At 45.1% G+C, this 72089-nt stretch overlaps 1 protein-coding gene across 2 annotated transcripts; it reads left to right on the top strand.

Annotated features, from left to right (window-relative positions):
• Positions 1-21497: 21497 nt before the first annotated feature.
• Positions 21498-62399, top strand: LOC139408265 (cingulin-like protein 1). 2 transcript variants are annotated; one of them, XM_071151952.1, is made up of 19 exons: positions 21640-21709; positions 21762-22100; positions 22309-22349; positions 22650-22799; positions 33114-33401; positions 33984-34085; positions 40300-40455; positions 40607-40714; positions 40878-41000; positions 41217-41300; positions 43182-43286; positions 46188-46340; positions 51728-51895; positions 53328-53501; positions 56782-56871; positions 57272-57355; positions 57797-58024; positions 59087-59250; positions 60388-62399. In XM_071151952.1, exons 4-19 carry the CDS (start codon positions 22758-22760, stop codon positions 60497-60499), a joined length of 2181 nt encoding a protein of 726 aa, XP_071008053.1. In that variant the 5' UTR covers positions 21640-21709; positions 21762-22100; positions 22309-22349; positions 22650-22757; the 3' UTR covers positions 60500-62399. The 2 variants fall into 2 exon arrangements, with proteins under 2 accessions (XP_071008054.1, XP_071008053.1); XM_071151953.1 differs by lacking the exon at positions 33114-33401 and having other exon boundaries at positions 21498-22349.
• The last annotated feature ends 9690 nt before the right edge of the window (positions 62400-72089 follow it).

Genomic DNA, 72089 nt, shown 5'->3' with positions numbered 1-72089 from the left:
TACCTGCATCAACAACAGTAACTCCTGATTGGTTTTAGACTAATGTCCTGATTGCGTACCTGCATCAACAACAGTAACTCCTGATTGGTTTTAGACTAATGTCCTGCTTGCGTACCTGCATCAACAACAGTAACTCCTGATTGGTTTTAGACTAATGTCCCAAACTTGTATATGTATCCACACCTTGCTGTGTTTCGGTCATTACAAATGGGTGCGTCTGGAATGGGTGTGTCTCGAAATGGGTGTGTTGGGAATGTGTGTGTCTGAAATGGGTGTGTCTGGAATGTGTGTGTCTGAAATAGGTGTGTCTGAAATGGGTGTGTCTGAAATGGGTGTGTCTGGAATGGGTGTGTCTGGAATGGGTGTGTCTCGAAATGGGTGTGTCTGGAATGGGTGTGTCTGAAATGGGTGTCTGAAATGGGTGTGTCTGAAATGGGTGTGTCTGGAATGTGTGTGTCTGGAATGTGTGTGTCTGAAATGGGTGTGTCTGGAATGGGTGTGTCTCGAAATGGGTGTGTCGGGAATGTGTGTGTCTGAAATGGGTGTGTCTGGAATGTGTGTGTCTGAAATGGGTGTGTCTGAAATGGGTTTGTCTGAAATGGGTGTGTCTGGAATGGGTTTGTCTGGAATGTGTGTGTCTGGAATGGGTGTGTCTGGAATGTGTGTGTCTGAAATGTGTGTGTCTGGAATGTGTGTGTCTGAAATGGGTGTGTCTCAAATGGGGAATGGGTGTGTCTCGAAATGGGTGTGTCTGGAATGTGTGTGTCTGAAATGGGTGTGTCTGGAATGTGTGTGTCTGGAATGGGTGTGTCTGGAATGTGTGTGTCTGGAATGTGTGTGTCTGAAATGGGTGTGTCTGAAATGGGTGTGTCTGGAATGTGTGTGTCTGGAATGGGTGTGTCTCAAAATGGTGTGTCTGGAATGTGTGTGTCTGAAATGGGTGTGTCTGGAATGTGTGTGTCTGGAATGGGTGTGTCTGGAATGTGTGTGTCTGGAATGGGTGTGTCTGGAATGTGTGTGTCTGAAATGGGTGTGTCTGGAATGTGTGTGTCTGGAATGGGTGTGTCTGGAATGTGTGTGTCTGGAATGTGTGTGTCTGGAATGGGTGTGTCTGGAATGTGTGTGTCTGAAATGGGTGTGTCTGGAATGGGTGTGTCTCGAAATGGGTGTGTCTGAAATGGGTGTATCTCGAATGTCACCCTATTCCGGTTTATAGAGTTAATCAATTTACTTGTGTGTCCTTTGTCTGACACAACTTTTGTCGTTTTTAAAGAATGTCCCTGGTGTCCATGGTAACACCAGGCAATGGGCCAGTATATCTGACCTCTGACCTTGTGTTTCCATCAGCCAATAGGGGCTCAGAGAGAGACCAGAGAGATATCAACCACCTTCACTGGTACAGCTGACTGAACTACTGGGGGACAAAGTGAACACACTCTGAAAGACTGTCTCACTAGACTAACAGGTAACCTGACACACACACACACACACACACACACACACACACACACACACACACACACACACACACACACACACACACACACCTGAACAGCACAGTAAATACCACGTATCTTTTTAATTGTTCTTGAAAGACAACCAAACGTTACTTTCCCTGGCTGATAGCTATCTTGTTTTGGGGTTACTGGCCTCTTGGTTACCATCAGACAGACATGTCCACAGAGAGGGGTAACAGGGGTCTGGGTACCATCAGAGAGGGGTAACAGGGTTCTGGTTACCATCAGAGAGTGGTGACAGGGGTCTGGTTACCATCAGAGAGGGGTGACAGGGGTCTGGTTACCATCAGAGAGGGGTGACAGGGGTCTGGTTACCATCAGAGAGGGGTGACAGGGGTCTGGTTACCATCAGAGAGTGGTGACAGGGGTCTGGTTACCATCAGAGAGGGGTAACAGGGGTCTGGTTACCATCAGAGAGGGGTAACAGGGGTCTGGTTACCATCAGACATGTCACAGAGAGGGGTAACAGGGTCTGGTTACCATCAGAGAGGGGTAACAGGGTCTGGTTACCATCAGACAGACATGTCCACAGAGAGGGGTAGGGTGGGTGCACCTGGTCTGGTCTGTCTGACCTGGTCTGGTCTGTCTGCACCTGTTCTGGTCTGTCTGCTCCTGGTCTGGTCTGTCTGCACCTGGTCTGTCTGGCTGTGGGTGCACCTGGTCTTGTCTGTCTGCACCTGGTCTGGTCTGTCTGCACCTGTTCTGGTCTGTCTGCTCCTGGTCTGGTCTGTCTGCAACTGGTCTGTCTGGCTGTGGGTGCACCTGTTCTGGTCTGTCTGCACCTGGTATTGTCTGTCTGCACCTGTTCTGGTCTCTGTGCACCTGGTCTGGTCTGTCTGCACCTGGTCTGATCTGTCTGGCTGTGGGTGCACCTGTTCTGGTCTGTCTGCACCTGTTCTGGTCTGTCTGCACCTGGTCTGGTCTCTGTTCACCTGGTCTGGTCTGTCTGCACCTGGTCTGGTCTGTCTGCACCTGTTCTGGTCTGTCGGCACTGGATCTGGTCTGTCTGCACCTGTTCTGGTCTGTCGGCACCTGGTCTGGTATGTCTGGAAGGTTGGGATCCACCCACAACTGGGGAAAGCTATTTGAAATGATGTCATCTTTATTCTCCCTAGGCAATGTCTCACCTAGTTTTCACTTAGGGCAGTGCCATTTCAAACCGTTTCCCCCGACCAGGACACGTGTGCTCCCTCAACAACAGACTGTTTCTAAAGACACTCACAGTGACTCAATCTAGCATGATAAACGTTGATTTGATTTCGATGCTGATTGATGTCTGTGCTCTACAGTTAGTGAAAATGGGTCTGAGAGATCTGGCTCTGTTGAAGTGTGCTGGAATGTTCAAGTCAAAATGTATGTATACAATATATTACATTAGTTATATGTATTTATATATATATATAATATATTACATTAGTTGTATATATAATATATTACAGTAGTTTTATACATATATAAGATATTACATTAGTATTATATATATAATATATAACATTAGTTATTTATATATATATATATAATATATTACATTAGTTATATATAAGATATTACATTAGTATTATATATAATATATACCATTATGTATATATATATAAAATGTATTACATTAGTTATATATATATATATAATATATATTACATTAGTTATATATATATATATCATATATAATATTAGTTTTATATATATATAAGATATTACATTAGTATTATATATATATAATATATAACATTAGTTTTATACATATATAATATATTACATTGGTTTTATATAGATATAAGATATTACATTAGTATTATATATATAATATATATAACATTAGGTATATATAATATATTACGTTAGTTATATATAATATATTACATTAGTTATATATATATAATATATTACATTAGTTATATATATATATATAATATATTACATTAGTTATATATATATATATAATATATTACATTAGTTTTATACATATATAAGATATTACATTAGTATTATATATATAATATATAACATTAGTTATATATATATATTTATAACATATTACATTAGTTATATATATATAAAATGTATTACATTAGTTATATATATATATAATATATATTACATTAGTTATATATATATATATCATATATTATATTAGTTTTATAAATATATAAGATATTACATTAGTATTATATATATAATATATAACATTTGTTTTATACATATATAATATATTACATTAGTTTTATATATATATATAAGATATTATATTAGTATTATATATATAATATATAACATTAGTTATATATATAATATATTACATTAGTTATATATATATATATATATATATATATATATATATATAAGATATTACATTAGTATTATATATAGAATATACACCATTATATACCATATATATATAATATATTACATTTAATTGAATATATTACATTTAATTTATTTAATTCCAAGTCATCATCTCATCTGTGTAGAGCTGCTGTCTGACAAAATCACTATTTTAGTAGTTCCTGAAAGCAACCTTTCTCTATGTATCCCCTCTTGATCGCACATTCTTCTGTCTATTACATAGCAGGCTTAAAAGAAACACAGACCGAACAAGCAATGGATTATGGTTGTTGTAGTTAATTAGCACGTTTTCTGCTCTAAATTACGTAGAACATTGGTCTGTTGGAAACTACAACTCCCTAGTACATGGCACAGTGTATGCATTATCTGATTTATCTCTAGAGAAAAACTGTGCAATGTGCACATTGAGCAAAACATATTTTTTTATAATAATAATAATGAAATGGAATTCAAATAATTGAACCTACTTAGGTCAATTAGTTGTTTATAAAATGGAAAAATAAGCAACATTTTAATTTCAGCACTAAAATTTATTCAGGTATTGTGTTAAAAATAATAAAAACACAACACTATGCCAATGCACATGAATCTAAAAGTAGCGTAAAGAGTCCTTCGCATTGTCGAGTACTAGTGGGTAACTCACATTAAGGGAAACTGCCCCCCCCCCCCTCCGTAATTCACATTAAGACCACAACATAATCACAAAATTATTTCCCCAACATTTTCCCTGGCTGCCACTTTTCTGTCTCAACAACAACAATGTCCTCCGTGTCATCACAACTTTTTGAGAAATTTTAACAAAACTATTTTGTGGTATGCAGATCAATTTTTTTTAAATTTTGAAAAAGTTGTAGATATATTTCAATGAAGTTAGAGCTATTATTATATTTGTTTTAAATATACAAGTAGGAAAGACTTATGATAAGTAATCCCCTTTACTCCACCCCCCCCCCCCCCCCCCCCCCCTCCCTTTATGGTTATGAATGTGTTTCTACCTGTCATTTAGACAATGACTAGTCCGGTTAGCGCTAGTTTATGCTAATTTGCTAGCTAGTAGCTTCACTAGCAGTAAATGCTAGCCAGCTAGCTAGTTAGCATAAGCTGCTAGGAGTGCTAGCTAACAACCTTACTACCAGATCGTCTGAGGTAAAATACATGAAAAAAATATAACGTAACTGAATAGCAGTTGTAAATGTTTCCACTAGTGGCTGATAGCTTTACAGTTAAAGCTACTTTATAGCCTTTTAGATATTTTACACAGCATTTAATGTCATATAGCTAAATAGCTAGCTACATTTTTAAGAGAGAGCTTTTCAATTGGCATCTTTTCTCCTGTTTTCAGTCACAAGTGGGAATTAGGTGTGAGCAGTGCAGGAGGAGGGCTCATGAGTTGTGTTCCAATTTTACTGGGGATAACCAGTAAATTTGTGACCTATTTACAAATTACAAATTAGAAGAAGAGTTCAGTGTATGAAAGGCTATAATGTGTAGGCCTAATGTTCTACCTGTACCTTTATATCTAGCCACTGTGGAACGTTAGAACATTTCCATAGACAACCACTGTATTATATTACTGTATTATACCACTGTATTATATTACTGTATTATATTACTGTATTATACCACTGAATTATATTACTGTGTTATATTACTGTATTATATTACTGTATTATACCACTGTATTATACCACTGTATTATATTACTGTATTATACCACTGCATTATATTACTGTATTACTGTATTATACCACTGTATTATACCACTGCATTATATTACTGTATTATACCACTGTATTATATTACTGTATTATATTACTGTATTATACCACTGCATTATATTACTGTATTATACCAATTTATTATATTACTGTATTATACCACTGTATTATACCACTGTATTATACCACTGTATTATATTACTGTATTATACCACTGTATTATACCACTGTATTATATTACTGTATTATACCACTGTATTATACCACTGTATTATATTACTGTATTATACCACTATATTACATTACTGTATTATACCACTGTATTTTACCACTGTATTATATTACTGTATTATATTACTGTATTATACCACTGTATTATACCATAGTATTATATTACTGTATTATACCACTGTATTATACCACTGCATTATACCACTGTATTATATTACTGTATTATACCACTGTATTATACCACTGTATTATATTACAGGATTATACCGCTGTATTATATTACTGTATTATATTACTGTATTATACCACTGTATTATATTACTGTATTATACTACTGTATTATATTACTGTATTATACCACTGTATTATACCACTGTATTATACCATAGTATTATACCATAGTATTATACCACTGCATTATACCACTGTATTATATTACTGTATTATACCACTGTATTATACCATAGTAGTATACCACTGTATTATATTACAGTATTATACCACTGCATTATACCACTGTATTATACTACTGTATTATATTACTGTATTATACCACTGTATTATATTACTGTATTATATTACTGTATTATATTACTGTATTATATTACTGTATTATACCACTGTACTATATTACTGTATTATACCACTGTATTATATTACTGTATTATACCACTGTATTATACCACTGTATTATACCATAGTATTATACCACTGCATTATACCACTGTATTATACTAATGTATTATATTACTGTATTATACCACTGTATTATATTACCTTTATATCTAGCCACTGTGGAACGTTAGAACATTTCCATAGACAACCACTGTATTATATTACTGTATTATACCACTGTATTATATTACTGTATTATACCACTGCATTATATTACTGTATTATACCACTGTATTATATTACTGTATTATACCACTGTATTATACCACTGTATTATACCACTGTATTATATTACTGTATTATACCACTGTATTATACCACTGTATTATATTACTGTATTATACCACTGTATTATACCACTGTATTATACCATAGTATTATACCACTGTATTATATTACTGTATTATACCACTGTATTATATTACTGTATTATACCACTATATTATATTACTGTATTATACCACTGTATTTTACCACTGTATTATATTACTGTATTATATTACTGTATTATACCACTGTATTATACCATAGTATTATATTACTGTATTATACCACTGTATTATACCACTGCATTATACCACTGTATTATATTACTGTATTATACCACTGTATTATACCACTGTATTATATTACAGGATTATACCGCTGTATTATATTACTGTATTATATTACTGTATTATACCACTGTATTATATTACTGTATTATACTACTGTATTATATTACTGTATTATACCACTGTATTATACCACTGTATTATACCATAGTATTATACCATAGTATTATACCACTGCATTATACCACTGTATTATATTACTGTATTATACCACTGTATTATACCATAGTAGTATACCACTGTATTATATTACAGTATTATACCACTGCATTATACCACTGTATTATACTACTGTATTATATTACTGTATTATACCACTGTATTATATTACTGTATTATATTACTGTATTATATTACTGTATTATATTACTGTATTATACCACTGTACTATATTACTGTATTATACCACTGTATTATATTACTGTATTATACCACTGTATTATACCACTGTATTATACCATAGTATTATACCACTGCATTATACCACTGTATTATACTAATGTATTATATTACTGTATTATACCACTGTATTATATTACTGTATTATATTACTGTATTATACCACTGTATTATATCACTGTATTATATTACTGTATTATATTACTGTGTTATATTACTGTATTATACCATAGTATTATATTACTGTATTATACCACTGTATTATATTACTGTATTATACCATAGTATTATATTACTGTATTATATTACTGTGTTATACCACTGTGTTATATTACTGTATTATACCATAGTATTATATTACTGTATTATATTACTGTATTATACCACTGTATTATATTACTGTATTATATTACTGTATTATATTACTGTATTACACCACCTACACTCCCTCTACTTGGTGATCACCTGATGTGGATCGTGGATGTGCTGCTGGGTGGGGCTTCAGAGCTGCCAATAGAACAGAACAAAACCTGACTAACAGCTTTCAGACAGGTACTTGGAACGCTGATAATTAATGTAAATGATTTTCAAAGCACTTACCTGCATTAAATGTATTTCTCTAAGTATAGGTTTGGGACCAGTTACCTGGCATGACCCTCCCTAAATGACAGAAACCAAAACAACATACCGTTTTTTCGTGACTTTATATTCATTGTAGGTATTTTATTGATACATTGAAAAATCTTCATAATGATGAAAAGGTCCAATCCTTTTAGCAAGTGATCACCTGATGTGGATGTGTGATGCATCCCAGACATGGCAAGTTCAATAATAAACGGGGCCTGGGGGTGTTCCCGTTCCACAATCATGCTGTCATGGCAGGTAGCCTTGTGGTTAGAGTGTTGGGCCAGTAACCGAAAGGTTGCTGTGATCGCTTCCCTGAGTTGACAAGGTAAACACTCTGCTTGTTCTGCACCTGAACAAGGCATATAGAAATACATATATTTAAGAAGAGATATCGTCCCGAATGAGAGAAAAATGGTTCCCCCGTTCCTATATCCAATGACAGAGATAAATGGAATATTTGAAAACATCGTAGAGAAAGACCAAGGCCTATGATTTTTTAAATTTAACTAGGCAAGTCAGTTAAGAACAAATTATTATTTCGAATGACGGCCTAACGGGGAAACATTGTGAATAAATGTCATTGTAAGTAAGAATTTGTTCTTAACTGACATGCTAGAACCACTTATAAACATGGCTCATGGCACAAACAATGACACCACCAAGCCATGACACCACTACACCATGACACCATGCCACCACCACACCATGACACCACCACACCATGACACCATTACACCACAATGACACCACTACACCATGACACCACTACACCATGACACCACTACACCACTACACCATGACACCACTACACCACCACACCATGACACCACCACACCATGACACCACTACACCACCACACCACCACACCATGACACCACCACACCACACCATGACACCACCACACCATGACACCACTACACCATGACACCACTACACCATGACACCACCACACCATGACACCACCACACCATGACACCACCACACCATGACACCACCACCACACCATGACACCACCACACCATGACACCACCACACCACACCATGACACCACTACACCATGACACCACCACACCATGACACCACCACACCATGACACCACCACACCATGGCACCATGACACCACCACACCATGACACCCCTACACAATGACACCACTACACACTGACACCACACCACCACACCATAACACCACTACACCATGACACCACCACACCATGACACCACCACACCATGACACCACTACACCATGAAACCACCACACCATGACACCACCACACCATTTCATCATGGCACCAATACATCATGACACTACCACACCATTACACCACCAAATGACACCTCCACACCATGACACCACCACACCTTGACACCACCACACCATGTCATCATGACACCACTACACCATGACATCATGACACTACCACACAATTACACCACACCATGACACCACCACACCACCACACCATGACACCATCACACCATGACACCACCACACCAGCACACTATGGCACCACCATGACACCACTACACCATGACACCACTACACCATGACACCACCGCACCATGACACCACCACACCGTGACACCATGACACCACCACACCATGACACCGCCACACCATGACACCACCACACCATGACTCCATGACACCACCACACCATGACACCACTACACCATGACATCACTACACCATGACACCACCACACCATGACACCACCACACCATGACACCTCCACACCATGACACCACCACACCATGACACCACCACACTATGCCACCTCCACACCATGACACCATCACACCATGACACCACCACACCAGCACACCGTGACACCACGACACCACCATGACACCACCACACCATGACACCACCACACCATTACAACACCACATGACACCTCCACACCATGACACCACCACACCATGACTCCATGACACCACCACACCATGACACCACTACACCATTACACCACTACACCATGACACCACCACACCATGACACCACCACACCATGACATCTCCACACCATGACACCACCACACCATGACACCACCACACCATGCCACCACCACACCATGACACCATCACACCATGACACCACCACACCGTGACACCACGACACCACCATGACACCACCACACCATGACACCACCACACCATTACACCACCACATGACACCTCCACACCATGACACCACCACACCATGACATCATGACACCATGACACCACCACACCACTACACCATGACATCATGACACCATGACACCGCCACACCATTACACCACCACACCATGACTCCATGACACCACCACACCATGACACCACTACACCATGACACCACTACACCATGACACCACCACACCATGACACCACCACACCATGACACCTCCACACCATGACACCACCACACCATGACACCACCACACCATGCCACCACCACACCATGACACCATCACACCATGACACCACCACACCGTGACACCACGACACCACCATGACACCACCACACCATGACACCACCACACCATTACACCACCACATGACACCTCCACACCATGACACCACCACACCATGACATCATGACACCATGACACCACCACACCACTACACCATGACAACATGACACCATGACACCGCCACACCATTACACCACCACACCATGACTCCATGACACCACCACACCATGACACCACCACACCATGACACCACCACACCATGACACCACCACACCATGCCACCACCACACCATGACACCATCACACCATGACACCACCACACCAGCACACCGTGACACCACGACACCACCATGACACCACCACACCATGACACCACCACACCATTACACCACCACATGACACCTCCACACCATAACACCACCACACCATGACATCATGACACCATGACACCACCACACCTCTACACCATGACATCATGACACCATGACACCGCCACACCATGACACCACCACACCATGACTCCATGACACCACCACACCATGACACCACCACACCGTGACACCACGACACCACCATGACACCACCACACCATGACACCACCACACCATTACACACCAACATGACACCTCCACACCATGACACCACCACACCATGACATCATGACACCATGACACCACCACACCATGACATCATGACACCATGACACCGCCACACCATTACACCACCACACCATGACTCCATGACACCACCACACCATGACACCACTACACCATGACACCACCACACCATGACACCACCACACCATGACACCTCCACACCATGACACCACCACACCATGACACCACCACACCATGCCACCACCACACCATGACACCATCACACCATGACACCACCACACCAGCACACCGTGACACCACGACACCACCATGACACCACCACACCATGACACCACCACACCATTACACCACCACATGACACCTCCACACCATGACACCACCACACCATGACATCATGACACCATGACACCACCACACCACTACACCATGACATCATGACACCATGACACCACCACACCATGACTCCATGACACCACCACACCACTACACCATGACACCACTACACCATGACACCACCACACCATGACACCACCACACCATGACACCTCCACACCATGACACCACCACACCATGACACCACCACACCATGCCACCACCACACCATGACACCATCACACCATGACACCACCACACCGTGACACCACGACACCACCATGACACCACTACACCATGACACCACTACACCATGACACCACCACACCATGACACCACTACACCATGACACCACTACACCATGACACCACTACACCATGACTCCACCACACCATGACACCACCGCACCATGACACCACCACACCATGACACCACCACACCACCATGACATCCCCACACCACCATGACATCACCACACCACCATGACATCACCACACCACCATGACATCACCACACCACCATGACATCACCACACCACCATGACATCACCACACCACCATGCCATCACCACACCACCATGACATCACCACACCACCATGACATCATCACACCACCATGACATGACACCGCCACTCTTCTTTTAGCTGTAGTTGTTGTAGTTGCTGTAGTTGTTGGCTGATAACATAGTAGGGTTCAAGAGGATTTGTTTGCGGTGATGTATGGTTTTATACTAGCTGCTTGTGCTAACATAAAGCCAGATAACTAAGTTGTTTGTTGTCAAAGCTATAGCTGGATGTGGAGCAGGCCTGATGTGGTGATTTGTAGTGAATCCACGCTTTTATAAAAGTTGGTTCTGGACAGGTAAAGCTGACTCAGCTTGTTACCTGTTTGTGTCTCCATTGTTTCAGGTACAGTATCTTGATGTGGTGGTGGCTGGATTAAATGCTGGTTTTCACTGCTCTAGGTTTTAGCAGTGTAACATGTAAACTGACTATGTTATGACAGCAACGTGTTTCATTGCAAAGATAAACACTATCCTGTTGGTGCTTGTCTGTCAGTGTGGTCACAGACTTAGTTTCTCTGCAGGATGAGTAAATAGATCCACCCTGTAGATTCACACAAACCCTGCTAGTGCCAGGATGTGATTATGGTGCTGGGTGGGGCTCAGAGCTGCCAACAGAACAGAACCTGACTAACAGCTTTCCAGACTGATACTTTATTAATGGTTTTTTTTCTCCCCAAAGCATTTTCTTTAATTATAGGTTTGGGAAATGGTTCAGGTCACTCGAGGTCTGCACCACCCAATGATGATCTGTGTTCACCAAGCCTATCCTCCCTCTACTCGGTGTGGATCGTGGATGTGCTGCTGGGCGGGGCTTCAGAGCTGCCAACAGAACAGAACAAACAGCTTTCAGACTGGTGTCATGAAAGCTGATGATGAATCTAAATTAAATTAAATTATTTTCAAAGCACTTACTTGCATTGAAGTGGAACTGACCGAAATTTTAGCCTCGCGAAATCTTATTAAAATCTGTTCATATACTCCCCTCGGGAATGATAAGACATATCTTTAAACATTTTCTGACTAGTGAGCACTGAGATATGGTCATCTTCACGTTTTCATAAATTCTTAGAATTAAGTACACGAATGCATTTGTGACAAATCTATAGCAATATACAGTGGGAAAGCGGACGTGCGTTTGGACAATTAGTAGACACTGCAGTAAATTAAACCTAATAACAACACCTGCCTCGTCCAGGACCAGAGTCTATGCAAACCAGTGCAGCACAGCCAATCAGAGCTACAGTAGGCCTATATGCAAACCGATGCAGCACAGCCAATCAGAGCTACAGTAGGCCTATATGCAAACAAGCCATTTGCCACACAGACCTGGCATCATTGACTTTGAACTGGACTGTGTGTTTACAGGAAGTAGGGCCTGACATCATTCACTTTGAACTGGACTGTGTGTTTACAGGAAGTAGGGCCTGACATCATTCACTTTGAACTGGACTGTGTGTTTACAGTAAGTAGGGCCTGACATCATTCACATTGAACTGGACTGTGTGTTTACAGGAAGTAGGGCCTGTCGTCATTCACTTTGAACTGGACTGTGTGTTAACAGGAAGTAGGAACAGCGTGACTTTAGATCATTAGAACACATTCACCAAAAGCCACAAAATAACGAATTTCTGCAAATATGTCACAAAATACCACCATAGTCCTCTTACATTTGGGAACTTTACATGTACAATGTGGATGTGGATGTACAATGTGTATCAGACAGATCAAGGTAAAGCACATCAATAGGCTCAGTTCAAGCCAAGGGTGTGTCATCGTCTTCTGGGAAAACCTGCAGTTTACTTCTGGGGCTCGGTGGTGCCAAGGTGCCAATGTCTCGGTGCCATCATACTGTAGTGCAGTGGTTCTCCAACCCCTCCTTGGGGACCCCATTCCGTAGATTTGATCTATTCCAGAGCTAGCACACCTGATTCAACTTGTCGACTAATCATCAAGCCCTTGAATGGGTGAATCAGTTGAGCCTGTTCAGAGCTACGACAACATTGTGACACGTCTGGTCCCCTCTCGTGGACCACTGCTGCAGCAAAGTAATATGTCTTACAGTTATATTGTATATATATATATATATATATATATATACAGTTGAAGTCAGACTTTTACACCTTAGACCAATACATTTAAACTCCGTTTTTCACAATTCCTGACATTTAATTCTAGTAAAAAATTCCCTGTTTTAGGTCAGTTAGGATCACCACTTTATTTTTCAGGATATGAAATGTCAGAATAATAGTAGAGAAAATGATTTATTTCAGCTTTTATTTCTTTCATCACATTCCCAGTGGGTCAGAAGTTTACATACACTCTCTTAGTATTTGGTAGCATTGCCTTTAAATGGTTTAACTTGCGTCAAACGTTTCGGGTAACCTTCCACAAGCTTCCAACAATAAATTAGGTGATTTTGTCCCATTCCTCCAGACAGAGCTGGTGTAATTGAGTCAGGTTTTTAGGCCTCCTTGCTCGCACACGCTTTTTCAGTTCTGCCCATACATTTTCTGTAGGATTGAGGTCAGGGCTTTGTGATGGGCACTCCAATACCTTGACTTTGTTGTCCCTAAGCCATTTTGCCACAACTTTGGAAGTATGCTTGGGGTCATTGTCTATTTGGAAGACACATTTGTGGCCAAGCTTTAACTTCCTGACTTATGTCTTGAGATGTTGCTTCAATATATCCACATAATTTTTCTGCCTCATGATGCCATCTATTTTGTTAAGTGCACCAGTCCCTCCTGCAGCAAAGCGCAGCAAAGCGCCCCCACAACATGATGCTGCCACCCCCGTGCTTCATGGTTGGGATGGTGTTCTTCGGCTTGCAAGCCTCCCCCTTTTTCCTCCAAACATAACGATGGTCATTATGGCCAAACAGTTCTATTTTTTGCTTCATCAGACCAGAGGACATTTCTCCAAAAAGTTTGATCTTTGTCCCCATGTGCAGTTGCAAACCGTAGTCTTGTCTTTTTTTATGGCGGTTTTGGAGCAGTGGCTTCTTCCTTGCTGAGCGGCATTTCAGGTTATGTCGATATAGGACTCGTTTAACTGTGGATATAGATACTTTTGTACCTGTTTCCTCCAGAATCTTCACAAGGTTCTTTGCTGTTGTTCTAGGACTGATTTGCACTTTTTGCACCAAAGTACCTTCATCTCTAGCAGACAGAACGCGTCTCCTTCCTGAGCGGTATGACGGCTGCGTGGTCCCATGGTGTTTATACTTGCGTACTATTGTTTGTACAGATGAACATGGGACCTTCAGGTGTTTGGAAATTGCTCCCAAGGATGAACCAGACTTGTGGAGGTTTACAATTATTTTTCTGAGGTCTTGGATGATTTATTTTGATTTTCCCATGATGTCAAGCAATGAGGCACTGAGTTTGAAAGAAGGCCTTGAAATACATCCACAGGTACACCTCCAATTGACTCAAATGATGAGAAGCTTCGAAAGCCATGACATCATTTTCTGTATTTTTCCAAGCCGTTTAAAGGCACAGCCACTGTAAACTTTTGACCCACTGGAATTGTGATACAGTGAATTATAAGTGAAATAATCTGTCTGTAAACAATTGTTGGAAAAATGACTTGTGCCACGCACAAAGTAGATGTCCTAACTGACTTGCCAAAACTATTGTTTGTAAACAAGAAATTTGTGGAGTGGTTGAAAAACTAGTTTTAATGACTCCAACCTAAGTGTATGTAAACTTCTGACTTCAACTGTATATATATACATACAGTACCAGTCACAAGTTTGGACACTCATTCAAGTTTTTTTCACTATTTTCTACATGCCCAGGGTCAAAGGTGAAGCCGGAACTGGGTTAGTAACTGCCGATCCGATGTTCAAAAGTTATTATTCGTTTTCAGAAATGATAGATAAAATAAAGATAAACACCAAACGAATCACAGGAAGGTCGAACCTCGCAAAACGGCGGCCAGTACGGTGCCTTCAGTTCCTGTACGTTACCACAATCACTCCATGAGTTGTTAATCATGAAACAAACCTCTCCGCCTTTATTTTTCCCAGTGGTGTCTTCCATGCAATGGACGGATGACCCCTCTGGCTGAATGTACAGGGACAGTAAATCCAGAGAGAGACATTATCCCGTAAAACAGAGTATGTTACAATATCTGATGTCTCTCTGGAAAAGGCTCCTCGCCCTGAGCTTGTCTACCTTATTCATTGTTTCATTATTTAAAGCTCATGATAAAATAATACGATTTCAGCATCTGTGCATCGGATGGCTAAGATGAAGAAGAAAGACTAGAATGTCTCTGTGCATCAGACAGCTTCTCTGTCAGCTAACACAAAGAAGAAAGACTAGAATGTCTCTGTGCATCAGACAGCTTCTCTGCCAGCTAACACGAAGAAGAAAGACTAGAATGTCTCTGTGCATCAGACAGCTTCTCTGCCAGCTAACACGAAGAAGAAAGACTAGAATGTCTCTGTGCATCAGACGGCTTCTCTGCCAGCTGACACGAAGAAGAAAGACTAGAATGTCTCTGTGCATCAGACAGCTTCTCTGCCAGCTAACACGAAGAAGAAAGACTAGAATGTCTCTGTGCATCAGACAGCTTCTCTGCCAGCTAACACGAAGAAGAAAGACTAGAATGTCTCTGTGCATCAGACAGCTTCTCTGTCAGCTAACACGAAGAAGAAAGACTAGAATGTCTCTGTGCATCAGACAGCTTCTCTGCCAGCTAACACGAAGAAGAAAGACTAGTGTCTGTGTGTATCAGACAGCTTCTCTGCCAGCTAACACGAAGAAGAAAGACTAGTGTCTGTGTGTATCAGACAGCTTCTCTGCCAGCTAACACGAAGGAGAAAGACTAGTGTCTGTGTGTATCAGACAGCTTCTCTGCCAGCTAACACGAAGAAGAAAGACTAGTGTCTGTGTGTATCAGACAGCTTCTCTGCCAGCTAACACGAAGGAGAAAGACTAGTGTCTCTGTGCATCAGACAGCTTCTCTGCCAGCTAACACGAAGAAGAAAGACTAGTGTCTGTGTGTTAGCCTATTGTTCTTACTCAGATACATAAAACTACATGCTGGAACTGCAGGGTCCCTACTTACGACAAATTAGATCTGTTTTTTATTTATTTATTTATTATTCATTAAGGTCATTAATAACATTTGTAAATACCATTATTAATCCCTTTAAACATAGAGTTGTGAAAAAAAATAGTACTCACCATTCTAAGTAACAGAGGTTTATATCTATTAACCCTTCGAGCCACCAACATATTTTACGTATACATGGATTACCAATGGGGCCATTTTGAAGAAACTATTGGATAGAGCAACAATCAAAGCAAAATGTAAACGTATATCTTATTAAAACGTCACATGGGAATAATGATGTCTACAATGTATAAATAACCTAAACACAGTCTTTACATGTACACGTTACAGCACCGTGAATGTGCCATGGTTGACAGGTTGCTAACAGTAACCCAGTATAGAATAGTATTATACATTCACAATAGTATACATTCACAATAGTATACATTCACAATAGTATACATTCACAATATTATACATTCACAATAGTATACATTCACAATAGTATACATTCAGAATAGTATACATTCACAATATTATACATTCACAATAGTATACATTCACAATAGTATACATTCACAATATTATACATTCACAATAGTATACATTCACAATAGTATACATTCACAATAGTATACATTCACAATAGTATACATTCACAATAATATACATTCACAATAATATACATTCACAATAGTATACATAAATTAATTGTATGCATTTAAAAAGTACTAAAACATACATTTATTCCATATGACAGGGATTTTAAAAACCTTTACACAATGAACGCTTGATTTGATAAAAACATATAGCTGGCTATGAGTGTTGGAAGAATGTGCACAATTTTCACTCACAATTCTGGAGTGATCTGTGTTCATATATATCCACTATAATGATGTGCTATTTATGTTTTTTTCTCTAAGCGTTTGAGGAGCATGACAGCTGGCGATCAGCTCTGCGTGAGCCCGTCGTGTGTGTGTGTGTGAGTGTATCACTGCTGCATGCTGGGTAGACCTCGTTTCCAACGCCGCATAAACAAAAGGTTAATGAGGGTTCACGGGCCTCACTGCTTTTTGTTTATCCCTTCAGCAGATGCCAACAGATTTACACACACAGACACACACACACACACACACAGAAACACACACACAGACACAGAAACACACACACAGACACAGAAACACACACACAGACACAGAAACACACACACAGACACAGAGGACAGAGACAGACACAGACACACACACACACAGACACACACACAGAGGACAGAGACACACACACAAACACACACAGAGGACAGAGACACACACACACAAACACAAACACACACACACACACACACTCAGAGCAGATCTACATGGAATTCAGCCCTGATCACTGGAGTCCTGTGTTCTATATTTTAAGCCAAGCAGCTAGAGGAACACACACCCACCGCGACCATTTCTCTATGTAATTACTGCAGTTCATGGATGGATATCGGCTACTTCCTGACTTAAATAAATAGATTTTTACGTCTCATCATGTTTTCCTGTTTTTAGTTCTGGCTCATTTGATAGATATGCATTGTTTTAGCAATTTATCTTGATTTAATAATAATTTATCTTTATCTACTGATTAAGTGATCAAAGCAATTGTGTGATGGATTGTTTTTATTTATTATTGATTGTTGTATTGTGGGATGGATTGTTTTTATTTATTATTGATTGTTGTATTGTGGGATGGATTGTTTATATTTACTATTGATTGTTGTATTGTGGGATGGATTGTTTTTATTTATTATTGATTGTTGTATTGTGGGATGGATTGTTTTTATTTATTATTGATTGTTGTATTGTGGGATGGATTGTTTTTATTTATTATTGATTGTTGTATTGTGGGATGGATTGTTTTTATTTATTATTGATTGTTGTATTGTGGGATGGGTTGTTTTTATTTATTATTGATTGTTCTATTGTGGATGTTTTCGCTGAATGTTCATGCTTTCCTGATGTTCTGCGGTTGTGGCCAAGGTGGCCAAGGTTTCAAATGGTCGTTATGGGAGACTTGTGATGTTCATTTTCATCAAGGACTTTCATATGGATGTTACTACTTCCCTCAAACCCACATGTCAGGTTTTTATCTTTCTGTGTCACTCATAAAGTGCATGTAGATGATGAAATACTGCCCTCCAGTGGAGAGATTACCAATCAACACCACGTTTTTTTCCCCCTCATTGTGTTGAGAGTGTAACGGTAAAACAACGTCTTCATTTTGAGTAGTAGTCGTGTTTTTGAGAAAAGTCAGACTTTCTGCTATGAATGATGAATCATTCAATTGACAAGTACTGTTTTTAGAGTTTTTATGTCTACGATATATCATTGTGGTATTTGCTTTGGGACACACTAATTGATGTTCTTCCTTCAGCCTTGTCTTTCTGTGTGCTTAAGGAAATGTCACTTTGACCAAGGAAAAATGTACCATAGTTACCATAGTCCCCGGTCTCACGTTACCATAGTTCCCGGTCTCGCGTTACCATAGTCCCCGGTCTCACGATACCATAGTCCCCGGTCTCACGTTACCATAGTCCCCGGTCTCACTTTACCATAGTCCCCGGTCTCACGTTACCATAGTCAGTCCCCGGTCTCACGTTACCATAGTCCCCGGTCTCACGTTACCATAGTCCCCGGTCTCATGTTACCATAGTCCCTGGTCTCACGTTACCATAGTCCCCGGTCTCGCGTTACCATAGTCCCCGGTCTCACGTTACCATAGTCCCCGGTCTCACGTTACCATAGTCCCCGGTCTCACGTTACCATAGTCCCCGGTCTCGCGTTACCATAGTCCCCGGTCTCACGTTACCATAGTCCCCGGTCTCACGTTACCATAGTCAGTCCCCGGTCTCACGTTACCATAGTCCACGGTCTCACGTTACCATAGTCCCCGGTCTCACGTTGCCATAGTCCCCGGTCTCACGTTACCATAGTCCCCTGTCTCACGTTACCATAGTCCCCTGTCTCACGTTACCATAGTCCCCGGTCTCTAGTTACCATAGTTCCCGGTCTCACGTTACCATAGTTCCCGGTCTCACGTTACCATAGTCCCCAGTCTCACGTTACCATAGTCCCCGGTCTCACATTACCATAGTCCCCAGTCTCACGTTACCATAGTCCCCGGTCTCACGTTACCATAGTCCCCGGTCTCACGTTACCATAGTCCCCGGTCTCGCGTTACCATAGTTCCCGGTCTCACGTTACCATAGTCAGTCCCCGGTCTCACGTTACCATAGTCCCCGGTCTCACGTTACCATAGTCCCCGGTCTCACGTTACCATAGTCCCCGGTCTCACGTTACCATAGTCCCCTGTCTCACGTTACCATAGTCCCCTGTCTCACGTTACCATAGTCCCCGGTCTCACGTTACCATAGTCCCCGGTCTCACGTTACCATAGTCCCCGGTCTCACGTTACCATAGTTCCCGGTCTCACGTTACCATTGTTCCCGGTCTCACGTTACCATAGTCCCCAGTCTCACGTTACCATAGTCCCCGGTCTCACGTTACCATAGTCCCCGGTCTCACGTTACCATAGTCCCCGGTCTCACGTTACCATAGTCCCCGGTCTCACGTTACCATAGTCCCCGGTCTCACGTTACCATAGTTCCCGGTCTCACGTTACCATAGTCCCCGGTCTCACGTTACCATAGTCCCCGGTCTCACGTTACCATAGTCCCCGGTCTCACGTTACCATAGTCCCCAGTCTTACGTTACCATAGTCCCCGGTCTCACGTTACCATAGTCCCCGGTCTCACGTTACCATAGTCCCCGGTCTCACGTTACCATAGTCCCCGGTCTCGCGTTACCATAGTCCCCGGTCTCACGTTACCATAGTCCCCGGTCTCACGTTACCATAGTCCTCGGTCTCACGTTACCATAGTCCCCGGTCTCACGTTACCATAGTCCCGGTCTCACGTTACCATAGTCCCCGGTCTCACGTTACCATAGTTCCCGGTCTCACGTTACCATAGTCCCCGGTCTCACGTTACCATAGTCCCCGGTCTCACGTTACCATAGTCCCCGGTCTCGCGTTACCATAGTCCCCGGTCTCGCGTTACCATAGTCCCCGGTCTCACGTTACCATAGTCCCCAGTCTCACGTTACCATAGTCCCCAGTCTCACGTTACCATAGTCCCCAGTCTCGAATGCCAGGAGCCCTGTATGTACTGTAGATTCATCCCTCTCACACATAACAGGAGACTGGTTTCACATAACATTAGAAAGGCCTAATGCGGAAACAATGACAATAAACATTTCTGTGTTTCAGCCTGAAAGAGGTTCAACAACATCTGGAGGACCTGAGCTGAGTGACTGGGCAGGCCAGAGAAACGAGGTTGAGACACTCCTGAACTGAGTGACTTGGCAGGCCAGAGAAACGAGGTTGAGACGCTCCTGAACTGAGCTGAGTGACTGGGCAGGCCAGAGAAACGAGGTTGAGACACTCCTGAACTGAGTGACTTGGCAGGCCAGAGAAACGAGGTTGAGACGCTCCTGAACTGAGCTGAGTGACAAGGCAGGCCAGAGAAACGAGGTTGAGACACTCCTGAACTGAGTGACTTGGCAGGCCAGAGGAACGAGGTTGAGACACTCCTGAACTGAGCTGAGTGACTTGGCAGGCCAGAGAAACGAGGTTGAGACGCCCCTGAACTGAGCTGAGTGACTTGGCAGGCCAGAGGAACGAGGTTGAGACACTCCTGAACTGAGTGACTTGGCAGGCCAGAGAAACGAGGTTGAGACACTCCTGAACTGAGTGACTTGGCAGGCCACAGGAACGAGGTTGAGACACTCCTGAACTGAGTGACTTGGCAGGCCAGAGAAACGAGGTTGAGACACTCCTGAACTGAGTGACTTGGCAGGCCACAGGAACGAGGTTGAGACACTCCTGAACTGAGCTGAGTGACTTGGCAGGCCACAGGAACGAGGTTGAGACACTCCTGAACTGAGCTGAGTGACTTGGCAGGCCAGAGGAACGAGGTTGAGACACTCCTGAACTGAGCTGAGTGACTTGGCAGGCCAGAGGAACGAGGTTGAGACGCTCCTGAACTGAGCTGAGTGACTTGGCAGGCCAGAGGAACGAGGTTGAGACAACAGAGAGGCCCAAAACGTAGAGGCTTGTACTGTGAGTACTGTAACCTCTTGGTTGGGCTTTTCCATTATGGCTAGTCTAGTTTTTTGTATTGTCTAGACTCTAGAGGTAGCTCCTCTGTCCAGGCACTGTAATGACTGTGTGCTAATACGCGGTAACATTTTTTTTAAAGGGTACCTTCATAAGGGCTTCATAACACATTCATAAGAGCAGTGTGTAACCACGTTATCAATGGCAAAGTGTTAGCTATTATGCTAACATGGGTTTTGTGTGTGGACAATGGTGTATGTACCCTAACATGCTAACATTGTGGCCTGTCTGTGTCGAACCCAGTGGTTACTGCTTGCCTGGTGGGAGCTGCAGATAGCAGGTCCTGACCTCTCTACAGGACATACTGAGAGGAGACTACAAGACTTCTCCTACAGGGTCACCCACCACAACATGCAAGGGAAAAGTGAACACGAACACCAAGACAATAATATGGTACGGTTAAAATCTCTCTTTCTCTTTCGCCCCTCTCTCTCTCTCTGTCTCTCTCTCGCTCTGTCTCTCTCTGTCTCTCTCTGTCTCTCTCTGTCTCTCTCTGTCTCTCTCTCTCTCTCTCTCTCTCTCTCTCTCTCTCTCTCTCTCTCTCTCTCTCTCTGTGTGTCTCTCTCTCTCTCTCTCTCTCTCTATTTCTCTCTTCTGTCTCTCTATCTCTCTCTCTCTCTCTCTCTGTGTCTCTCTCTCTCTCTGTGTCTCTCTCTCTCTCTCTGTCTCTCTCTCTCTCTCTGTCTCTCTCTCTCTCTCTCTCTCTCTCTCTCTCTCTCTCTGTGTCTCTCTATTTCTCTCTTCTGTCTCTCTATCTCTCTCTCTCTCTCTGTGTCTCTCTCTCTTCTCTCTCCTCTCTCTCCCTCTCTCTCTCTATTTCTCTCTTCTGTCTCTCTATCTCTCTCTCTCTCTTCTCTCTCCTCTCTCCCTCTCTCTCTCTATTTCTCTCTTCTGTCTCTCTATCTCTCTCTCTCTCTGTGTCTCTCTCTCTTCTCTCTCCTCTCTCTCTCTCCCTCTCACCGTTGCATGTACACATACAGTACATCAGAAAAGGATGGTAGCTGCAGTAAAATCTGTCCGAGGCCGTCGTTGTAAATAAGAATGCGTTCTTAACTGACATGCCTAGTTATATAAAGGTTAAACAAAAGGAGTGGGTTTTTATCTGGAAAATATCAATTTCCCCACTAACATGGGGTGAACAGCTGCAGTGATCTCTATCCAATAGCACAGACAGTGAGACAGACCTGCACAGACAGTGAGACAGACCTGCACAGACAGTGAGACAGACCTGCACAGACAGTGAGACAGAGCTGCACAGACAGTGAGACAGACCTGCACAGACAGTGAGACAGACCTGCACAGACAGTGAGACAGACCTGCACAGACAGTGAGACAGACCTGCACAGACAGTGAGACAGACCTGCACAGACAGTGAGACAGACCTGCACAGACAAATCAAATCAAATCAAATTTTATTTGTCACATACACATGGTTAGCAGATGTTAATGCGAGTGTAGCGAAATGCTTGTGCTTCTAGTTCCGACAATGCAGTAATAACAAGTAATCTAACTAACAATTCCAAAACTACTGTCTTGTACACAGTGTAAGGGGATAAAGAATATGTACATAAGGATATATGAATGAGTGATGGTACAGAGCAGCATAGGCAAGATACAGTAGATGGTATCGAGTACAGTATGTACAAATGAGATGAGTATGTAAACAAAGTGGCATAGTTTAAAGTGGCTAGTGATACATGTATTACATAAGGATACAGTCGATGATATAGAGTACAGTATATACGTATGCATATGAGATGAATAATGTAGGGTATGTAAACATTATATAAGGTAGCATTGTTTAAAGTGGCTAGTGATATATTTACATCATTTCCCATCAATTCCCATTATTAAAGTGGCTGGAGTTGAGTCAGTGTGTTGGCAGCAGCCACGCAGTGTTAGTGGTGGCTGTTTAACAGTCTGATGGCCTTGAGATAGAAGCTGTTTTTCAGTCTCTCGGTCCCAGCTTTGATGCACCTGTACTGACCTCGCCTTCTGGATGATAGCGGGGTGAACAGGCAGTGGCTCGGGTGGTTGATGTCCTTGATGATCTTTATGGCCTTCCTGTGACATCGGGTGGTGTAGGTGTCCTGGAGGGCAGGTAGTTTGCCCCCGGTGATGCGTTGTGCAGACCTCACTACCCTCTGGAGAGCCTTACGGTTGAGGGCGGTGCAGTTGCCATACCAGGCGGTGAAACAGCCCGCCAGGATGCTCTCGATTGTGCATCTGTAGAAGTTTGTGAGTGCTTTTGGTGACAAGCCGAATTTCTTCAGCCTCCTGAGGTTGAAGAGGCGCTGCTGCGCCTTCTTCACGATGCTGTCTGTGTGAGTGGACCAATTCAGTTTGTCTGTGATGTGTATGCCGAGGAACTTAAAACTTGCTACCCTCTCCACTACTGTTCCATCGATGTGGATAGGGGGGTGTTCCCTCTGCTGTTTCCTGAAGTCCACAATCATCTCCTTAGTTTTGTTGACGTTGAGTGTGAGGTTATTTACCTGACACCACACTCAGAGGGCCCTCACCTCCTCCCTGTAGGCCGTCTCGTCGTTGTTGGTAATCAAGCCTACCACTGTTGTGTCGTCCGCAAACTTGATGATTGAGTTGGAGGCGTGCGTGGCCACGCAGTCGTGGGTGAACAGGGAGTACAGGAGAGGGCTCAGAACGCACCCTTGTGGGGCCCCAGTGTTGAGGATCAGCGGGGAGGAGATGTTGTTGCCTACCCTCACCACCTGGGGGCGGCCCGTCAGGAAGTCCAGTACCCAGTTGCACAGGGCGGGGTCGAGACCCAGGGTCTCGAGCTTGATGACGAGCTTGGAGGGTACTATGGTGTTGAATGCCGAGCTGTAGTTGATAAACAGCATTCTCACATAGGTATTCCTCTTGTCCAGATGGGTTAGGGCAGTGTGCAGTGTGGTTGAGATTGCATCGTCTGTGGACCTATTTGGGCGGTAAGCAAATTGGAGTGGGTCTAGGGTGTCAGGTAGGGTGGAGGTGATATGGTCCTTGACTAGTCTCTCAAAGCACTTCATGATGACGGATGTGAGTGCTACGGGGCGGTAGTCGTTTAGCTCAGTTACCTTAGCTTTCTTGGGAACAGGAACAATGGTGGCCCTCTTGAAGCATGTGGGAACAGCAGACTGGTATAGGGATTGATTGAATATGTCCGTAAACACACCGGCCAGCTGGTCTGCGCATGCTCTGAGGGCGCGGCTGGGGATGCCGTCTGGGCCTGCAGCCTTGCGAGGGTTAACACGTTTAAATGTCTTACTCACCTCGGCTGCAGTGAAGGAGAGACCGCATGTTTTCGTTGCAGGCCGTGTCAGTGGCACTGTATTGTCCTCAAAGCGGGCAAAAAAGTTATTTAGTCTGCCTGGGAGCAAGACATCCTGGTCCGTGACTGGGCTGGATTTCTTCCTGTAGTCCGTGATTGACTGTAGACCCTGCCACATGCCTCTTGTGTCTGAGCCGTTGAATTGAGATTCTACTTTGTCTCTGTACTGGCGCTTAGCTTATCTGATAGCCTTGCGGAGGGAATAGCTGCACTGTTTGTATTCGGTCATGTTACCAGACACCTTGCCCTGATTAAAAGCAGTGGATCGCGCTTTCAGTTTCACACGAATGCTGCCATCAATCCACGGTTTCTGGTTAGGGAATGTTTTAATCGTTGCTATGGGAACGACATCTTCAACGCACGTTCTAATGAACTCGCACACTGAATCAGCGTATTCGTCAATGTTGTTATCTGACGCAATACGAAACATCTCCCAGTCCACGTGATGGAAGCAGTCTTGGAGTGTGGAGTCGGCTTGGTCGGACCAGCGTTGGACAGACCTCAGCGTGGGAGCCTCTTGTTTTAGTTTCTGTCTGTAGGCAGGGATCAACAAAATGGAGTCGTGGTCAGCTTTTCCGAAAGGAGGGCGGGGCAGGGCCTTATATGCGTCGCGGAAGTTAGAGTAACAATGATCCAAGGTTTTTCCACCCCTGGTTGTGCAATCGATATGCTGATAAAATTTAGGGAGTCTTGTTTTCAGATTAGCCTTGTTAAAATCCCCAGCTACAATGAATGCAGCCTCCAGATAAATCGTTTCCAGTTTGCAAAGAGTTAAATAAAGTTCATTCAGAGCCAACGATGTGTCTGCTTGGGGGGGATATATACGGCTGTGATTATAATCAAAGAGAATTCTCTTGGTAGATAATGCGGTCTACATTTGATTGTGAGGAATTCTAAATCAGGTGAACAGAAGGATTTGAGTTCCTGTATGTTTCTTTCATCACACCATGTCACGTTGGCCATGAGGCATACGCCCCCGCCCCTCTTCTTACCAGAAAGATGTTTGTTTCTGTCAGCGCGATGCGTGGAGAAACCCGCTGGCTGCACCGCTTCGGATAGAGTCTCTCCAGTGAGCCATGTTTCAGTGAAGCAAAGGACGTTACAGTCTCTGATGTCCCTCTGGAATGCTACCCTTGCTCGGATTTCATCAACCTTGTTGTCAAGAGACTGGACATTGGCAAGAAGAATGCTAGGGAGTGGTGCACGGTGTGCCCGTCTCCGGAGTCTGACCAGAAGACCGCCTCGTTTCCCTCTCTTTCGGAGTCATTTTTTTGGGTCGCTGCATAGGATCCACTCCGTTGTCCTGTTTGTAAGGCAGAACACAGGATCCGCTTTGCGAAAAACATATTCTTGGTCGTACTGATGGTGAGTTGACGCTGATCTTATATTCAGTAGTTCTTCTCGACTGTATGTAATGAAACCTAAGATGACCTGGGGTACCAATGTAAGAAATAACACGTAAAAAAACAAAAAACTGCATAGTTTCCTAGGAACGCGAAGCGAGGCGGCCATCTCTGTCGGCGCCGGAAGTTAGACAGACCTGCACAGACAGTGAGACAGACCTGCACAGTCAGTGAGACAGACCTGCACAGGCAGTGAGACAGACCTGCACAGACAGTGAGACAGACCTGCACAGACAGTGAGACAGACCTGCACAGACAGTGAGACAGACCTGCACAGACAGTGAGACAGACCTGCACAGACAGTGAGACAGACCTGCACAGACAGTGAGACAGACCTGCACAGACAGTGAGACAGACCTGCACAGACAGTGAGACAGACCTGCACAGACAGTGAGACAGACCTGCACAGACAGTGAGACAGACCTGCACAGACAGTGAGACAGACCTGCACAGGCAGTGAGACAGACCTGCACAGGCAGTGAGACAGACCTGCACAGACAGTGAGACAGACCTGCACAGACAGTGAGACAGACCTGCACAGACAGTGAGACAGACCTGCACAGACAGTGAGACAGACCTGCACAGACAGTGAGACAGACCTGCACAGACAGTGAGACAGACCTGCACAGACAGTGAGACAGACCTGCACAGACAGTGAGACAGACCTGCACAGACAGTGAGACAGACCTGCACAGACAGTGAGACAGACCTGCACAGACAGTGAGACAGACCTGCACAGACAGTGAGACAGACCTGCACAGACAGTGAGACAGACCTGCACAGACAGTGAGACAGACCTGCACAGACAGTGAGACAGACCTGCACAGACAGTGAGACAGACCTGCACAGACAGTGAGACAGACCTGCACAGACAGTGAGACAGACCTGCACAGACAGTGAGACAGACCATAAGTCAACATGTCACACATTTTTCATACTTGACAAAATACTGCACCAAACACCTTAGTTAGACGTCAAACTGCTCAACTATCTTAGTTATCTTATATAAATTCTGCAGATTTTGAGGAAGTGAAATAGGCTAGGGGGGGTGGGGGGGGCAATCATCATAAACCAAATGTGGAATCGGTCAGGAAACACACCTACAAGACTGAAATCTCATTTTGTTGTTGTTTTGTTGTTGTTGTTGTAGTAATAAGCAACAGAAAAACACATGTGCCAATAAGGCAGTGGATGTTTAACATGTGGTTGTCGTCATCCAATCAGCTGATGTGTCTCTTATCTGTCCACTGCGTCCATATTGAGACCAGTCTCAATAGGTTTATCAATGCAAACGGTGGAAGAAGCAGACTGAATGACTGAGTTGAATTATCAAGTAGAATTTCATCGTCGTAACACAAGGTGTCCTCTTTCATACCAGTGAATATGATCCATCTAGTTTGTGAGACCAACTGATATTCAGTCCCCATCAGGGTAAAGTCTACTTCCATCTAGTCAATACAGGGAGTAGTCTGAAATTCTAATTTTCCTCATTTCAGTTTACTTCCTGAATTGACTAGATGGAAATAGTATTACCGTATAGATTAACACATACAGTGTTTCATAGGAACACATCCCCTAACTCAACCATGGCTTTCCTCATTCCCACGGCAACAAAAAAAACCTACTTTAAACTCAATTGCAGCTTAAAGTGATACTTTGTGATTTTGGGGTAACGGGTCTCTTCATCTACTTCCCCAGAGTCAGTTGAACTCCACGATACCATTTTAATGTCTCTGCGTGCAGTTTGATAGAAGTTGCTAACTAGCGCATAGCGCAATGACTGGAAGTCTATGGTATGTGCTAGCATGCAGGACACTGGGCGAGACCCAGGATGAGTGGCTAGGCCTCATAGTCCCAAGCCAAAGCAGCTGCTGGACACTGGCCACTTCATTTGCATAAGTAGAATTAGGGTTAGCATTAGTGTAATGTGATTGTGCCTATTTTATTGTTAATTGACAGTTGGTTAAGCTAAGTAACTCATTGGCTAAATGTCAAATGTAAAAAACAAAAAATGTCACTGCTATGGGTTTTGGGAAAAGAGAACACCATTTTGTGAAGTGTGTGTGTGTGTGTGTGTGTGTGTGTGTGTGTGTGTCCTCCGCTCTGTGTTGAAACCCTCGCAGAGTGTTGATGCCCGTTTCATTTCATACGCCTGGGTTCAACTCAACACATCAACACCACAGCTCATCTCGTTAATTACGCACGCGCACACACACACACACACACACACGCACGCACGCACACACACACACACACACACACACACACACACATACACACACACACACACACACACACACACGCACACACACACACAGAGTTTATATAATGTGATCCTGTTCTACTCTCTAATCCCCCTAAGCACGGCAAAAACACAATGTGATTATATTAGACAAACTACCATGCACATTAACTTCAGCCTTCCACATGATTGTGTCCTCAGCATAGTCTACTGGAGGTATAAGGCATCTGGTGACTGACTCATAATGAAGGGTGATGGAGAGAGACACAGTCTACTGGAGGTATAAGGCCTATGGTGACTGACTCAGAATGAAGGGTGATGGAGAGAGACACAGTCTACTGGAGGTATAAGGCCTCTGGTGACTGACTCAGAATGAAGGGTGATGGAGAGAGACACAGTCTACTGGAGGTATAAGGCCTCTGGTGACTGACTCAGAATGAAGGGTGATGGAGAGAGACAGTCTACTGGAGGTATAAGGCCTCTGGTGACTGACTCAGAATGAAGGGTGATGGAGAGAGACACAGTCTACAGGAGGTATAAGGCCTCTGGTGACTGACTCAGAATGAAGGGTGATGGAGAGAGACACAGTCTACTGGAGGTATAAGGCCTCTGGTGACTGACTCAGAATGAAGGGTGATGGAGAGAGACAGTCTACTGGAGGTATAAGGCCTCTGGTGACTGACTCAGAATGAAGGGTGATGGACACAGTCTACAGGAGGGCCTTTTCTGTAATGGATCAGATACTAGCTAATGGTTGACTCCTGTCTCACCACAGCAGGGCATTTTCTGTAATGGATCAGATACTAGCTAATGGTTGACTCCTGTCTCACCACAGCAGGGCATTTTCTGTTATGGATCAGATACTAGCTAATGGTTGACTCCTGTCTCACCACAGCAGGGCATTTTCTGTTATGGATCAGATACTAGCTAATGGTTGACTCCTGTCTCACCACAGCAGGGCATTTTCTGTTATGGATCAGATACTAGCTAATGGTTGACTCCTGTCTCACCACAGCAGGGCATTTTCTGTTATGGATCAGATACTAGCTAATGGTTGACTCCTGTCTCACTACAGCATGGCCAGTCCTCTTCTGGATCAGATACTAGCTAATGGTTGACTCCTGCCTCACCACAGCAGGGCATTTTCTGTTATGTATCAGATACTAGCTAATGGTTGACTCCTGCCTCACCACAGCATGGCCAGTCCTCTTCTGGATCAGATACTAGCTAATGGTTGACTCCTGTCTCACCACAGCAGGGCATTTTCTGTAATGGATCAGATACTAGCTAATGGTTGACTCCTGTCTCACCACAGCAGGGCCTTTTCTTGTGTATTTGTCTTCTATGGTATCAGTTAGTATTTTCCCTATTCCAGCTGTGAATTTGCGGACAGGATATTGTGTTATAAAAGCAAGCGGGCTTTACTCTTTCCGCTGCTAACCTTTAAAAAGGAAGATGTATGAAATGTAACAGCTAATGAAAATAACAAGAGTCTGATCCAGAGTAAAGGTTTCAGACAGACATCATCGTTACATGCCAAGCTCAACCCTCTGTCCCACTGTGAGAATAGGGTTCAAGTTGCCCCTAAGTGCCTTGACGCTGATCTTGGATCAGTTTTTTGGGGGGTTACGGTTAGGATTGGGGGCAGGGGGAAGCTGATCCTAGATCTGTACCGAGCGGGAACCTCACCACGGAGCCCCACCGTGCCTGTGATGAAACCACTGCTGTTAAAGAGATATGGGGAGTATCCTGCCTCTAGCACGACTGCAGAGGAAGGCAGGAGTTCAGTGAACAGGAACCGGCCACAACCAGAGAGACGTTGTCTAACTCCTAGTGACCCACTCTGGGAATGTTAAAGAGCTGATCCACAAGATCTCGTCAGTTCCGTCAGGAGCGGATGCCTGCCTGAAGACACAAACCGGCCAATCAAGATGTCTACAGCCAGGACTGGCCAATCAGAGCTCCCTGTCCAACCCAAAACACTCCCAGTAGTACCACAGTACAGACCCAGAGCCAAGTCAGGATGTCCACAGCCAGGACTGGCCAATCAGAGACTGAGAAGACAGTGATCAAGTCCACCTCCCAGTCCCAGTCCAACCCAGGCATTCCCTGTCCACTCCACACAGGGAGTTCCACCCAGTCCAACCCAGTCCAACCCAGCTTGAGGGGGCTGAAGACATTCTCCTCTCACCCCAGCAGTACTTCAGACAGTCACTCCCAGAAGAGCCAGGGACAGAGACAGAGCCAGGGACAGAGACAGAGACAGATACAGAGACAGGGGACAGAGACAGAGACAGAGAGACAGGGGACAGAGAGAGAGACAGGGGACAGAGACAGGGACAGAGACAGAGACAGGGGACAGAGACAGAGACAGAGACAGGGGACAGAGAGAGAGACAGGGGACAGAGAGAGAGACAGGGACAGAGACAGAGACAGAGGACAGGGGACAGAGCCAGGGTACAGAGACAGGGGACAGAGACGGGGACAGAGACAGAGACAGGGGACAGAGAGAGAGACAGGGGACAGAGACAGAGACAGGGACAGAGACAGAGACAGGGGACAGAGACAGAGACAGAGACAGGGACAGAGACAGGGGACAGGGGACAGAGGACAGGGGACAGAGACAGAGACAGGGGACAGAGCCAGGGACAGAGACAGGGGACAGAGCCAGGGAACAGAGACAGGGGACAGAGCCAGGGACAGGGACAGGGGACAGAGCCAGGGGACAGAGACGGGGACAGAACCAGGGACAGAGACAGGGGAAAGAGACGGGGACAGAGACGGGGACAGAGCCGGGGACAGAGACGGGGACAGAGACGGGGACAGAGACAGGGGACAGAGCCAGGGACAGAGACAGAATGGGTAAGTAGACTGCTAGGCTACATTATAGGGACAGGATGAAGATCTGCATGAAGATCACACAGCATGGTCTGTCTGTCTGTCTGTCTGTCTGTCTGTCTGTCTGTCTGTCTGTCTGTCTGTCTGTCTGTCTGTCTACAACAACAGCAATCAACACAATATTGCATCCGCAAAATTCTGTCCACGTGTCGACGAAAGCAGTCAATAAATGATTGCATGTGCATCTAACCCCAATGTACCGACTCAAACTAATGGCTTGTTCCTAACCACAGCAGGCTTATTCAGTGGCTTCTGCTTTTCTGTGTGAGAAGCTGTCGGATGTTAATGATGTTGTTACCAGTCTGCTGTAGGATGATGCCACACTGATGTTCACATCACAGCCTTGCATGTCTGTTCAGCGTAATTCACTGGTTGATTTGCACATGATACGATCTCAGATCTCGCAGCTTAACATAAGGCACCTTCAAACGCTCCCTGTGCAGTGCTCCTCTCTCTGTCTCTCTCTCGCTCTCTCTCTCTCTCTCTTCCTCTCTCTGTCTCTCTCTCTCTCTCTCTCTTTCTTCCCTCTCTCTCTTCCTCTCTCTACCCCCCTCTCTCTATATTCTTCCCTCTCTCTCTCTCTTTCTTCCTCTCTCTACCCCCCCTCTCTCTCTCTTTCTTCCCTCTCTCTGTCTTTCTCTCTCTCTCTTTCTTCCCTCTCTCTCTGTCTCTCTTTCTTCCCTCTCTCTCTCTCTCTCTACCCCCCCGCGCTCTCTCGCGCTCTCTCTCTCTCTCTCTCTCTATTCCCCCTTTCTTTTTCTCTCTCTCTCACTTCCCCCTTTCTCTCTCTCACCCCTCTCCCTCCATACATTTAATATATTATTTTCCTCCAGGAATCAGACTTTGATCCCAACAAGCAGCCTGAAAGTCCCCCGTCTGAGAACGAGCCCTCCAATCCTGTCAAAGTCCGCCAGAACCCCAAATATCAGCTGTTCCTGGATGGAGACACGATTAGGAACGGATCCAGGGATACGAACGGAACGTCTGCGAGAGAGAACGGGAACGGGAGAGAACCCAGGAACAGTTCCCGTTTGGACAGCGCTAGCTCCAGATTCGGGCCAAACTACCGCGGATCCCTGGAATCGCTTGCCTCTCGAGACTGGGACACCATGTCAGACAGGGTGAAGGCCCGGGGGGGGGCTAGGGGTCACTTAGGGCTGGTACTGGGGACAGGGGAATCACACAGGGCTGGGGACCAATAACAGGTCTGGTGCTTGGGCCTGCAGGGGCCAGGGGATTCATTCAGGGGTGGTGGTTGTGGCCAGTACTGCTAGGGGCCAGGAGAATCAGACATGGCCCGAGGGACAGTATTAGGGCTGGGGCTTGGGCCTTCAGGGGCCAGTTCTGCCAAGGACCACCAGGGGCCGAGATGGGGGAATGGGGGCCAGGGGAACGACATGTTGTCCACCCACTCTAACTAAACTGATCAGCACCAGATGCTGCCTGTAGACTTAAGCAGATCAGCAACTGTCTGTCTGCTCCAACTGCTGTACTGTAGGAACATGGTGTGACCCACCTTAGACCTGGGCTTTATGATGCAGCGCCACCTACTGGTGTACAACAGGCTTTACAATAATAATATCAATATTAAAAATCCATATTGGAATTGACCGTAATGTTATTACAAAAGACAACATTTTTTAGAATGTTCATGTTTTTATTTATGTGTTTTTATCAATGTACTGTTTCTGTCTGTTGTCTAGGTGGGAGGTTTTGAGAGTCCTCCCAGGGTGTTCAACAGTCCCTACGCTACAGCGGCTTCCACAGAGTACAACCCTGGAATGAACCGGATGTCAGAGCAAAAGGTAAGACACTCAGCAAAATGGGATTATGTGCTACAGAAACAACTGTTTTACCAATAACTTGTCTTAGAGAGCAAAGAGTGATGATACTATTGCACAGTGGCTTGCGAAAGTATTCACCCCCTTGGCATTTTTACTATTTTGTTGCCTTACAACCTGGAATTAAAATTGATTTTTTTAGGGGGGTTTGTATCATTTGATTTACACAACATGCCTACCACTTCGAAGATACAACATATGTTTTAATGCGAAACAAACAAGAAATAAGATTTTTTTTAAACTGAAAACTTGAGCGTGCATAACTATTCACCCCCCAAAGGCAATACTTTGTAGAGACACCTTATGCAGCAATTACAGCTGCAAGTATCTTGGGGTATGTCTCTATAAGCTTGGCACATCTAGCCACTGGGACTTTTGCTCTTTCTTCAAGGGATAACTGCTCCAGCTCCTTCAAGCTGGATGGGTACTGCTGGTGTACATCTTTAAGTGATACCACAGATTCTCAACTGGATTGAGGTCTGGGCTTTGACTAGGTCATTCCAAGACATTTAAATGGTCCCCTTAAACCACTCAAGTGTTGGTTCAGCACTATGCTTAGGGTCATTGTCGTGCTAGAAGGTGAACCTCCGTCCCAGACTCAAATCTCTGGAAGACTGAAACGGGTTTCCCTCAAGAATTTCCCTGTATTTAGCGCCATCCACCATTCCTTCAATTCTGACCAGTTTCCCTGTCCCTGCCGATGAAAAACATCCCCACAGCATGATGCTGCCACCACCATGTTTCATTGTGGGGATGGTGTTCTTGGGGTGATGAGAGGTGTTGGGTTTGCGCCAGACATAGCATTTTCCTTGAAGGCCAAAAAGCTCAATTTTAGTCTCATCTGACCAGAGTACCTTCTTCCATATGTTTGGGGAGTCTCCCACATACCTTTTGGCGAACAACAAACATGCTTGCTTATTTTTTTCTTTAAGCAATGGCTTTTTTCTGGCCACTCTTCCATAAAGACCAGCTCTGTGGAGTATACAGTGTAAAGGGGTCATATGGACAGATACTCCCATCTCCGCTGTGGAGCTTTGCAGCTCCTTCAGGGTTATCTTTGGTCTCTTTTTTGCCTCTCTGATTAATGCTCTCCTTGCCTAGTCCGTGAGTTTTGGTGCACGGCCCTCTCTTGGCAGGTTTGTTGTGGTGCCATATTCTTTCAATTTTTTAAATAATGGATGTAATGGTGCTCTGTGGGATTGTCAAAGTTTTTTATATTTTTTTATAACTCATCCCTGATCTGTACTTCTCCACAACTTTGTCCCTGACCTGTTTGGAGAGCTCCTTGGTCTTCATAGTGCCACAGACTCTGGGGCCTTTCAGAACAGCTATATACATACTGAGATCAAGTGACACTTAGATTGCTCTCAGGTGGACTTTATTTAACTAGTTATGTGACATCTTAAGGTGATTGGCTGCACCAGATCTTATTGATTCATAGCAAAGGGGTGAATACCTATGGCACCAGATCTTATTTATTAGTAAAGGGGGTGAATACCTATGGCACCAGATCTTATTTATTAGTAAAGGGGGTGAATACCTATGGCACCAGATCTTATTTATTAGTAAAGGGGGTGAATACCTATGGCACCAGATCTTATTTATTAGTAAAGGGGGTGAATACCTATGGCACCAGATCTTATTTATTAGGAAAGGGGGTGAATACCTATGGCACCAGATCTTATTTATTAGTAAAGGGGGTGAATACCTATGGCACCAGATCTTATTTATTAGTAAAGGGGGTGAATACCTATGGCACCAGATCTTATTTATTAGTAAAGGGGGTGAATACCTATGGCACCAGATCTTATTTATTAGTAAAGGGGGTGAATACCTATGGCACCAGATCTTATTTATTAGTAAAGGGGGTGAATACCTATGGCACCATATCTTATTTATTAGTAAAGGGGGTGAATACCTATGGCACCATATCTTATTTATTAGTAAAGGGGGTGAATACCTATGGCACCAGATCTTATTTATTAGTAAAGGGGGTGAATACCTATGGCACCAGATCTTATTTATTAGTAAAGGGGGTGAATACCTATGGCACCAGATCTTATTTATTAGTAAAGGGGGTGAATACCTATGGCACCAGATCTTATTTATTAGTAAAGGGGGTGAATACCTATGGCACCAGATCTTATTTATTAGTAAAGGGGGTGAATACCTATGGCACCATATCTTATTTATTAGTAAAGGGGGTGAATACCTATGGCACCATATCTTATTTATTAGTAAAGGGGGTGAATACCTATGGCACCAGATCTTATTTATTAGTAAAGGGGGTGAATACCTATGGCACCAGATCTTATTTATTAGTAAAGGGGGTGAATACCTATGGCACCAGATCTTATTTATTAGTAAAGGGGATGAATACCTATGGCACCAGATCTTATTTATTAGTAAAGGGGATGAATACCTATGGCACCAGATCTTATTTATTAGTAAAGGGGGTGAATACCTATGGCACCAGATCTTATTTATTAGTAAAGGGGGTGAATACCTATGGCACCAGATCTTATTTATTAGTAAAGGGGGTGAATACCTATGGCACCAGATCTTATTTATTAGTAAAGGGGGTGAATATCTATGGCACCAGATCTTATTTATTAGTAAAGGGGGTGAATACCTATGGCACCAGATCTTATTTATTAGTAAAGGGGGTGAATACCTATGGCACCAGATCTTATTTATTAGTAAAGGGGGTGAATACCTATGGCACCAGATCTTATTTATTAGTAAAGGGGGTGAATACCTATGGCACCAGATCTTATTTATTAGTAAAGGGGGTGAATACCTATGGCACCAGATCTTATTTATTAGTAAAGGGGGTGAATACCTATGGCACCAGATCTTATTTATTAGTAAAGGGGGTGAATACCTATGGCACCAGATCTTATTTATTAGTAAAGGGGGTGAATACCTATGGCACCAGATCTTATTTATTAGTAAAGGGGGTGAATACCTATGGCACCAGATCTTATTTATTAGTAAAGGGGGTGAATACCTATGGCCCCAGATCTTATTTATTAGTAAATGGGGTGAATACCTATGGCACCAGATCTTATTTATTAGTAAAGGGGGTGAATACCTATGGCACCAGATCTTATTTATTAGTAAAGGGGGTGAATACCTATGGCACCAGATCTTATTTATTAGTAAAGGGGGTGAATACCTATGGCACCAGATCTTATTTATTAGTAAAGGGGGTGAATACCTATGGCACCAGATCTTATTTATTAGTAAAGGGGGTGAATACCTATGGCACCAGATCTTATTTATTAGTAAAGGGGGTGAATACCTATGGCACCAGATCTTATTTATTAGTAAAGGGGATGAATACCTATGGCACCAGATCTTATTTATTAGTAAAGGGGATGAATACCTATGGCACCAGATCTTATTTATTAGTAAAGGGGGTGAATACCTATGGCACCAGATCTTATTTATTAGTAAAGGGGGTGAATACCTATGGCACCAGATCTTATTTATTAGTAAAGGGGGTGAATACCTTGAATACCAACACTTTTCTTTTAAGAATTTTTTTTTTTTTTTTTTAACAAGTTAATTTTTTAATTTCACTTCACCAATTTGGACTATTTTCTGTTTATGTCCATTACATGAAATCCAAATAAAAATCCATTTAAATTACAGGTTGTAATGCAACAAAATAGGAAAAATCCCAAGAGGGATGACTACTTTTGCAAGGAGCTGAATATGATTGTAAATCCCATTTATCTCAGTTTGACTACCTTTCTCTATCCATCTCCCCTCTCTATCCATCTCCCCTCTCTATCCATCTCCCCTCTCTATCCATCTCCCCTCTCTATCCATCTCCCCTCTCCCTCCCTTTCCCCTCTCCCTGGTCTATCCATCTATCTCCCCTCCTCTCTCTCTGTTCCTGTTCTCTCTATCCATCTCACCTCTCTATCCATCTCCCCTCTCCCTCCCTCTCCCCTCTCCCTGGTCTATCCATCTATCTCCCCTCCTCTCTCCCTGTTCCTGTTCTCTCTATCCATCTCACCTCTCTATCCATCTCCCCTCTCCCTCCCTCTCCCCTCTCCCTGGTCTATCCATTTATCTCCCCTCCTCTCTCTGTTCCTGTTCTCTCTATCCATCTCACCTCTCTATCCATCTCCCCTCTCCCTCCCTCTCCCCTCTCCCTGGTCTATCCATCTATCTCCCCTCCTCTCTCTCTGTTCCTGTTCTCTCTATCCATCTCACCTCTCTATCCATCTCCCCTCTCCCTCCCTCTCCCCTCTCCCTCGTCTATCCATCTATCTCCCCTCCTCTCTCCCTGTTCCTGTTCTCTCTATACATCTCACCTCTCTATCCATCTCCCCTCTCCCTCCCTCTCCCCTCTCCCTGGTCTATCCATCTATCTCCCCTCCTCTCTCCCTGTTCCTGTTCTCTCTATCCATCTCACCTCTCTATCCATCTCCCCTCTCCCTCCCTCTCCCTGGTCTATCCATCTATCTCCCCTCCTCTCTCTCTGTTCCTGTTCTCTCTATCCATCTCACATCTCTATCCATCTCCCCTCTCCCTCCCTCTCCCTGGTCTATCCATCTATCTCCCCTCCTCTCTCCCTGTTCCTGTTCTCTCTATCCATCTCCCCTCCCCTCTCCCTGTTCTCTCTATCCATCTCTCCTCCTCTCTCCCTGTTCTCTCTTTCCATCTTCCCTCCCCTCTCCCTGTTCTCTCCATCCATCTCACCTCCCCTCTCGGCTCCCTCCTCTCTCCCTGTTCTCTCTATCCATCTCCCCTCCTCTCTCCCTGTTCTCTCCATCCATCTCCCCTCCTCTCTCCCTGTTCTCTCCATCCATCTCCCCTCCTCTCTCCCCGTTCTCTCTATCCATCTCCCCTCCCCTCTCCCTGTTCTCTCCATCCATCTCCCCTATCCCCCTCGGCTCCCTTCCCTCTCGGCTACCTCCATCTCCCCTCTCCCTGTTCTCTCCATCCATCTCCCCACTCCCTGTTCTCTCCATCCATCTCCCCTCCCCTCTCGGCTCCCTCCCTCTCCCCTCTCCCTGGTCTCTCCATTCCCCTCCCCTCTCCCTGTTCTCTCTCTCCCTCTCCCTGGTCTCTCCCTGGTCTCCCCCTCCCCTTCCCTCTCCCTGTTCTCTACCTTCCCCTCCCTTCTCCGTTCTCTCCCCTCTCCCTGTTCTCTCTCTTCCCCTCTCCCTGTTCTCTCCCTTCCCCCTGTTCTCTCTCTTCCCCTCTCCCTGTTCTCTCCCTTCCCCCTGTTCTCTCTCTTCCCCCTGTTCTCTCCCTTCCCCCTGTTCTCTCTCTTCCCTTCCCCTCTCCCTGTTCTCTCTCTTCCCCTCTCCCTGTTCTCTCCCTTCCCCCTGTTCTCTCTCTTCCCCTCTCCCTGTTCTCTCCCTTCCCCCTGTTCTCTCTCTTCCCCTCTCCCTGTTCTCTCCCTCCCCTCCCTGTTCTCTCCCTTCCCCCTGTTCTCTCTTCCCTTCCCCTCTCCCTGTTCTCTCCCTCCGCTCCCTGTTCTCTCCCTTCCCCCTGTTCTCTCCCTTCCCCCTGTTCTCTCTCTTCCCTTCCCCTCTCCCTGTTCTCTCCCTCCCCTCCCTGTTCTCTCCCTTCCCCCTGTTCTCTCTTCCCTTCCCCTCTCCCTGTTCTCTCCCTCCGCTCCCTGTTCTCTCCCTTCCCCCTGTTCTCTCCCTTCCCCCTGTTCTCTCTCTTCCCTTCCCCTCTCCCTGTTCTCTCTCTTCCCCTCTCCCTGTTCTCTCCCTCCCCTCCCTGTTCTCTCCCTCCCCTCCCTGTTCTCTCCCTTCCCCCTGTTCTCTCCCTTCGCCCTGCTCTCTCCCTCCCCTCCCTGTTCTCTCCCTCCCCTCACTGTTCTCTCCCTTCCCCCTGTTCTCTCCCTTCTCCCTGTTCTCTCTCTTCCCCTCTCCCTGTTCTCTCTCTTCCCCTCTCCCTGTTCTCTCTCTTCCCCTCTCCCTGTTCTCTCTCTTCCCCTCTCCCTGTTCTCTCCCTCCCCTCCCTGTTCTCTCCCTCCCCTCCCTGTTCTCTCCCTCCCCTCCCTGTTCTCTCTCTTCCCTTCCCCTCTCCCTGTTCTCTCCCTCCCCTCCCTGTTATCTCCCTCCCCTCCCTGTTCTCTCTCTTCCCTTCCCCTCTCCCTGTTGGCTCCGTTCCCCTCCCCTCTTCTTTTCTCTCTCTCCATTAGATGCAGGAGGTGATGTCTCCAGCCACATCAGAGCTGAACCTGTTCAACAGCTACAACAGCAGAAGTAGCAGCCCTGTGCTCTCCTTCACCTCGGCTGCGACCTCCTCACGTGCACGCTTCTCAACCTTCGACTCTCTCAGGAGGCGGGACCAGCCGGTGAGTGGGCGGAGCGATAATACAGGGTTAAATAACAACCATCTCAGTAACATATTTGTATGCCTTTTGACACATTATAAAGGCTCATAATATATCTAATAGCGGTACTACTATAGTGTACATCTGTATGACTGACCCCTGGGTCTTCCAGGTGATGCCAAGCCAACTCCCCATACGGTCCACAGCGTCGCCTGTTGCTATGCCCAGCAAGAGAGACTACATCGAGGAGCTGACCAGACAAATGGATGCCTGTCAGAAGGTGCAGTATGAAGACTCTCGCTCACTCTCTCAGTCACTCTCTCAGTCACTCTCTCAGTCACCCTCTCAGTCAGTCAGTCACTCTCTCAGTCAGTCAGTCAGTCAGTCAGTCACTCAGTCACTCACTCACACTCTCTCTTTCCGTGTCCCCCTTCCTTCCACAGAGGAACCAGTTCCTGGAGGCAGAGAGCATAGAGATGGACAAGGAGAGGAACCAGATCAGGTTGGAGATGAGAGGCCTGTTGGTGAACAACGAGGACCTTCTCAGAACCAACAGTACCCTGCAGGTGTGTAGCATGATGGACTACAATACCCAGAATGCTATGTGTAACATATCTGGTTTGATCTCAGTAAAGATGTTGCCTGGGTACTAGTCTGTTTGTGCCTTGATACCACTCCTTGTCATGGCAAGGAGTGGCACGATGGCACAAACAGACTGGTACCCAGGCTAGTAAAGAGGTTTCTGAAGCTAACGTAATGTCCTGTCTCCTTATCAATCCAAGATGGAGATGAACAGGATGAGGATGAGGATGGTAGAGCTGGAGAGAGACAACACGGCCATGACGGAACGCTTCAAAGTTATGGAGGTAGGCTTCTGGACTACACAGAAACTACACTGTGTTCATCTGGACTGGACTACACAGAAACTACACTGTGTACCACTGGAATACACAGAAACTACACTGTGTTCATCTGGACTGGACTACACAGAAACTACACTATTTCCACCTGGACTGGACTACACAGAAACTACACTGTGTTCACCTGGACAACACAGAAACTACACTATTTTAATCTGGACTGAACTTCACAGAAACTACACTATTTCCACCTGGACTGGACTACACAGAAACTACACTGTGTTCACCTGGACAACACAGAAACTACACTGTGTTCATCTGGACTGGACTACACAGAAACTACACTATTTCCACCTGGACTGGACTACACAGAAACTACACTGTGTTCATCTGGACTGGGCTACACAGAAACTACACAATTTTAATCTGGACTGAACTACACAGAACCTACACTGTGCTCATCTGGACTGGACTACACAGAAACTACACTATTTCCACCTGGACTGGACTTCACAGAAACTACACGGTGTTCATCTGGACTGGACTACACAAAAACTACACTATTTTAATCTGGACTGAGCTACAGAGAACCTACACTGTGTTCATCTGTACTGGACTACACAGAAACTACACTATTTTAATCTGGACTGGAATACACATAAACTACACTGTGTTTATCTGGACTGGACTACACAGAAACTACACTGTGTTCATCTGGACTGGACTACACAGAAACTACACTGTGTTTATCTGGACTGGACTACACATAAACTACACTATTTTAATATGGACTGAACTACACAGAACTTACACTGTGTTCATCTGGACTGGACTACACAGAAACTACACTATTGTTCATCTGGACTGGACTACACATAAACTACACTGTGTTCATTTGGACTGGACTACACAGAAACTACACTGTGTTCATCTGGACTGGACTACAGAGAAACTACACTGTGTTCATCTGGACTGGACTACACAGAAACTACACTATTGTTCATCTGGACTGGACTACACAGAAACTACACTGTGTTCATCTGGACTGGACTACACATAAACTACACTGTGTTCATTTGGACTGGACTACACAGAAACTACACTGTGTTCATCTGGACTGGACTACACATAAACTACACTGTGTTCATTTGGACTGGACTACACAGAAACTACACTGTGTTCATCTGGACTGGACTACAGAGAAACTACACTGTGTTCATCTGGACTGGACTACACAGAAACTACACTATTGTTCATCTGGACTGGACTACACATAAACTACACTGTCTTCATTTGGACTGGACTACACAGAAACTTCACTGTGTTCATCTGGACTGGACCACACATAAACTACACTGTCTTCATTTGGACTGGACTACACAGAAACTACACTGTGTTCATCTGGACTGGACCACACATAAACTACACTGTGTTCATTTGGACTGGACTACACAGAAACTACACTGTGTTCATCTGGACTGGACTACACATAAACTACACTGTGTTCATTTGGACTGGACTACACAGAAACTACACTATTGTTCATCTGGACTGGACTACACATAAACTACACTGTGTTCATTTGGACTGGACTACACAGAAACTACACTGTGTTCATCTGGACTGGACTACACATAAACTACACTGTGTTCATTTGGACTGGACTACACAGAAACTACACTGTGTTCATCTGGACTGGACTACACATAAACTACACTGTGTTCATCTTGTTGAGACTCTGCCATAGAGCTGGATAGAAGGATTATCTCCCAACACACAAGCTCCTACTTTCATTTCTTTCTAGATAGAAAACACAACCACTAATTTCTCAGTGTTGAAACACAGAGGATGTCTCTAGAGAGCTGATCTCCTTTATGTTTCCTCCAGACGGAGCTGACCGAGGCCAGGGCCCAGATGGTGGAGGCCAACACTCAGGAATATGCCTTCAACTTCCTGCAGCAGTCTCTGAAGAATAAGATACAGGTCGCTGAGGTACAGTATAGACTTCTCTCTCCGTATTCAGATTCCACCACAGACCTCAGTCAGTTAGCTGGGCCTATTCTACCACAGACCCCAGTTAGTTAGCTGGGCCTATTCTACCACAGACCTCAGTCAGTCAGCTGGGCCTATTCTACCACATACCTCAGTTAGTTAGCTTGGCCTATTCTACCACAGATTTCAGTCAGTTAGCTGGGCCTATTCTACCACAGACCAGTCAGTCAGTCAGCTGGGCCTATTCTACCACAGACCCCAGTTAGTTAGCTGGGCCTATTCTACCACAGACCAGTCAGTCAGTAAGCTGGGCCTATTCTACCACAGACCCCAGTCAGTTAGTTAGCTGGGCCTATTCTACCACAGACCTCAGTCAGTCAGCTGGGCCTATTCTACCACAGACCTGTCAGTCAGTTAGCTGGGCCTATTCTACCACAGACCTCAGTCAGTCAGCTGAGCTTATTCTACCACAGACCTGTCAGTCAGTTAGCTGGGCCTATTCTACCACAGACCTCAGTCAGTCAGCTGGGCCTATTCTACCACAGACCTCAGTTAGTTAGCTGGGCCTATTCTACCACAGACTTCAGTCAGTTAGCTGGGCCTATACCACCACAGACCTCAGTCAGTTAGTCAGCTGGGCCTATTCTACCACAGACCCCAGTCAGTCAGTTAGCTGGGCCTATTCTACCACAGACCCCAGTTAGTTAGCTGGGCCTATTCTACCACAGACCTCAGTCAGTCAGCTGGGCCTATTCTACCACAGACCTGTTAGTTATCTGGGCCTATTCTACCACAGACCTGTCAGTTAGCTGAGCCTATTCTACCACAGACCTGTCAGTCAGTTAGCTGGGCCTATTCTACCACAGACCTCAGTTAGCTGGGCCTATTCTACCACAGACCTCAGTTAGTTAGCTGGGCCTATTCTACCACAGACCCCAGTTAGTTAGCTGGGCCTATTCTACCACAGACCAGTCAGTCAGTCAGCTGGGCCTATTCTACCACAGACCCCAGTCAGTTAGTTAGCTGGGCCTATTCTACCACAGACCCCAGTCAGTCAGATAGCTGGGCCTATTCTACCACAGACCCCAGTTAGTTAGCTGGGACTATTCTACCACAGACCTCAGTCAGTCAGCTGGGCCTATTCTACCACAGACCTGTTAGTTATCTGGGCCTATTCTACCACAGACCTGTCAGTTAGCTGAGCCTATTCTACCACAGACCTGTCAGTCAGTTAGCTGGGCCTATTCTACCACAGACCTCAGTTAGCTGGGCCTATTCTACCACAGACCTGTCAGTCAGTTAGCTGTGCCTATTCTACCACAGACCCCAGTTAGTTAGCTGGGCCTATTCTACCACAGACCAGTCAGTCAGTCAGCTGGGCCTATTCTACCACAGACCCCAGTCAGTTAGTTAGCTGGGCCTATTCTACCACAGACCTCAGTCAGTCAGCTGGGCCTATTCTACCACAGACCTGTCAGTCAGTTAGCTGGGCCTATTCTACCACAGACATCAGTCTGTCAGCTGAGCTTATTCTACCACAGACCTCAGTTAGTTAGCTGGGCCTATTCTACCACAGACCCCAGTCAGTCAGTTAGCTGGGCCTATTCTACCACAGACCTCAGTCAGTTAGCTGGGCCTATTCTACCACAGACCTCAGTCAGTTAGCTGGGCCTATTCTACCACAGACCTGTCAGTTAGCTGGGCCTATACCACCACAGACCTCAGTCAGTTAGCTGGGCCTATTCTACCACAGACCTCAGTCAGTTAGCTGGGCCTATTCTACCACATACCTCAGTCAGTCAGCTGGGCCTATTCTACCACAGACCTGTCAGTTAGCTGGGCCTATTCTACCACAGACCTGTCAGTTAGTTGGGCCTATTCTACCACAGACCTGTCAGTTAGCTGAGCCTATTCTACCACAGACCTGTCAGTCAGTCAGCTGGGCCTATTCTACCACAGACCTGTCAGTTAGCTGGGCCTATTCTACCACAGACCTCAGTCATTTAGCTAGGCCTATTCTACCACAGATCTCAGTCAGTCATTTAGCTGGGCCTATTCTACCACAGACCCTATTCAGTTAACTGGGCCTATTCTACCACAGACCTCAGTCAGTTAGCTGGGCCTATTCTACCACAGACATCAGTCAGTTAGCTGGGCCTATTCTACCACAGACCTCAGTCAGTTAGCTGGGCCTATTCTACCACAGACCTCAGTTAGCTGGGCCTATTCTACCACAGACCTCAGTCAGTTATCTGGGCCTATTCTACCACAGACCTCAGTCAGTTAGCTGGTCTATTCTACCACATACCTCAGTCAGTTAGCTGGGCCTATACCACCACAGACCTCAGTCAGTTAGCTGGGCCTATTCTACCACAGACCTCAGTCAGTTAGCTGGGCCTATTCTACCACATACCTCAGTCAGTTAGCTGGGCCTATACCACCACAGACCTCAGTCAGTTAGCTGGGCCTATTCTACCAAAGACCTCAAATAGCTGGGCCTATTCTACCACAGACCTCAGTTAGCTGGGCCTATTCTACCACAGACCTCAGTCAGTTAGCTGGGCCTATTCTACCACAGACCTCAGTCAGTTAGCTGGGCCTATTCTACCACAGATCTCAGTCAGTCAGTTAGCTGGGCCTATTCTACCACAGATCTCAGTCAGTCAGTTAGCTGGGCCTATTCTACCACAGACCCCAGTCAGTTAGCTGGGCCTATTCTACCACAGACCTCAGTTAGCTGGGCCTGTATTTTTGCCCTGCTTGCGTGAGCCCCTCTGTGCATCCAGAAAATGCACCCTACTATCTACCATGACCCTGCTCAAAACTAGAAACTAGTGCACTATGTAACGAATAGGGTTCCATTTCAGCCTCTGTGTCTGTCCTACACCATGTCCCCTATAGGAGGCGCTAGAGAAGCAGACGCTCCATGCCCAGGGGCTGTCAGAGAAGCTGTGGCTATCTGAGAGACAGTTGGAGGATCTAGAGGTGGACAAGGAGACACGGGACAAGAAGAGATCAGAGCTCAGCGACACGGTCTTCAGACTGGAGACTGAGGTACAGTACTGTTCACTGTTACACACCTATAATGCAGCTACAAGGGTTGGGGTCAATTCTTATTCAATTCTTATTCAATTCTTATTCAATTCCTATTCAATTCTTATTCAATTCCTATTCAATTCCTATTCAATTCTTATTCAATTCTTATTCAATTCCTATTCAATTCCTATTCAATTCCTATTCAATTCTTATTTAATTCTTATTCAATTCCTATTCAATTCTTATTTAATTATTCTTATTCAATTCCCTTTCAAATTCCAGGGCAGTATTTAAATTCAGAGATAATCCAATTCCTTTCAATTCCAATGTTAGGTCAATTCCAAGAATTGTATTCCCAATTCAATATTAACCCCAACAATTCCACAAATTCCAATTTTAATTAAATTCACTGAGGCTTTCAGGCAAAATATAGAAATACAAGTTGAAATGATTTTAAAACAAATCTTGCAGTCAATTTGTTATTTTAATGTAATTTGTTATTTAAATTTGTTATTTTAATGTAATTTGTTATTTAAATTTGTTATTTAAATTGTATTTGTTATTTTAATTTGTTATTTAAATTGAATTTGTTAATTTAATTTGTTATTTAAATGTAATTTGTTAATTTAATTTGTTATTTAAAGTGCATTTTTTCCTTTAACTGCATTTGAAATAAACACATATTACATTTCAATTCAATTCCAAAGGATGTATTTTACAATTTCAATTACGATTCCATTACTTGAAAATTGTTGAAATTCGAATTGAATTCAATGTAAATTCTCCACTTTTTAAATGTATTTTATTTATCTTGAATTGGAATTTACCACAAGCACGGTGGCTGCCTAAGTTTCAAATAGTTCTATCCACTGAACTGACACCAGGGGCGGAGGATTCAGAATCAGGAGCAAACAGCATTTCAGGAAAATCTGAATATTTTGGGAAAGTATATAAAGTATGTAAAGACGTGTGTATGGATGGGTACAGGATGGGTACAGGATGGGTACAGGATGGGTACAATATGGGTACAGGATGGGTACAGGATGGGTACAATATGGGTACAGGATGGGTAGAGGATGGGTAGAGGATGGGTAGAGGATGGGTAGAGGATGGGTAGAGGATGGGTACAGGATGGGTAGAGGATGGGTACAGGATGGGTACAGGATGGGTAGAGGATGGGTACAGGATGGGTACAAGATGGGTACAAGATGGGTACAGGATGGGTAGAGGATGGGTAGAGGATGGGTAGAGGATGGGTACAGGATGGGTAGAGGATGGGTAGAGGATGGGTACAGGATGGGTACAAGATGGGTACGGGATGGGCAGAGGATGGGTAGAGGATGGGTAGAGGATGGGTAGAGGATGGGTAGAGGATGGGTACAGGATGGGTACAGGATGGGTAGAGGATGGGTAGAGGATGGGTACAGGATGGGTACAGGATGGGTAGAGGATGGGTACAGGATGGGTACAAGATGGGTACAGGATGGGCAGAGGGTGGGTAGAGGATGGGTACAGGATGGGTAGAGGATGGGTAGAGGATGGGTACAGGATGGGTACAGGATGGGTAGAGGATGGGTACAGGAAGGGTACAGGATGGGTACAGGATGGGTACAGGATGGGTAGAGGATGGGTACAGGATGGGTACAAGATGGGTACAGGATGGGTACAGGATGGGTAGAGGATGGGTACAGGATGGGTAGAGGATGGGTAGAGGATGGGTACAGGATGGGTAGAGGATGGGTACAGGATGGGTACAGGATGGGTAGAGGATGGGTACAGGATGGGTACAGGATGGGTACAGGATGGGTAGAGGATGGGTACAGGATGGGTAGAGGATGGGTAGAGGATGGGTACAGGATGGGTAGAGGATGGGTACAGGATGGGTAGAGGATGGGTAGAGGATGGGTACAGGATGGGTACAGGATGGGTACAGGATGGGTAGAGGATGGGTAGAGGATGGGTACAGGATGGGTAGAGGATGGGTACAGGATGGGTACAGGATGGGTACAGGATGGGTAGAGGATGGGTACAGGATGGGTACAGGATGGGTAGAGGATGGGTACAGGATAGGTAGAGGATGGGTACAGGATGGGTACAGGATGGGTAGAGGATGGGTAGAGGATGGGTACAGGATGGGTAGAGGATGGGTACAGGATGGGTACAGGATGGGTAGAGGATGGGTACGGGTTGGGTAGAGGATGGGTACAGGATGGGTACAGGATGGGTAGAGGATGGGTACGGGTTGGGTAGAGGATGGGTACAGGATGGGTAGAGGATAGGTAGAGGATGGGTACGGGTTGGGTAGAGGATGGGTACAGGATGGGTACAGGATGGGTAGAGGATGGGTACAGGATGGGTAGAGGATGGGTACAGGATGGGTAGAGGATGGGTAGAGGATGGGTACGGGTTGGGTAGAGGATGGGTACAGGGTGGGTACAGGATGGGTACAGGATGGGTACAGGATGGGTAGAGGATGGGTACAAGATGGGTACAGGATGGGTAGAGGATGGGTACAGGATGGGTAGAGGATGGGTACAGGATGGGTACAGGATGGGTACAGGATGGGTAGAGGATGGGTACAGGATGGGTAGAGGATGGGTAGAGGATGGGTACAGGATGGGTAGAGGATGGGTACAGGATGGGTACAGGATGGGTACAGGATGGGTAGAGGATGGGTAGAGGATGGGTACAGGATGGGTACAGGATGGGTAGAGGATGGGTACAGGATGGGTAGAGGATGGGTACAGGATGGGTAGAGGATGGGTAGAGGATGGGTACAGGATGGGTAGAGGATGGGTACAGGATGGGTACAGGATGGGTAGAGGATGGGTACGGGTTGGGTAGAGGATGGGTACAGGATGGGTACAGGATGGGTAGAGGATGGGTACGGGTTGGGTAGAGGATGGGTACAGGATGGGTAGAGGATGGGTAGAGAATGGGTACGGGTTGGGTAGAGGATGGGTACAGGATGGGTACAGGATGGGTAGAGGATGGGTACAGGATGGGTAGAGGATGGGTACAGGATGGGTAGAGGATGGGTAGAGGATGGGTACGGGTTGGGTAGAGGATGGGTACAGGGTGGGTACAGGATGGGTACAGGATGGGTACAGGATGGGTAGAGGATGGGTACAAGATGGGTACAGGATGGGTACAGGATGGGTAGAGGATGGGTACAGGATGGGTAGAGGATGGGTACAGGATGGGTACGGGTTGGGTAGAGGATGGGTACAGGATGGGTACAGGATGGGTAGAGGATGGGTACAGGATGGGTAGAGGATGGGTAGAGGATGGGTACGGGTTGGGTAGAGGATGGGTACAGGATGGGTACAGGATGGGTAGAGGATGGGTACGGGTTGGGTACAGGATGGGTACAGGATGGGTACAGGATGGGTAGAGGATGGGTACGGGTTGGGTAGAGGATGGGTAGAGGATGGGTACAGGATGGGTAGAGGATGGGTACGGGTTGGGTAGAGGATGGGTACAGGATGGGTACAGGATGGGTAGAGGATGGGTACGGGTTGGGTAGAGGATGGGTAGAGGATGGGTACAGGATGGGTACAGGATGGGTACAGGATGGGTAGAGGATGGGTAGAGGATGGGTACAGGATGGGTAGAGGATGGGTACAGGATGGGTAAAGGATGGGTACAGGATGGGTACAGGATGGGTACAGGATGGGTAGAGGATGGGTAGAGGATGGGTACAGGATGGGTACGGGTTGGGTACAGGATGGGTACAGGATGGGTACAGGATGGGTAGAGGATGGGTACAGGTTGGGTACAGGATGGGTACAGGATGGGTACAGGATGGGTAGAGGATGGGTAGAGGATGGGTACGGGTTGGGTAGAGGATGGGTAGAGGATGGGTAGAGGATGGGTACAGGATGGGTACAGGATGGGTAGAGGATGGGTACAGGAAGGGTACAGGATGGGTACAGGATGGGTAGAGGATGGGTACAGGGTGGGTAGAGGATGGGTAGAGGATGGGTACAGGATGGGTACAGGATGGGTAGAGGATGGGTACAGGATGGGTACAGGATGGGTAGAGGATGGGTAGAGGATGGGTACAGGATGGGTACAGGATGGGTACAGGATGGGTAGAGGATGGGTACAGGATGGGTAGAGGATGGGTACAGGATGGGTACAGGATGGGTACAGGATGGGTAGAGGATGGGTACAGGATGGGTACAGGATGGGTAGAGGATGGGTACAGGATGGGTAGAGGATGGGTACGGGTTGGGTACAGGATGGGTAGAGGATGGGTACAGGATGGGTACAGGATGGGTACAGGATGGGTAGAGGATGGGTACAGAATGGGTACAGGATGGGTAGAGGATGGGTACAGGATGGGTAGAGGATGGGTAGAGGATGGGTACAGGATGGGTACAGGATGGGTAGAGGATGGGTACAGGATGGGTACGGGATGGGTAGAGGATGGGTAGAGGATGGGTACAGGATGGGTACAGGATGGGTAGAGGATGGGTACAGGATGGGTACAGGATGGGTAGAGGATGGGTAGAGGATGGGTAGAGGATGGGTACAGGATGGGTACAGGATGGGTAGAGGATGGGTAGAGGATGGGTACAGGATGGGTACAGGATGGGTACAGGATGGGTAGAGGATGGGTACAGGATGGGTACAGGATGGGTAGAGGATGGGTACAGGATGGGTACAGGATGGGTAGAGGATGGGTACAGGATGGGTAGAGGATGGGTAGAGGATGGGTACAGGATGGGTACAGGATGGGTAGAGGATGGGTACAGGATGGGTACAGGATGGGTAGAGGACGGGTAGAGGATGGGTACAGGATGGGTACAGGATGGGTAGAGGATGGGTACAGGATGGGTACAGGATGGGTAGAGGATGGGTAGAGGATGGGTAGAGGATGGGTACAGGATGGGTAGAGGATGGGTAGAGGATGGGTACAGGATGGGTACAGGATGGGTACAGGATGGGTAGAGGATGGGTACAGGATGGGTACAGGATGGGTAGAGGATGGGTACAGGATGGGTACAGGATGGGTACAGGATGGGTAGAGGATGGGTACAGGATGGGTACAGGATGGGTACAGGATGGGTACAGGATGGGTACAGGATTTTTTTATTTCTTTTATTTAACTATTCAGTTAAGAACAAATTCTTATTTTCAATGACAGCCTACAGGGGAACAGTGGGTTAACTGCCTGTTCAGGGGCAGAACGACAGATTTTCACCTTGTCAGTTCGGGGATTTGAACTTGCAACCTTTCGGTTACTAGTCCGAACCCTCTAACCACTAGGCTACCCTGCCGCCCCAATATGGGTACATTATGGGTAGAGGATGGGTACATTATGGGTAGAGGATGGGTACAGGATGGGTAGAAGATGGGTACAGTATATGTGTGTGACATTCTTGTCTCTCCCTCCACAGCTAGAAGAGGCTCTACAGAAAGCCACCCAGGCGACAGCAGAGCTCAGTCTGCAACAGAAGCTACGAGATGACGCCCTGCTGAGGGTAGAGGAGATGGAGGAGAGTTTACTGGAGAGGAGTCAGGAGCTGCAGATAGCCCAACAGACTGTCAGCCGCCTACAGGGACAGGTAAAATACTGACAAAGGCCTTACAGCTAGGGCTAGGGTTAGATGGTTAGTGGGTTAGGGTGGAGGAGCTGGATTCAGAGAGCCCAGCAGACTGTGATCAGCCTCCAGGGACAGGTAGATAAGGACATAGGCCTTACAAGGTCTGACAGCATGCGTTGGCGTAGGCTTTACTATAGTCAAACACCAATAAACAACTTGTCTTTGAGATTGACTTTTGAAAGTAATTTCTGCTTAAGTCGACCTCCATGTGTTTACAGCAATCGTGTCACCTACTTGACCCAAACTGTCCATTATGTGGTTTTCTGTATGTGTTGTCAGGTAGCTGATAGATAACTGTATGTATTGTCAGGTAATCTGATAGATAACTGTATGTGTTGTCAGGTAGCTGATAGATAACTGTATGTGTTGTCAGGTAGCTGATAGATAACTGTATGTGTTGTCAGGTAAGCTGGTAGATAACTGTATGTGTTGTCAGGTGTCAGGTAAGCTGGTAGATAACTGTGTGTGTTGTCAGGTGTCAGGTAAGCTGGTAGATAACTGTGTGTGTTGTCAGGTAAGCTGATAGATAACTGTATGTGTTGTCAGGTAAACTGATAGATAACGGTATGTATTGTCAGGTAAGCTGATAGATAACTGTATGTGTTGTCAGGTAGCTGATAGATAACTGTATGTATTGTCAGGTAAGCTGGTAGATAACTGTATGTGTTGTCAGGTGTCAGGTAAGCTGGTAGATAACTGTGTGTGTTGTCAGGTGTCAGGTAAGCTGGTAGATAACTGTGTGTGTTGTCAGGTAAGCTGATAGATAACTGTATGTGTTGTCAGGTAAACTGATAGATAACGGTATGTATTGTCAGGTAAGCTGATAGATAACTGTATGTGTTGTCAGGTAGCTGATAGATAACTGTATGTATTGTCAGGTAAGCTGGTAGATAACTGTATGTGTTGTCAGGTGTCAGGTAAGCTGGTAGATAACTGTGTGTGTTGTCAGGTGTCAGGTAAGCGGGTAGATAACTGTGTGTGTTGTCAGGTAAGCTGATAGATAACTGTGTGTGTTGTCAGGTAAGATGATAGATAACTGTGTGTGTTGTCAGGTAAACTGATAGATAACTGTATGTGTTGTCAGGTGTCAGATAAGCTGATAGATAACTGTGTGTGTTGTCAGGTAAGCTGATAGATAACTGTATGTGTTGTCAGGTAAGCTGATAGATAACTGTATGTGTTGTCAGGTGAGCTGATAGATAACTGTGTGTGTTGTCAGGTGTCAGGTGAGCTGATAGATAACTGTATGTGTTGTCAGGTGAGCTGGTAGATAACTGTATGTGTTGTCAGGTGAGCTGATAGATAACTGTATGTGTTGTCAGGTAAGCTGATAGATAACTGTATGTGTTGTCAGGTGTCCGATAAGCTGATAGATAACTGTATGTGTTGTCAGGTGTCAGATAAGCTGATAGATAAGGAGCGCTCCCTGGAGGAGGAGATCCAGCTGAGAGAGAGAGTTCAGCTGCAGTGGAAGCAGGCAGAGAGGAGCGTAGAGGACCTGACCATCGAGCTACAGACGGCTGCACAGACCAAGGAAGACCTGGTCAAGCAACTCAAACAGGCTCAGGTTGGTACGCAGTTGCCCTGTTTACACCTGGTTCTAACATGTGTCCTTTGTCCTGATCTTCGTCCACATTCTGATTGTGCCCACATTTGTAGACAGGTGTAGACGATTAAAATTTGCATTGTGATCTGACCACAGCACAGCAAAGACAGGACCTAGTTTAGATACCATCTAGACAACATACCATCCCAGTACAACCATAAGACTACAGTTCACACTAAACATAAATACACAGGCAAGTCAGTTGAGCTCATGTCATTCTGGGTTAATGAAGTATTACTTATTCAAATCCCTTAATTCAATCTATGTGTTCCTAATCTTAATCTAATCTTCACTGTTTAATCTCATTAGAAGATGCTTTTTAGAAGAGCGGAGAGCGAGAGAGTAGACTATGAAGATATACTGTAGATATAGAGACAGTAGACTGTATGAACTGTGGGAGAGATACTGTAGATATAGAGACATTAGACTGTATGAACTGTGAGAGATATACTGTAGATATAGAGACAGTAGACTGTATGAACTGTGGGAGAGATACTGTAGATATAGAGACATTAGACTGTATGAACTGTGGGAGAGATACTGTAGATATAGAGACAATAGACTGTATGAACTGTGGGAGAGATACTGTAGATATAGAGACAATAGACTGTATGAACTGTGGGAGAGATACTGTAGATATAGAGACAGTAGACTGTATGAACTGTGGGAGAGATACTGTAGATATAGAGACAATAGACTGTATGAACTGTGGGAGAGATACTGTAGATATAGAGACAATAGACTGTATGAACTGTGGGAGAGATACTGTAGATATAGAGACAGTAGACTGTATGAACTGTGAGAGATATACTGCAGATATAGAGACAGTAGACTGTATGAACTGTGGGAGAGATACTGTAGATATATAGACAGTAGACTGTATGAACTGTGGGAGAGATACTGTAGATATAGAGACAATAGACTGTATGGACCGTGGGAGAGATACTGTAGATATAGAGACAGTAGACTGTATGAACTGTGAGAGAGATACTGTAGATATAGAGACCGTAGACTGTATGGACCGTGGGAGAGATACTGTAGATATAGAGACCGTAGACTGTATGAACTGTGGGAGAGATACTGTAGATAAAGAGACAGTAGACTGTATTAACTGTGAGGGAGATACTGTAGATATAGAGACAATAGACTGTATGAACTGTGAGAGATATACTGTAGATATAGAGACAGTAGACTGTATGAACTGTGGGAGAGATACTGTAGATATAGAGACAGTAGACTGTATGAACTGTGGGAGAGATACTGTAGATATAGAGACAATAGACTGTATGAACTGTGAGAGATATACTGTAGATATAGAGACAATACTGTTTAATCTCATTAGAAGATGCTTTTTAGAAGAGCGGAGAGCGAGAGAGTAGACTATGAAGATATACTGTAGATATAGAGACAATAGACTGTATGAACTGTGAGAGATATACTGTAGATATAGAGACAGTAGACTGTATGAACTGTGGGAGAGATACTGTAGATATAGAGACAGTAGACTGTATGAACTGTGAGAGATATACTGTAGATATAGAGACAGTAGACTGTATGAACTGTGGGAGAGATACTGTAGATATAGAGACAGTAGACTGTATGAACTGTGGGAGAGATACTGTAGATATAGAGACAATAGACTGTATGAACTGTGAGAGATATACTGTAGATATAGAGACAATAGACTGTATGAACTGTGAGAGAGATACTGTAGATATAGAGACAATAGACTGTATGAACTGTGGGAGAGATACTGTAGATATAGAGACAGTAGACTGTATGAACTGTGAGAGATATACTGCAGATATAGAGACAGTAGACTGTATGAACTGTGGGAGAGATACTGTAGATATATAGACAGTAGACTGTATGAACTGTGGGAGAGATACTGTAGATATAGAGACAATAGACTGTATGGACCGTGGGAGAGATACTGTAGATATAGAGACAGTAGACTGTATGAACTGTGAGAGAGATACTGTAGATATAGAGACCGTAGACTGTATGGACCGTGGGAGAGATACTGTAGATATAGAGACCGTAGACTGTATGAACTGTGGGAGAGATACTGTAGATAAAGAGACAGTAGACTGTATTAACTGTGAGGGAGATACTGTAGATATAGAGACAATAGACTGTATGGACCGTGGCGGACCGTGGCGGAGATACTGTAGATATAGAGACAATAGACTGTATGAACTGTGAGAGATATACTGTAGATATAGAGACAGTAGACTGTATGAACTGTGGGAGAGATACTGTAGATATAGAGACAGTAGACTGTATGAACTGTGGGAGAGATACTGTAGATATAGAGACAATAGACTGTATGAACTGTGAGAGATATACTGTAGATATAGAGACAATAGACTGTATGGACCGTGGGAGAGATACTGTAGATATAGAGACAGTAGACTGTATGAACTGTGAGAGAGATACTGTAGATATAGAGACCGTAGACTGTATGGACCGTGGGAGAGATACTGTAGATATAGAGACCGTAGACTGTATGAACTGTGGGAGAGATACTGTAGATAAAGAGACAGTAGACTGTATTAACTGTGAGGGAGATACTGTAGATATAGAGACCGTAGACTGTATGGACCGTGGGAGAGATACTGTAGATATAGAGACAGTAGACTGTATGATCTGTGGGAGAGATACTGTAGATATAGAGACAATAGACTGTATGAACTGTGAGAGATATACTGTAGATATAGAGACAATAGACTGTATGGACCGTGGCGGACCGTGGCGGAGATACTGTAGATATAGAGACAATAGACTGTATGAACTGTGAGAGATATACTGTAGATATAGAGACAATAGACTGTATGGACCGTGGCGGACCGTGGCGAAGATACTGTAGATATAGAGACAATAGACTGTATGAACTGAGAGATATACTGTAGATATAGAGACAATAGACTGTATGGACCGTGGCGGAGATACTGTAGATATAGAGACAATAGACTGTATGAACTGTGAGAGATATACTGTAGATATAGAGACAATAGACTGTATGGACCGTGGCGGAGATACTGTAGATATAGAGACAATAGACTGTATGAACTGTGAGAGATATACTGTAGATATAGAGACAGTAGAGAAAAAGGCTTCAGATACATTTACTCACATGTACAAACTTCTGCTTCAACTTTCTCTTTGGAGTCACTGCAGCGTTATTGTAAAAGCATTTTATGAATGATTGGTTGATTGATTGATTGGTGCGTTTCTCCAGGAGAAACTGTTAGATCTTGAGAGCGACCTGGAGGAGCTGCAGGACAGTGAACAGAGATGGGCCAGCAAGAACAAGAGAGCCATCGAACAGGTCTGTCTGTCTGTCTGTCTACACCTGGTCCTCTCACCCCTGACCCCAACACTCCTTACTGTTGAAATGTGTTCGCTTTCAATACGCCACAAATCACTTTCACACGAGCATCTACTTGCTCCTCTTACCCTCATCTACTTACTTCCTTGAATGATCCCTGGCCAGAACTAATTCTATCCTGAAGTCCATCTACAGAGAAAGACAAGGTTGTTTAAAAGTGTGTTGTAGCATGTACCTTAAAAAAAAGGTCTCCTTTAAACGATGTCTCCTTGGGGTTGGGAAGATTCCAAGGCCCTCGATTGGAGGGGTGGATTTACTGTATGTGATTGTAACCCCCCCCCCCCCAAAGAAACAACATTCTTAAAAGGCGTGTTTGGGATGTTTGTTGTGTTCTTTCCAGACGGAACAGCTCCAGCTGAAGCTGATCCAGCAGAAAGATGTGAATGAGCAGCTGGACAGTGAGAAGAGCATCCTGGAGAGACAGGTACTGTACACTACATTACCTACCGGAGGGGTTTTCACTGGGAACAGTTTTAACCTACAGGGGTTTTCATGTCATTCTGCGATGTATCTATGTGATATTGCGTCACCACCCGTTCTTTCAACATTGTCCTTTCATCATGAACATACAATGCTACAATGCTACAATGCTGCAATGCTACAATGCTACAATGCTACAATGCTACAATGCTGCAATGCTACAATGCTACAATGCTACAATGCTACAATGCTGCAATGCTGCAATGCTACAATGCTATAAAAAAAAGACATTAAAACCGTGTCATCCGTGTATACATGTAAAGGTGTAGTATGTATGGGTGTAACTGTAGCGTCTGTGATGAATGATGGAGCAGTGGCAGCATGCTTTGTGTCTTGTGGAAGCCACGAGTCAAAGTGAAAACCTCAGTGCTCTGTATGTATCCAGCTGCGGGACCTGCGTGTGGAGGTGGAGAACCTCCAACACACCAGAGTTCATGAGGATGTCATCACTAAGACGGAGAGCCGGGCCAAGGAGCTGGAGAACGCTCTGAGGGTGGAGGAGAGGAACAAGGTGGTGATGAACAACACCATCAGTAAACTGGAGAGGAAGAACAACGAACTGTCTGATCAGCTGGAGGAGGAACATAAGATGGCCAAGGAGCAGAAGGACCTGGTAGGGCACATGCACTAACACCACCACTCCACTTGGGGGCAGTAAAGTAACTTCTGGAATGGTTCATTCCACTTGGGGGCTGTAAAGAGACTTGTGGAATGGTTCACTCCACTTGGGGGTGGTAAAGAGACTTGTGGAATGGTTCACTCCACTTGGGGGTGGTTAAGAGACTTGTAAAATGGTTCACTCCACTTGGGGGTGGTAAAGAGACTTGTGGAATGGTTCACTCCACTTGGGGGTGGTTAAGAGACTTGTAAAATGGTTCACTCCACTTGGGGGTGGTAAAGAGACTTGTAGAATGGTTCACTCCACTTGGGGGTGGTAAAGAGACTTGTGGAATGGTTCACTCCACTTGAGGGTGGTAAAGAGACTTGTAAAATGGTTCACTCCACTTGAGGGTAGTAAAGAGACTTGTGGAATGGTTCACTCCACTTGGGGGCAGTAAAGAGACTTGTAGAATGGTTCACTCCACTTGGGGGCAGTAAAGAGACTTGTGGAATGGTTCACTTCACTTGGGGGTGGTAAAGAGACTTGTGGAATGGTTCACTCCACTTGGGGGTGGTAAAGAGACTTGTGGAATGGTTCACTCCACTTGGGGGCAGTAAAGAGACTTGTGGAATGGTTCACTCCACTTGGGGGCAGTAAAGAGACTTGTGGAATGGTTCACTCCACTTGGGGGTGGTAAAGAGACTTGTGGAATGGTTCACTCCACTTGGGGGTGGTAAAGAGACTTGTAGAATGGTTCACTCCACTTGGGGGTAGTAAAGAGACTTGTGGAATGGTTCACTCCACTTGGGGGTGGTAAAGAGACTTGTGGAATGGTTCACTCCACTTGGGGGTGGTAAAGAGACTTGTGAAATGGTTCCTTCCACTTGGGGGCAGTAAAGAGACTTGTGGAATGGTTACCATTGTGTGTGTCTTGTGATTGACCACATTGGGAACACTTTACTTAAATCCTTCAGGTATAATGCAGTATTATGCAATTATAATGCATGAGAAGACTTGTCGTATACTATATAATTATCATCTTATAATGATCCTGACCTATGACCCCCTCATCAGATGTCCCAGAGGATGCGTTCCCTGAAGCGTCAGCTGAACGAGGCAGAGGAGGAGTCCAGTCGTAGAGACGCTCAGCACCGCCACACCCAGAGAGAACTGACAGAGGAGAGAGAGACCACCAACAAACTACAGAAACAGCTCCTGGACCAGCACCTCCAACTCAAGTACCTGGTTTAGAAATAAGGGTTCAATGAATGACAAAGAGGGAGACAGGGAGACAGAGAGAGAGAAAGAGGCAGAGAGACGAGGAGGCAGAGAGAGAGAGAGAGAGAGAGAGAGAGAGGCAGAGAGAGAGAGAGGCAGAGACAGAGGCAGAGAGAGAGAGAGAGAGAGACAGAGAGAGGCAGAGAGAGGCAGAGACAGAGAGGCAGAGAGACAGAGAGAGAGAGACAGAGAGAGGCAGAGAGAGAGACAGAGACAGAGACAGAGAGAGACAGAGAGAGGCAGAGAGAGAGAGAGACAGAGACAGAGAGACAGAGAGAGGCAGAGAGAGAGAGAGAGAGAGAGACAGAGAGAGGCAGAGAGAGGCAGAGACAGAGAGACAGAGAGACAGAGAGAGAGAGGGAGGCAGAGAGAGAGAGAGACAGAGAGAGACAGAGAGAGGCAGAGAGAGAGAGAGAGACAGAAACAGAGAAGCAGAGAGAGAGAGGTCTGAAAGGATTGCTTTGTGTAATCAATATAGGGAACTTTCTACTTAATAGGGAATAGGGGGGGGGGGGGGGTACCTAGTCAGCTGTCCAGCTCAATGTATTCAACTGAAATGTGTCTTCCTCATTTAAGCCAACCCCTCTTAAATCAGAGAGGTGCCACCAACTAGCCTATCAGAAGGCAAGCCGAAGCATAATTCTACACACATCCTTTCAAAACTACAGGTCTGTTTACGGATTAGGGGCTACGGGCCAAATCAGGATGAATAAATCGAGAGAGAGAGAGAGAGAGAGAGAGAGAGACAGCGAGTGAGCGAGAGTGTGAGCGAACGCAAGAGAGAGAGAGAGAGCGCAAGAGAGAGAGAGAGCGAGCACAAGAGAGAGAGTAATCGCAATAGAGAGAGAGAGAGGGCAAAAGAGAGAGAGAGAGAGAGCGCAAGAGAGAGAGAGCGATCGCAAGAGAGAGAGAGGGCAAGAGAGAGAGAGGGCAAAAGAGAGAGAGAGAGTAATCGCAAGAGAGAGAGAGAGAGAGAGAGAGAGAGAGAGAGAGAGAGAGGGCAAAAGAGAGAGTGATATACCGTTGAGTGATATACCGTTGAGTGATATACTGTTAGAAGTGCGGGACACAAAGTAACACTCTCCTTTGCCTTGTAGACGTAAGGAGTCCACCATGGCGATGAGACAGACTCTGGAAGATCTACGTCTGGACCTTAGTGTGGATGAGGAGGACCAGACCCCTCCAGTACCCACGGCCTCCAAGGCCTGAGACACCCTTCCTGGGACAGTATTGCAGCATAGCAGCAACCATACTAGCCTTACTCATAACGCCTTTGTCCTAGATTCAATCCGGCCTGCAGAAGATCCATGTCATAGCGCGATTGACATGTATAGGTCATTTCCCATTGATCCGGCATATGCAGCATTCAACGTGAATGTGGGTCTCAGCGAATGGTGGGAATGTTGCCTTTAAAACGTGCATAAATGGGACAAAATGAGATGGGATTGAATCTAGGCCATTATTAATAAAGGTACCATTCATACCACCAATACAGGACCCACAGGGAACATACAGCAGCATCCTGTCAGCCAATTAAATCAGCACCCGCGTGTTTGATTTTCAGGTTCAGCCAATCAAATCAGCACCCGCGTGTTTGATTTTCAGGTTCAGCCAATCAAATCAGCACCCGCGTGTTTGATTTTCAGGTTCAGCCAATCAAATCAGGTTCAAAAAAAATTACTGTAGCATCTGATAAAACATTTATTTTTTATTTTGTATTAAATCAATCAAAAACCTGCAGGTAATTGAAAATGTAAACCAGTGTGTCTTTACTTCTTGTGTTCCGTCAGGCTGCGTTTCCCAAACTCGGTCCTCTGGACCCCAAATGGGGTGCACATCGAGGTTTTTACACTACACAGCTGGTTTAAATGATCTAAGCTTTAATCAGCTGTGTATTCGGACCACCTTTGGGGTCCCGAGGTCAAAGTTTAATCAGCTGTGTATTCGGACCCCCTTTGGGGTCCCGAGGTCAGAGTTTGTGAAACCCTGCCATAAGGGAGTTTATTTGGTAAACTCCTGGACAATTATTTTTCATTTTTTTATGTAAGTAAGTTAAAATCCTATGGGCTTGTATCTTTCCTGATTCATTACTAGTGCCTTAACAGAGATAATCAATTGGAAAATAAAAAAACATTTTATTAAATCAATTGTGTCAAATGTGACTAACAATAAAAATAGACATGGGATTTGGGGATGATGTCATGTTAGAGGGATTTGGGCAATATTGTCTGCAAATTACCAAAGCAAATCTGTTGCAAAATGTAGTTCTATAGTTTGTTAGAAGCATTATACATTCATTTCCACGTATCTTATATCTACGTGGTATTGGGTATTACTGTGCTGCACTGTAGACTTTGGGGAAAAGGGAGCTGCATTTTATTAATATATATAAATGGAAAAGCTTTATTTTCACACCCATTGAGCAGAATGTGTCTTCCTTTTACGATGCTTGACGGACAGACAGCCTGAATGAGTGAAGCCGGTGGGATCATTTAACAGTATACTGCACTGTTTACAACACTTGTTACTTCAACCCTGAGTGAAACATGGGTGAGCAGAACCTGGGTGAGCAGAACCTGGGTGAGCAGAACCTGGGTGAGCAGAACCTGGGTGAGCAAAACCTGGGTGAGCAGAACATGGGTGAGCAGAACCTGGGTGAGCAAAACCTGGGTGAGCAAAACCTGGGTGAGCAGAACCTGGGTGAGCAGAACCTGGGTGAGCAAAACCTGGGTGAACAAAACCTGGGTGAGCAGAACCTGGGTGAGCAGAACCTGGGTGAGCAGACCCTGGGAGTGAGTGAGGACCCAAGACAAACGTTTCACAGAAGAGGAAAGAGACCATGTTATTCTCGCGTTGGGGAATCTAAAAGGGAATCTGATCTGTCTGCGTTGTGGAAAGCTGCTGGATATGCATCTTACCTGATGGATCTGAATGACTTGCTGTCCTGCTGTTTACATGATAGAACATGGAGACCGGCGACTGTGTACTCTACTGGCATAAACCTACGTTAAACATGCATTAGACAGGACAGGACAGGTGGAATCACTAACAGACACTGTGTACTCAGGCTCCTCCCTCACTGAGGTGGAATCACTAACAGACACTGTGTACTCAGTGATTCCACCTCAGTGAGGGAGGAGCCTAACAGACACTGTGTACTCAGGCTCCTCCCTCACTGAGGTGGAATCACTAACAGACACTGTGTACTCAGGCTCCTCCCTCACTGAGGTGGAATCACTAACAGACACTGTGTACTCAGGCTCCTCCCTCACTGAGGTGGAATCACTAACAGACACTGTGTACTCAGGCTCCTCCCTCACTGAGGTGGAATCACTAACAGACACTGTGTACTCAGGCTCCTCCCTCACTGAGGTGGAATCACTAACAAGTCACTGTGTACTCAGGCTCCTCCCTCACTGAGGTGGAATCACTAACAGACACTGTGTACTCAGGCTCCTCCCTCACTGAGGTGGAATCACTAACAGACACTGTGTACTCAGGCTCCTCCCTCACTGAGGTGGAATCACTAACAAGTCACTGTGTACTCAGGCTCCTCCCTCACTGAGGTGGAATCACAAACAGACACTGTGTACTCAGGCTCCTCCCTCACTGAGGTGGAATCACTAACAGACACTGTGTACTCAGGCTCCTCCCTCACTGAGGTGGAATCACTAACAGACACTGTGTACTCAGGCTCCTCCCTCACTGAGGTGGAATCACTAACAAGTCACTGTGTACTCAGGCTCCTCCCTCACTGAGGTGGAATCACTAACAGCCACTGTGTACTCAGGCTCCTCCCTCACTGAGGTGGAATCACTAACAGACACTGTGTACTCAGGCTCCTCCCTCACTGAGGTGGAATCACTAACAGCCACTGTGTACTCAGGCTCCTCCCTCACTGAGGTGGAATCACTAACAGACACTGTGTACTCAGGCTCCTCCCTCACTGAGGTGGAATCACTAACAGACACTGTGTACTCAGGCTCCTCCCTCACTGAGGTGGAATCACTAACAGACACTGTGTACTCAGGCTCCTCCCTCACTGAGGTGGAATCACTAACAGCCACTGTGTACTCAGGCTCCTCCCTCACTGAGGTGGAATCACTAACAGACACTGTGTACTCAGGCTCCTCCCTCACTGAGGTGGAATCACTAACAGACACTGTGTACTCAGGCTCCTCCCTCACTGAGGTGGAATCACTAACAGACACTGTGTACTCAGGCTCCTCCCTCACTGAGGTGGAATCACTAACAGACACTGTGTACTCAGGCTCCTCCCTCACTGAGGTGGAATCACTAACAGACACTGTGTACTCAGGCTCCTCCCTCACTGAGGTGGAATCACTAACAGACACTGTGTACTCAGACTCCACCATCACTGAGCAGGTAGGGGTGAGGATCTCGTGTGTATTGTGATGGGATTTGATATTGTGATAATAAGATGTTTTCTGGGTGTTTTTCTGGTTGTATAGAGCTCCACTCTATTGGGTCGCTGTCAGGGGAAACGTACAGTATTTCGGTTGGCAAAATGTTCCTTTTCTCCTTTCTTCTTCGCTGGCAAAACCAAATAAAGGGACGCAGTGTTATTGAGGCCCTGTTTTTTTCTATAATCTACTATAGGCCTATATATTAAAACGATAGAGAGCAATAGTAATGGCGTCTTTTTGAGGGCGCTAAAGGAGGCTAACTCCACCTTGGCTAGTTTGACAAATGTTTTTTTGGTTGTTGTAGGGTTTGGGATGTTAAATGGTAAAAATAAGGCACATGGTAAAACGCAGACTCAGGCGATTTTATACGTTTTGTTCTACGAGATCATCTTCGTCAGCTAACATCACTTTTTTTTGTGAATTTTGAAGCATTTATGTACTCAAAACAAGTGAAAAGCTACCGATGTGCTAACATGTAAAAAAATTAAAATAAAATGAAACTACACGTCAGGTTGCCTTTGACGTCGCCAACGAAGCGAGCGCTCGAAGCTCGAGAACTCCTAACACTTGGCTGTTGTAGTTCCATTTCTGACAGCTAGCGACTCTTTAGCAACGGACTCATTTTGATTCATAAAGGTCATGTTAACTGGCTGATTCTGGTGTTAACCTCAAACCTTATTTTCCCTGTTTATTTCACCCATAGGAATGTCTGCACGATCCAGATGTAGAAACTAACAACTCATTCCGTTTTTTTTTATATGGCTTCATTCTAGCGAGTTCTGTAAGTGATATTATTTCACGTGACTTCAGACTTCGTGACTTCACGTGACTTCAGACTTCACGTGACTGCAGACTTCACGTGACTGCAGACTTCACGTGACTTCAGACTTCACGTGACTTCAGACTTCACGTGACTGCAGACTTCACGTGACTACAGACGTCACGTGACTTCAGACTTCACGTGACTGCAGACTTCACGTGACTGCAGACTTCACGTGACTTCAGACGTCACGTGACTTCAGACGTCACGTGACTTCAGACGTCACGTGACTTCAGACTTCACGTGACTTCAGACTTCACGTGACTTCAGACGTCACGTGACTTCACGTGACTTCAGACTTCACGTGACTTCAGACTTCACGTGACTTCAGACGTCACGTGCTAAAGGTGCTGGTATTTATTCTCCTTTTCTGATGTTTTTATCTGCCTACAACTATGAATGTTAATATTAAATACTTTTTTGTTTTAATGTTTCTGTGTTCCTTTCTTTGATATATTTTCAGTCCATCAAATATAGAATATATTTTTGTACACTTTGTTATGTGACAGAGGTCTGCGATAATCCAAAGTTAGTGTACCTCATATCATAGGTGTGTGTTTTGGTTGTAAGTTGATGATTTGACAGGCTTATTTTAACGTTGACTACACTGGGAGCTGTCATAGAGAGGTATGGGAGGAGAGGAGTACAGTAGCGCACAACACACACACACACACACACACACAACACACACACACAACACACACAACACACACACACACAAACAGAAGCTGTCATGAATAGAAGAAGTACTGTAATACGGAACACAGACAGACACATTAAAACGCTCCTCTGGACCGGATGACAGGGCATTAATAAATACATGAATATTCATGACCTGACTGTGTTGTTGTGTGTCTCCTTGTCTCAGAATGTGGTCTGATTAGCAATTAAGCCCATACAAGGGCAACAAGCTCTTACAGTGCAGAATACGACATTTGTCCAAAAAATGTCACATTTTGAAGGTTCATTTTAGGCATTAATTCCAAATGGTTAAGGTTTGGGATTAAACAATTGAACACGCAACTCTAGGATAGAACACGCGACCCCGGGATTGAACACGCGACCCCGGGATAGAACACGCGACCCCGGGATTGAACACGCGACCCCGGGATAGAACACGCGACCCCGGGATTGAACACGCGACCCCGGGATTGAACACGCGACCCCGGGATTGAACACGCGACCCCGGATTTGAACACGCGACCCCGGGATTGAACACGCGACTCCGGGATTGAACACGCGACCCCGAATTGAACACGCGACCCCGGGATTGAACACGCGACCCCGGGATTGAACACGCGACCCCGGGATTGAACACGCGACCCCGGAATTGAACACGCGACCCCGGAATTGAACACGCGACTCCGGGATTGAACACGCGACCCTGGAATTGAACACGCGACTCCGGGATTGAACACGCGACTCCGGGATTCCTCACGCGACCACGGAATTGAACACGCGACCACGGAATTGAACACGCGACCCCGGGATTGAACACGCGACCCCGGGATTCAACACGCGACCCCGGAATTGAAAACGCGACCTCGGGATTCAACACGCGACTCAGGAATTGAACACTCGACCCTGGGATTGAACACGCGACCCAGGGATTGAACACTCGACCCTGGGATTGAACACTCGACCCAGGGATTGAACACGCGACCCAGGGATTGAACACGCGACCCCGGGATTGAACACGCGACCCCGGGATTGAACACGCGACTCCGGGATTGAACACGCGACTCCGGGATTGAACACGCGACTCCCGGATTGAACACGCGACCCTCTGAACTGGAGCTCGCTTCTTATACCCATTAATTCTGAATGGTTATGGTAAGGGTAAATGGTTAATGGTTATCTGAAGGGTTAATGGTAAGGGATAATGGTTAAGGTAAGGGTTAATGGTTAATGGTTAAGGTAAGGGTTAATGGTTAAGGTAAGGGTTAATGGTTAAGATAAGGGTTAATGGTTAAGGTAAGGGATAATGGTTAAGGTAAGGGTTAATGGTTAATGGTAAGGGATAATGGTTAAGGTAAGGGTTAATGGTTAAGGTAAGGGTTAATGGTTATCTGAAGGGTTAAGGGTTATCTGAAGGGTTAAGGGTTATCTGAAGGGTTAATGGTAAGGGATACTGGTTAAGGTAAGGGTTAATGGTTAAGGTAAGGGTTGATGGTTAAAGTAAGGGTTAATGGTTAAGGTAAGGGTTGATGGTTAAGGTAAGGGTTAATGGTTATGGTAAGGGTTAATGGTTAAAGTAAGAGGAATACCTATGTAAGAATGCTGTTCATTGACTACAGCTCAGCATTTAACACCATAGTACGCGCCAAACTCATCATTAAGCTCAAGACCCTGGGTCCTGGACTTTGACAGGTCGCCCCCAGGTGGTGAAGGTAGGAAACAACATCTCCACCCCGCTGATCCTCAACACTGAAGCCCCACAAGGGTGCGTTCTCAGCCCTCTCCTGTACTCCCTGTTCACCCATGACTGCATGGCCAAGCACACCTCCAACTCAATCATCAAGTTTGCAGACGACACTACAGTGGTAGGCCTGATTACCAACAATGACAAGACAGCCTACAGGGAGGATGTGAGGGCCTTGGAAGTCTGGTGCCAGGAAAATAACCTCTCACTCAACTTCAACAAAACAAAAGGAGCTGATCACGGACTTCAGGAAACAGCAGAGGGAGCAGCCCCCTTATCCACATTGACAGGATCGACAGGACAGCAGTGGAAAAGGTGGAAAGCTTCAAGTTCCTCTGCGTACACATCATGGACAAACTGAAATGGTCCACCCACACAGACAGCGTGGTGAAGAAGGCACAACAGCGCCTCTTCAACCTCAGAAGGCTGAAGAAATTTGGCTTCTAAAACACTCAAACTTTTACAGATGCATAATCGAGAGCATCTTGTCGGGCTGTATCACCGCCTGGTACAGCAATTGCACCGCCCACAACCACAAGGCTCTCCAGAGGCTAGTGCGGTCTGCACAACGCATCACCGGGGGCAAACTACCTGTCCTCCAGGACACCTACAGCACCCGATGTCACAGGAAGGCCAAAAAGATCATCAAGGACAACAACCACCCGAGCCAATGCCTGTTCACCCCACTATCATCCAGAAGGCGAGGTCAGTACAGGTGCATCAAAGCTGGGACCGAGAGACTGAAAAACAGCTTCTATCTCAAGGCCATCAGACTGTTAAACAGCCATCACTAACACAGAGAGGCTGTTGCCAAACATAGAGACTGAAATCTCTGGCCACCTAAATAAACAGACTTAACAAAGGTATCACTAGTTACTATAAAGAACGCCATGTTTACATACCCGACATTACTCATCTCATATGTATAAACTGTATTCTACATCGTCTACTGCATCTTGCCTTTGCCGTTCGGCCATCGCCATATATTTATATGTACATATTCTTATTCATCCCTTTACATTTGTGTGTATTAGGTAGTTGTTGTGAATTTGTTAGATTACTTGTTAGATATTACTGCATAGTCGGAACTAGAAGCACAAGCATTTCGCTACACTCGCATTAACATCTGCTAACCATGTGTATGTGACGAATAAAATTTGATTTGATTTGGATAAAACAAAAGACACTTGTCTCCTGAGTGGCGCAGCGGTCTAAGGCCCTGCCATGCAGTGTTTGAGGTGTCACTTACAGACCAGGGTTCGATCCCAGGCTGTGTCGCAGTTGGCCGTGACCGGGAACCCCATGAGGTGGTGCCAAATTAGCCAGCGTCTTCCGGGTTATGGGAGGGTTTGGCTGGCCGAGATATCGTTGTCCCATCACGCTTTAGCGACACCTTGTGGCGGGCCGGGTGCATGCACGCTGACTTCGGTTGCCAGCTGTACGGTGTTTCCTCTGACACATTGGTGCAGCTGGCAAACAGTGTGTCAACAAGCAGCTGAGACATTGGTGCATTGGCGCAGCTGATACATTGGCGCAGCTGGCTTCAGGGTTAAGCAAGCCGTGCAGACTGGCAGGGTCGTGTTTCGGGGGACCTTTGCCTCTCCCGAGTCCATAGGAGAATTGCAGAAATGGGACAAGACTGTAACTACCAATTTGGATATCACGAAAAAAGGGTACAAAAATAAAATAATAATAAAAAAAATGTGCCAAACCGAATCCTACTTGATGGCAATAGCATTGACCGTTGCCCCTAGTGGCCGGTCATCTCCCAACATCTTGCTCACCTGGATGAACGTCGAATTTGATGGCAATAGCATTGACCGTTGCCCCTAGTGGCCGGTCATCTCCCAACATCTTGCTCACCTGGATGAACGTCGAATTTCGCAGTGGATCTTGAGCGACCTGGCTGACAAGGGATGGTGAACAAAAACCACAAAATCGTTTTTTGTTTTAAGTTTGAATTAATTCGATCTTACTAGGAGAAAAAAAAATTGCAGAAGAATTTGAAGTGGTTGAATGAGACTTTTTAGGGCTTGAAAACAGTGGCATATTTATCATGGCATGCAGCAAATCATGTGTGCTTGCTGAAAAGTGTGACATCAATCAGGCACCGACGACTGAAATTGCCCAGGCCTGCTATTTTTATTTTACTAGGCAAATCAGTTAAGAACAAATTACTAGTCTGACGCTCTAACCACTAGGCTACCTGACGCCCCGCTATAGGCTATCGCAATGCTGTATTTCGCAATTTCATGGCTTGCAATGTCTCCCTCAAATGCAGTAAAGTAGGGGATATCAATGAGTAGGCTGAACTATTCTACACGCAACAGACCGAAGACATGCTAGCGTTTTACATAGCGAAGAGGAGGAGGCAGAGAAAATTAGCCTATGCGCACGGTTCTTTATATCGCTTGGTAATCTGTATCTAGCAATGCCTTGTAAATTTACCAAACGTATATTAAAGTATATATTAGGCTACCAATGACTTTGGCTAAACTTTTCTTCATAGTGCCAGTGAATTGAAGTTGAACATCGCCAAATGCATCAGTTTAATTAGACCTGCATGTGCAATACAAAGTATTGCCTATAGCTTATTTAATGAAACCCTAGCTGTCTTGATATCCTAAACCAGGACTCGCCAACCCTGTTCCTGGAGAGCTACCGTCCTGTAGGTTTTCCCTCCAACTCCAGTTGTAGCCTAACTAACCTGATTCAGCAGTTTTGGGAAAACGAACCCTGTGTGAATGGTCCTCTGGAATAACGCACATGGTTGGATAATAATGACAAAACTAACAACTCTAGTAATACCCGTCTGAATAGGGCTCTAACATGGCAAAGAAGAGGTTTATCAGCGTGGAGTGCGCCGCGTCATCCCGTGCGTCAAGGCTGCACACATCAGAAATATCACTGCAATATTCTAGTTGCTGTACACCACCTTCTACATTCAAACAAAATGGCCTTTTATAGGCTAAATTGGTGAGCAAATTGACAGCGTCATGCTCATGTCAGTCCTCTAGAATCTGAATGTCGTCTTCCTAGCAGGACTCTGCATTAACGTGGTGGTGTGTATGTGTGTGCACTTCCGTTTCAGCGTGCTTTGGGAGTCGCGCAAGAGTCGACTCCAAAAGTCCTGGAGTCGTGCACCACTAAATACATGCAATGGGCATTGCTCATCTGACGTTAACGTTCCTCCATACAATAGTCAATCTGGTTTGTTTAGCAGTGTAGCTATAGATAACGTTACAGCCCTTACCTTATGTATTGATTCAGTAAACTCCCTCCTCTGTCAATGCTATTTTATTATTGCCGTTATAATCCTAAATGTGCGCTGACTGATCAACACAGCGGCAGGTTACCCAGGTCAAACAACAACAACAACATAATTGCCTTTGGGACCTTTGCGCAGTCAAAAGAAAAGTACATGCTCGCGAATTTAAGTTAACATAAATTTAGAATAAAACATTTACCAAGCAAACAGAAATAAACATTCAATCAGCAGTGAGTGAATGAACAACAACAAACTGTCATCACCAGACTGTCCATATAAATAGTGTCAAGATAACACATTCACGACAGGGTTTGTAGAAAACAGACAGGGTTTATGACTTTGTGGCTGTGGTAACTAGTGACGACCAATCCGAAGGTCTTAGCTTTGCCACTTGGAGGAGACATTTTGACCATTCTCTTCCGTGTATAGTTTTGACACCCCGCTCCCAGTCCTGTCACACACACCGGCCGCACAGACACGCACGGTGTGTGCTTATTTTCAATTATTAGGTGGCACTTAAATGAGCGTCATATAGTTGTAATGGACAGGGACCGTGATGTGACTGTGATGGGACCGTGACGGGTCTGTGATGGGTGTCCTAATGCACATCTTGCCAATAGTTTGCATCTGCAGGAAAGGCAACTCCCCTCCTCAAGCCCTCCATCTTCATGCATTGTTATATTCTAGATTTTTGTCCATGCAAATAAAATGTGGGCGAAAAAAAAGTGAAAAAAGTATTATCTGAGTAAAATAAATTTTTAAAAAAATAAAGTATTATCTGAGTTTTTCGCGGGCTACCGGTGTCCTAGCTACCTACCAGTGTCGGCCCCGCCTCCTACCTGCTGTGTACCGTAGTCCTCCTAGCTAACTAACTAGCACCCAGTGTCCTTTGCTAACACCTGCCCTCGCCGTCCTTAACAGAACTGCGGGAAAACATTACCTGACTGGCGGCGGGGGGCGAAGGACACTGTCTACCGATTGTCCTAGCTAGCTAGCTACTAGCATTGTCAGCCTCGCCTCTTCTTCTGTGAGGTTTATCGGCGGGTGGCGTCCAACGTTATGGTACATTAAAGCCATGTAGTAACATCACGTAGTAACCAAAAAGTAACCAAAAAACTGTTAAACAAATCAAAATATATTTTATATTCCTCGAAGTAGCCATCGTTTGCGTTGATGTGACAGCTTTGCACACTTTTGGCATTCTCTCAACCAGCTTCACCTGGAATGCTTTTCCAACAGTCTTGAAGGAGTTCCCACATATGCTGAGCACTTGTTGGCTGCTTGTCCTTCACTCTGCGGTTCAACTCATCCCATATTTGGCCTTGTGTGTTAGGGTACTGTCCTGCTGAAAGGTGAATTTGTCTCCCAAAGTGAATTGCTTTGCCACATTGTTTGCAGCATTACTGTAGTGCCTTGTTGCAAACAGGATGTATGTTTTGGAATATTTTTATTCTGTACAGGCTTCCTTCTTTTCACCTGTCAATTAGGGTTGTATTGTGGAGCAACTGCAATGTTGTTTTTGTCTATCACAGCTATTAAACTCTGTAACTGTTTTAAAGGTCACCATGGTGAAATCCCCGAGCAGTTTCCTTCCTCTCCGTCAACTCAGTTAGGAAGGACGCCTATATCTTTGTAATGACTGGGTGTTTTGATACACAATCGAAAAGTGTTAATAATAAACTTCATCATGCTCAAACGGGATATTCAATGTCGACTTCAAGACATTTTTTGTTTGTTGGTATTATATGATGAAGATCCGTTTCGGATCGAAGCGTTGTCAATGAAGCAGTGATTTCAGAGCTTCGACAGTGTCCAGGCCTTCTCGTTCTTTACTATCATTGTAGCGTCACCATCTTTATTGC

The sequence above is a fragment of the Oncorhynchus clarkii genome, chromosome 5, assembly GCF_045791955.1.
Source record: "Oncorhynchus clarkii lewisi isolate Uvic-CL-2024 chromosome 5, UVic_Ocla_1.0, whole genome shotgun sequence".
Lineage (NCBI taxonomy): Eukaryota > Metazoa > Chordata > Actinopteri > Salmoniformes > Salmonidae > Oncorhynchus > Oncorhynchus clarkii.
Note: the sequence above shows the minus strand (reverse complement) of the source record. Positions and strands in the feature narration are given on the sequence as shown.

Coding starts and splice junctions, on each gene's coding strand:
- LOC139408265 (XM_071151952.1), top strand. CDS start 22,758: ATGCAAGGGAAAAGTGAACACGAACACCAAGACAATAATATG. Junction 41,001..41,216: donor GAACCAACAGTACCCTGCAG/GTGTGTAGCATG, acceptor TATCAATCCAAG/ATGGAGATGAACAGGATGAG. Junction 41,301..43,181: donor AACGCTTCAAAGTTATGGAG/GTAGGCTTCTGG, acceptor TGTTTCCTCCAG/ACGGAGCTGACCGAGGCCAG.